The 72,089-nt window shown below is 44.1% G+C and overlaps 1 protein-coding gene across 1 annotated transcript; it reads right to left on the minus strand.

The window, feature by feature from the left end:
• Positions 1–5,857: 5,857 nt before the first annotated feature.
• Positions 5,858–45,487, minus strand: SLC15A2 (solute carrier family 15 member 2). Its single transcript, XM_026082228.1, has 22 exons — positions 45,356–45,487; positions 42,118–42,205; positions 41,350–41,491; positions 39,591–39,683; positions 38,400–38,499; positions 32,886–32,976; positions 30,539–30,616; positions 27,634–27,716; positions 26,278–26,364; positions 25,853–25,942; positions 25,429–25,473; positions 23,145–23,177; positions 21,919–22,007; positions 19,775–19,856; positions 17,791–17,916; positions 16,830–16,994; positions 13,983–14,029; positions 12,249–12,359; positions 10,750–10,846; positions 8,132–8,278; positions 6,968–7,072; positions 5,858–6,044 (listed from the first exon to the last, which is right to left on the minus strand). The coding sequence occupies exons 1-22, from the start codon at positions 45,485–45,487 to the stop codon at positions 5,868–5,870; spliced, it is 2,208 nt and encodes a 735-aa protein (XP_025938013.1). The 3' UTR covers positions 5,858–5,867.
• Positions 45,488–72,089: the final 26,602 nt, after the last annotated feature.

Here is a 72,089-nt window from a genome sequence, read left to right on the forward strand (position 1 = left end):
CCTACATTTGGCTGCTCTGTATCCTGAGAATCTTCTGATCTACAGATACTAAGGCAGGCTAAATCTTCCAGTAAAAGAAGATCTTCTAACACAGCAGAAAGACCTTGAGGAGATATAGCAGCTGCTAGATCCAAAGCTCTCTAAGAGACAACTTGTTTGGTTCCTATTTGACCACCTGAGGTGAGAAGGAAAGAGGAATTTTAAGTAATGCAATTATTTTCTTTCATGAAATTTCTGTAATGCAGAGTAAGCCCTTCTCAAAGCAAAATTTTTAATAGCATCCCCTGGTTTTGTCCTTCTGGGAAGCACTTTGCAAGAGATAAATAAGGGTCCACGCTTTACAAAGCACCTGGGCTGCTCCCCACAAGGAAGCAATATTACAGTTAGTACTTAGCCAGTCTCACTGAGAACTTTGCTTTTTCCTATATTGCTGGGGAAATCCAAGGGCCTCGCAATATCTGTGTGTACATGATGGGTTTATCTCAGATGTTAACATGAAGGAGTAGGGTAAATCCAGCTATCAACATAAAAAACACTGGCCAGTTCTATCAACATCTAGGACCAGAAACATCTCTTAAGTGCTGTTATTCAAATCACATCACAATAACAAATGTAGTGCTAACAAAATGCACGGTCTAGTACCATCCAAAATTCAGCAGCTGTGGCACTTGCCATGGAGCCAAACTCCCAGGTTTAAGCCGTTATTGTTAGAAAATGTTTCTTGTGGCTAGGGAAAGAAATTTAACACAGAGAAGAGGAGAGGAGACTATTCCTCTACGTGGGGCCCTGGCTAAAACTGCCTGCTGACCCTCCCCTTGTCCGCAGCGCTCCCTCCTGTGCTATCCCCATCTGTAATACACCTTCAACTGGGGAGCCCTGCGGAGAAGGACCTGGGGGTCCTGGTGGACTGCAGGTTGACCATGAGCCAGCAATGTGCCCTTGTGGCAAAGAAGGCCAATGGCATCCTGGGTTGCATTAGGAAGAGCATTGCAGCAGGTCAAGGGAGGTGATCCTCCCCCTCTACTCAGCCCTGGTGAGGCCGCATCTGGAGTACTGTGTCCAGTTCTGGGCTCCCCAATACGAGAGAGACATGGAGCTACCGGAGCGAGTCCAGCRGAGGGCTACGAAGATGATTAAGGGACTGAAGCATCTCTCTTATGAGAAAAGGCTGAGAGAGCTAGGACTGTTCAGCCTGGAGAAGAGAAGGCTGAGGGGGAATATTATCAGTTTGCATAAGTATCTGAAGAGAGGGTCTACAGAGGACAGAGCCAGGCTCTTTTTAGTGGTGCTCAGCAACAGGACGAGAGGCAACAGGCACAAACAAATACAAGAAGTTCCATCTGAACATGAGAAGAAACTTCTTTACTATGAGGGTAACAGAGCACTGGAACAGATTACCCAGAGAGGTTGTGGAGTCTCCTTCCTTGGAGATATTCAAAAGCCGTCTAGACAAAATATTTGGAAACACTCTAGGTGACCCTTCTTGAGCAGGAGGGTTGGACTAGATGATCTCCAGAGGTCCCTTCCAACCTCAACTCTTCTGTGAGTCTGTGAATTCCAGCTGCCTTGCAGAGCACTGATCACTGAGAATTTGGGAAGATCTTGGTCATACAGTCCTTTCTGCCCTCCATGCCCAGCCATCTCCCAGCCTCCTTGTACAGTGCCTTAGACCAAAACAGAGGCCAGTGAAATCTTTTCTTTCCACTCACTCACTTTTTGCTTTCTCAATAAAACTCATGCCTTGGTCACTGCTCAAGAAAACCACATCTTCCACCAAGGCAAGCGCTACCCCAAGCGATCTCCCCTAGCCCTGGTTTGGGCTCCAGMGGGGAAAGGAGTCCCCGTGCCCGGCGAGGCTGCTGCCCCCCAGCCAGCACCCACGGCACGTCCCAGCTGGGTCTGAGCCAGTCCCCAYCATCGTCCCGGAGCCGTTTTCCCCCTGATCACACACGGCCACCTCGCTGCACAGGCCACCTCGCAGAGAGACTCAGCTCTTCCCAGGCAGAGCGGAGACCCAGCCAAACTTCCAGCTGCCCTGAGCTGACAATGGCAGCAAGGACAACAGAGACACTACGGCTAACAAGTGGATTCAGTCTAAGGAAGAAAAAGCTTTTCTGTGTGGTCCTTAGTGTTGGTGACATTTCTTTTAGCCTTAAAAAAAAAAAAAATTCTCAACTTCTGGAACAACGTGAAAGGGAAGAAAAGTCATTCTAATGACTCAGAAGGAAGAGGTAAATTTAAGGAACTGAAAGCCAGGAAGTTGTTTTGCTGAGTTTGAAATCTCATTCTTAAGCTTATCTCACGCAAAGCTGGAAATAACACTGCTGCATTTACAATCTGCTAAGGGAAAAAGATGTGCTGAACAACAGCTAGTGCAACCAAAGGTAAGTTTGCTTCACAAAAAACTTTATCAGAATGCATCCTTCAAAAAAATAGATAAATACCCTCATAAATATACTTCCACAATAAAGTCAACCCCCTGCAGTCTCCACGAAGAGAGTTTTTGCAGCAATGTGCCTATAGTTCTCCATTAAGCTTATTACTGACCTTAGCTGGAGATAATAATTTCTATAGGTCAGCCTCCACAACAGTTGGTGTAAGCTTTCCCTAATCTGCTTCAGGGCAAACTCCAACAGCTGAGACTCCCTCCAGCAACAGGCTAAACTGGACAGATGGCAGCCTGCTATTTCTCTATACAGGTTCATATAGCTATCACTGTTTTGGTTTCCCCTCTGATTCCAAATCAAAGAACCAGGAGGAGCAAGGAACTGTTCTAAAATTGGATGTAAAATTGGATGTAAATTGGCCCTGTATCTAAGCCAACTGCATGGAAGAAAAACCCAGAGACCTCAGTACTCCACAGAATCAGGTCCTAAAACTTTGATCCTTTCATGAGTGCACTTGGAAGGAATGAAAGTGCTCCAAGGATGGTGTGGTGGCTGTAAAATTGGAGAAATGCTACGCTTAATGTCTGATTTTGCAAACCAACCTTCCTCAGCTACAGCAGGGGCAGGTCCTGGCTGGTTGTCAGCTTGCTTGGTGGAAATCCTTCCAGACTGCTGGTGCATTTCAATCAAATAGGTCCAGTTAGCAAAACTTTATGATGGCAGCTGAAACGATGAGCATGATCATACCAGCAACTGAGCAGGCAGATCAGAGGGAGAAGTGACTTCCAACAGGTGATGATGAGCAGGTGGGGAGGAAGTAACTGTGTCAGCTGGAAGAGAAATGGGAACAGACCCTTACACTCCCTCAGGCACGCAATTCCCCTGAGGGGCTGCAGGATCAGCCCCCGGCCTCATGTTAGCACTTTATTTATAACATTGCCTTCCTGTTCATAACCTTCCCTTTCCAACTGTGAACTGCAATTTTTCTCCCCCTAGCATTATGGTGATGGTTTGGAACATGGAAATGTTTGGAAAGGGACAATTTGGCATCAGGAGTCTAAAAAGCAGATTCAGATGACATCCTAAATGTATCTTTTATGAGTTTGGAATGATTCCTTTAAATTAAACTCAGAGCGTGTGACAGATTCTGGTAATGCTGCCCTTAAGGAAACAAAACATAAAAAAATCAAGAGAAGCTTTTGAGTACATGTAGTCTGGAGGACCGCTTCCTTTGGACACCTTGCTTTCCCTCACGCCACTCCAAGCTGTGATGCACCAAGTGCTTCCCAAGGAAAGTGCTTCAATAATTTTCAACTGTCTCTTCACCACATAGGCACTCGAACCCCAACCCACTTCCAAATTCAAGGCTTATAAAAAAAATTAAATGCTCCAATAATTTTAAATTGTGTTTGCTCAGTGCTATGTGAGCCTGTCCGTTCCTTCAGTTCGGGGATTTTTGTTTTGTTTGCAGGAGGGAAAGAAATGCTTTTTATTAGTGGTTCAAATTGGAAGCTAGTCAGAGAGCATCATAGCAGAGTGATTCAGCAGCCTCTGAGCTGATTCGCAGTGTATCATAAAACAGGATTAGGAAAACAACAATGCCTGGAGGAGAAAGAATCCACACAAAGAACGATGGCAAGAGAATAATACCAGAAAAGAGCAGAGGGAATAATCCTCACTTGGCTTCTGAAGAACAGGTTGAATGACCTAATACATAGCTTTCAATGCCCTTCATTCCCCACTGAGTCACAGGATTCAGCTGCCCGATCCAGCTACCACAGCTTAATAAATGGCTCTACATCAGCTGAACCACATTAAGTGTTTCTGTGTGCACACTTGCAGCCTGTTGTTATTTATCTGAGACCACAGTCCCCTTCTGGGGTAAGACCCAGATGCTATCTTACAGCAGGCAGGAGCTTCTGCAGGACTACTGTTGCAGGTTCATGAGCATTTAGGACAGGAAGCAAAGGAAACAGTCTGATGCGGTGAGTCTTTGAGTTACAAACCAAAAAGAGGGGTTTTCTCAGCCTTATTTGAGAAGACTCCCTCCCCATGCAAGGCAGCATGTTAAAGCACCAGAGAGGTCAAGATAAGCATATTCCTTAGCACTATCCTGAACAGGGATAGAATTAAGCACGTGCTTCAATGATCTCCTGAATCACAACATCAGCGACCACACAGGACCAATGCCAAGTCCGAAGAGGAAAGTATCATTAAATCTACTTACAGGGAACCTGCAGATCCTCCTGTCAACCCTGTTACAAGCTAGGCCATACCTGTTACAGCTGTGGCCTTGGAGTGGCAGAGGAAGGCAAGGACTCTCTCAGGAGTTTTACTGGATCAGCAATGGTTGAATTACTTCCGTGCAGAACAAGAAATCACAGCTTCATGGAAGTGAGAAAAATCAGACAATTGTATCACAATTCTGCTAAAATAGGTATATGCAAAGTTTGGTAGAGAGGCACAGAAGGGAGGGGGGGAGAAATCTCTTATGCCATGGTCTCCTTTTGTAGCCTGAAAAAGATGATAAARTGCATCCTTGTTTAACTCACTGCAGGATGCCTGGAATTTTATAGAAACTGCTGCAATGTGTTTCCCAGTGGGGAACAACTGAAGCATAAGATGAGAAAACAGCCATATTCTAACCTGCAGTGGCAGGTACTGAAAGGAAATGCTCAATAAAGGCTTAATATATAGGAGGATGCCAAATAACTGGCTGGATTTCTGAAATAAGAAAGTGTAAACCAATTCTCTAATTGTGTCTAATCAAAAAATATCATCAGTCTCTAAAAACATCGAGGAAAAAATGTGGATCAGAGAGATAAATGGCAGCATGTGTATCTTGTTCAGTAGTGTTTTGGGAATATTTTACCCTGCAGCATTTAATTCTCTGTTATTACATCTGGGCCTGGAGGTGAAAGTCATAAGTCAGGACCACTCATAACATGCAATAATGGGGTGAAATAATCATAAGAAAGATGCATGATGAAATCCTTTGCGACTGTGTAAAGTTTCCAGTCCTTGACGATTAAATGAAAAATCTTCTGTCTGTAACTTCTGTTCTTCCCTAATTCCTATACTGGGTTTCTTTCCTTAAATTCCATCCTCTTCTCCCAGCATCTCCCACTTTTGCTGCCATAGGGCATGCCCTCCACCCTTCTTCCCTGCTGCCCTAAATATATGTTTAAAACAAAATCATAGAAAATTATTCCCTGCTTAGAAAGATGAGCAGGTTTTAAATTACACTATATTTATTTGTAAGTGCTTTTAATACTAGAGAAGCTTTCCCAGGGAGTTTTGTTCTGATTTCAGGATCCCTATTGCTTTTAAAGAGGGCTATTTTGTCCCATTTAGACAGCGGCTACATTTTGAGTAATAAAGACTGTAATGCAATAAAATAAGATAACTCCAGTCCCACCCTTCTTTTTCCCACCCATCTACCAAGGTAAAAAAAAAAAAAAAATCCCAACCCATGATGTGTTAGAGCTTTGTTTTCTGGGTAATGAGACTAATCATGTTTCCTCTGCTTGGGGTCTCTCTCTTCTCTTCCTTTTCTTGCAGGTCCTCAGGATCCACACTGACATAGAAATATCCCATGATGGAGAAAATAATGCACACAGCAAAGAGGAGAACCGTGAACAAGACAAATTCAGCCCACTAGGAAAGAAAAAAGAACAACCAGTCAGGGGACCCTAGTCCAAAGGAATTCTCTGCACTTCCAAGTGCTTTTTAAAGAACTGGATGAAAGTTATTTTTCAACTTCCAAGATTGCTGATGGGATAGAAACTTTCTCATCATGCTTTCTGGTAAACCCATGTAATTGTAATGAATTACAAATATACGTGCCATACCTTGAAACAAACTAGTTAGATCAGGCTAGTTTCATTAAACTTTTTCTTACAAATCTGCCTTGACTGGACCATACCTGCCTGAGCCTTTTCCAGCAGTGGGAAGCATGCAAGATGCCTCTGGGACATGTAGTCTCACATTACATCTTAACCAGAAAGCAGCCACAGTTCATACCTTCATGCCATCGCTCCAGAAGTCTGAAACCCTRGATTAAACAACATCTGCACCACAACCCCCTGATGCAAAGCCTCACGTCTCAGGAGTGCCATAGGCAGCTGGCACCTAAGGAGTCTCAGAGCCACACACCTACAGTGACCGACCAGCCATGGGGCTAGCTGGATGAAGGCAAGCTGCTTTCTATAACCAACAGCACCACGTGGTTGGCATCGTGTGCAGGCTTCAGGCCCTTCTGCCTGGAGCTGAGCCCTAGCAAACTTAGCACAATGAGACATCTGCAGCAGGCCACAGTATTGCTTACTGCCACTGGGAGGTTTGCAGAGGACCATTGCTCCAGGCTCTGAATTAAGGCAGAGGGAAACACTGCTAATCGGCAAACAGAGCCCAGGCTGGGGGGCAGCTCAGGCAGGATGTCATCACTGCGTAGGAGCCCGGAGCTGTACAGACAAGCGAGCTGGACACAGGCTTGCGGGGCCTCCAGGGCATAGATATCCAGAAGCACTGTCCAGGGCCTGTTTTAAAGCATCACCTCTGTTCTAAGAGCCGAACCATACCTGTGCCATTGGTGCAGCCTGGGCAATAATGAGCACAAAGGCGTTCCCAAATGCCACCGTGAGCAGCCAGCCTGCCTGGAGCRCTGACTTCATGCTGGCTGGAGACTGAAAAGAGGAGAAGGGCCTGGTCAGTGGGTATCACGTTGCACCCTCCTGCCCTGGTTCACCTACAGCTTTTCCCTGCGATGTCCTGCTAGGTGGAGGCATCCCTGGTCTCAGCCTAAGGGGAGCTGGTGGAATTTCCTCTGCACTGTACCTGTTCCGTGATTAATCCCTACAGCTGAATACAAGGGGCTTTCAAAATAAATCGCCCAGGAGGACATATGAAGAAGGAGGAGATGCTGTTGTTGTAGAGCTGGTCCTGACCATCCCCAATCCTGCCTCATTCAAAATTGTAAGATGAGGAAGCCCAGGGACCYGCACAACAAGCCCTGCATTTTAGAGCCAGGTGCCCTGCAGCTGCRCACCTTGGGAGAAGAGACTGGATCTTGATGTTAAGCTTCCTGCCAATGACAAGTTTTCTGCAACCCACAACAGGCTGTTCCACTGATTAATCACCCTCATTAATAAACATCTGTACTTTACTCGAAGGATAAATTTGAGTAGCTTCAGATTCTTGATCCTGTAATGTCTCAGTCCTCTCTTCTCATAAACCTTCTCCCCAGACAGCCTAACATACCACAAATTACCCCTCACACTGTCATTACCCCTTGCTCCTTCTTTGCAGGCTTGGGCAGGCTAAGACCCCTTTAGTCTCTCAGCTTAAAGCACAGGCCAAGCCCCCAGACCATCCTGTAGTCCTTGTGATACTTTTGCCTTGTTGCCACTGTAAAATATGTACCAAAAATATATCACTGAGAGAAAACCCTCATATTACAGAATTCAGGTCTTTCCCATTAAAATTAAGTTCTATCCTCTTGTGTTCTCTGTTCCAGCTTTACCAGAAAAAGGTTTCTTGAGTATAATTGAGAGCAGGTATCTTCAGCGTATGAATGAATTCAGCTTGAGGGCACCCAACAAACTGCGTTATAATCCCACTTTTAGCTGAAGCACAGATAACATCAGTAATCGTCATGCCAAACAACATACTACAGGTCAATGGCATATGCAGGAATAAACCTATTGCAAGTCTAAACGCAAGCCCCTTATCTTTAAATGCAGTACCTGAGAATAGGAGAAGGCCAGTCCTGTAATAGAGAACATCACTTCGCCAGCAGATATTAATAAGTACTGTGGTAACTGCCAAGCCATATGGACATTGTTGGCTTTGATATCTTCTGACTTCCATATCTGAAGGGCACCTCTAGACATCTAGCAARAAAATAAAGGCACACTGGTTAGCTGGTGAAAGATCAGATCCTTCTTAGCTTGGATTCCACAGAGAATTTATCAAAATGAGTTTTAAGCAAATATGGAAGCAAAGCTCTGCCCTGCAAGCAGAGTCTGTCCTCTGCCATATTCAAGCCTTTTAGTGGGACAGGTTGACTCCTACTTCACAGAGCAGAAGTGACAGCATGGAAATGTCCCAGCTAGTTCATGTGCCACAAGAGATACACGAGTTATTGCAAAACAGCGAGTTGCCTTCTGCAGCAGGTGGGGAAAGGCCTGTCTGATACTTGTGCAGAGCCTGTGACCTGCTGCTGCTCCCAGGGCCAGAAGAGGACGAGAGGATAAATGCTCATTGCATCCATGTGGTCATTGCTCTGATTTCATTGGCACTATACAACACTCTTGCTATAATGGTGACACCCAAGCAAATCCAGTTCAGGAATTCCCAGAGTAGCAGAGATTGTCCCAGATCAGATGTATTGATAGAGATATAGTAGCTGTACTCCTAATTCTTTTTGTTTGCTTTCCTAGATGTAATTAATACTGTCTCTGATGCAGAGACTGTCAGAGAGGCAGAGAGAGATTTGACTAGTAGCCAGTAAAACACTAGGCTGAAATAACTTCAGGCAGAAAACCCCATTTTAAGGAGGGTACTTGGGAAAATACAAGAGATGTTTACAAGATGTACTTAATCACCATGCAGGGAGGCAGATCACAAAAGTGTATTTTGGGAGGCTAAAAGGGGTGAGAGAAGGGCTGTGTATTGCTCTCTAGCCCATAAAAAAAATCACAAGCACCATACAATAACCGCACACTGAGGAAAGTTGGGTGGAAGGCAGCATCCCCATGATTTAAGTATTACAGTTCAGCCACATTAGCAGACTAATACATTGCATCTTGGTTCTTTTATATAGCATCCCCTGAAGAGCAGCAGGGCACAGTACAAATCACTGTAATAATTAAAAGTGATCTTGGCCTGGAGCAAATTAACTCGCTACACAAGGAGGAAACCACAGGACGAGAGATGAGAAAACAGAGGGTCAGAAAGGTTGAAGGACTAGGACAGGGCCTGGAGGGGCTGAGGCACAGAGCCACCCCTGAGCAGCCATGGCTACAGAAGGGACTTTTGCAGATGGGACCCACAGACTTGAATCCCTGCCCACACTGAATGGGACACATCTACCTCAACTGGCCCTGACTCAGCTGCACTGGCAGAAACTCTGGGGCAATACTCTTAGTTCCATATTCTTAGCACAACTAATACATTCAGTTCCTCATCTGGCAAAGAGGCTTGTGGCCATGAAGAAAGGGTCTGGCCAGCATCACTTCAAGAGTGTGTATGGTTTATGTACCTAAATCTCTGCACTCACAGATGGCAGCATCTGTCTCTTCCCTCCAGGACTGTGTATCCCACTCCAGCTACTGGAGTTAAAAAAAAAAAAAAAAAAAAGCCAGGTGCTTTGGAGCTATATTTTTTCCCCTTACATATTTGGGCTCTGCAGACATGGACAGCTCCCATTAATTGCCCAACAGGGAGGTGTTACTGTCAGGGAGTAGCTGACAGCACTTGCTCATCACAACGCAGCAGTCAAAGCCCCAGAGGGCAGCTTAGCAGTGTGCCCTGCCAGACCTGGTTTGTCTGTGTGTCTGTGCAGTGGAAAGGTTAAAACGGGAACTAAGCTGATCACATTCATCTACTTGGCTTCTGCCAGCTGGACCAGGGTTGGAGTATACGCCTAGAGGCTGGCAGGCAGTCAAAGGAATCCACCCCTCTCAGCAGTGATCAAACCCCATCAGGCCTGGTCATTCAAAAAACCATGCCTTGACTTTGCACTAGGGTCCCAAATGAGTTATATGGACGTTAGTGAGAAGAGGAAAGACAGATGTGCAATCACCATCTCACCAACCTCCCTCAACACTTTGTCCCTCTTCCCCCCACACACCTAACGCACAAGGCTTGGAAGATCAGCCTTCGGATCAGAAAGTAAAGCCTGAGGATGCAGAAGACTGTTTCCACATTGTTTTTTGGGTGTGAGGTACTGCCAGGCACAGTATTTTAAAGACCAAAAGCAACATTAGCTGGAGTGTTACAAACTGCCTCTAGTAGCTCTTTGAAATGTGCTGGGCCAATGTTAATTCAACAAGGATGATGCAAAATCAGCACAAACCACAGATCACAACTTTCCATGGAGGATTTCCATCAAGGAAAAGACCTTACTTGTTTAACCACGAGATCTGACAAGATCGCAATGTAAGGCAGAGTGCCTGCCCACACCCTTTGCTTCTGAACTACCAAAACCTTTTACTGACCCTCATATAACAGACCGCTTTTAAATAGCTACTGTCCAGGTCTCACAGGGTGGAGAAAGCATGTGAGAGTCCCCAGTGCAAGAGCAAAAGCGTTGACAGAGACTAGAACGTAACCAGCACGTTACCATCAGAAGGTCACTTACATTAGTTATCACAACAGTGTATGATGCGCCAAAGTCGAGCAGCCCTAGATCCAAGGTGAACTCCCCCGCTTCAGTTATACACCTTCCGTCATCATATCTTGATACAAGAACAAAGTACAGTATTTCCTGGTTAGTCTCACAGACAAAGAGCACAGAGCAGAGCTATCAAAAAGGCCCCTACGACGGACTAGGGAGGATGTATAATGTAAAGCTGCCATCATGTTTATGTCAGTGGATCACTAGAGCTCTTGCTGTCTTTTCCTTCCAGAAATACTTAGGCACTGATTAGAGTTCATGTAACGACCTGAGTAATTGCTAGCATTTTTAAAATGATTTCTTTAGCACTGATTTCTTTATTTTTCCCAGGTTTATTTTCCTTCTAAAACTTTTCTCCACTCATTTAGGAACTGTGGGCCAGACAAGTTAGCCAGGCCCAGGCAGTCTTCAGGAAATGAGAGACATGCACCCACAAGCCCCTTAGAAATTTTCTTTCAAAAAGCAAATTAGCCTTCGTATTTGTTCTTCTGGTTTTGGATGTTTGAAATGGCACAGAGGCTCAGCAGCATTGCAACAGTGGCTGCTGCATCCTACTAAATTGCACCAATAAATTTCTTGGATGGAGGTGATGCAGAGGAAAGCCATAAAGCTTGTTTTGAAACATTATTGAGGCCAGAAATACCCTTAGAGAGCCAGCTCCAATGCTGCCAAACCCAAGGCCATATGGAGCTCCTGTCTAATGAGTCCAGGCTGCAATGCCATGTGATGTTACTTGATATTACCAGTCCACATACCAACACTTTGTAGCATGGAATATGAATTAGCCTTTTTCTGAGAACATCCTGGCACTAACAGCTTGGGCCTGGGAGAATGTCAAGATAGAGCAGATGTCACATGGCAGAGGGGACTTTTCTATCTCCCACCGCACTCTGCTGACACACACACAGGATCAGACAGTCTTCTCCCTCCAGTCCACCACATAATGTGAATAAAAGTTCATAGAAAGTCAAGCCCAGTATCTGGACTTCTTCAAAAGACTTCTTGGGTTCCCAAGATTTCCTGGACCTGGCTCTGACAAAATTCAGATCATGCCCTAATTGGGAATGTCAGTATCCTCATGTCATGCAAATACAATTTTTAAGCTTTGTCCTTGCTGATTTATCTTAATCTAGCCAAAGCATAATACCCATGGGAAAGGAGCTATCCCAGACACTCTTTGGAGGCTGAATCTATTCAACTACATATCAGTCACAGATGTTGATCTGCTGTCCTGTGGCTTAAACACCCTGCATGGTACTTCTGTGCACACACACACCAGTGGCCCATAGCTCCTGCTCTATGCAGGGCTGATACTTCTGCTTTTTTACAAACCATGTTAACAAACATTTCACAATCAAATGTCAAGACAGCAGCGATAAAATTTTCTGCTGTTTGCCTGAGAAAAGTCCCAACGTACCCAAGGAAAGGCTTCAGCAAAGACCTTTAGCACGAGGGAAACTTACTTGTCCCTCTCCAGCAGCATGTACTCAGAAACGCTGTAGTTTTTCTGAATGGCAATGAACCGTTTGCTGTCAACGGTGAGGTTGACGTCTTGGCTCAAACCATTAATGAATCTGCAAAGAAAGCATATTTCACTGGGGTCTTAGACAGGGGAAGAGAAACATAATACGAGACACTAAGAAGTGTGCTTTCTCTCCCAAAGCACTCTAACTCCATAAGATTATACCAGCCTCTCCTGCAAGCTACCAATATTTTAGCCTGATCTTTTGCCCAGTTTTTTTGATTTAACATTAGTTTTCCCATTGCTGTATAATTTTACCCTCTTATTCTCTCATGTGTGTAAAGTGACAATAACTTTTTACAGGGTAGGGGACTCACAGGCAATCTCTTCTCAGATACCTTCAGGGATTCCTCCAAGACTCCAGAGTCACAGGCCATCCAGGAAAGCAGGGCTTGTCTACACRAGAAAGGTGAGTATCCTGACAAGCATGTGCCATGCTAGGACACTTTTCAAGGAGTTTCTAGCAGTGGGAAAGAGTTTTCTGACAATCTAAGATATTTTCATCAAAACTGAAATTTCCATGGGAATATGCATGGKTTTTTTTTTCCACAATTTACTTTTTCCACACACAAAAGAGGTTTTMCTTTTGACAACTGAAAATTTATTAGTAAAAAAACAAACACTTCTCATTTGATCTGGCTCTGTATCAATATCTTGGTTTTCAGTTGTTAATATGGGGGRAAAATCCCTGAAGATAGTCAAGTGCTTAAAAAAGTAACTTTTCAGTGGAAAAAGAGCATCTTCTTAGTGAAACCTCTTTACAAATTTTTGAAGGGTAAGTTTCAGGATTCTGTCAAAATTGGTCACAGAAAAATAAAAACTGTTCCTGACTGCAGCTATTAATTAAGTTTCCAAGGTTAGTTAGTAGCAGCCTTCATAAACACAGGGCAATGAAGAAATATTGCTCTCCTGCTCCTATCAATGCACGCTTTTGGATATGGGAGTCAGACAGTGTTTTATACTACTTAAAGGTCTTTTTTTTTTTCTTTTTTTTTTTTAATTTTCAGCCCGCTGAAATCCTCCAGAGGTCCATCTGGAATCCCTGTTTTTACAAATCTGTTGCCTCTGCATCTCAGCAGGCTCATATACACCGCATGATGCTGCGCTGGAAGTAACCGTGACCTCAGTGAGAGAGCATGTCTGCGCAGCTCAGCACAGGACTGTTCAGGGACTAGCTGAAATTTGGAAAGTAGAGTAGCTGGCTCAGCAGAGCCCAGTGCCCAGCTGAATTGTTAATGAGGATGTAAATTGTTGCTGTATCTGATTTAGTAGCCACTTGTGCATGAGGCAGGATGGGATAAGTGAACATCATAGGTTGGCTGGTTTGCAGAGGACAAATGACAAGGGCTCTTTTCCAGATTACTTCTTCGCTTTCTTTCCCAACGAGATGCGAAAYAGGGAGACAAAGTTTTCCTCCCTTGGAAGGGAGGAGATCTTTCATGTCACCATCTCAGCCCAGACTATGCTAAGCAGTAAGGGGTAATAATGTTCAGTTCTGCATGATGAGGGTGGGATGTGACATGCTGTCAGCCTCAGCAGCTGACACCTGAATCTTTCTTGCATAAGAAATGTGGATTAGATTCCAACCTGAGAACATCTGGGTTATGTTATATACAGTTCACATTAGAYAAAAGCAGTTCCCCTCACCCCCAAATCCTCAAAAAGCAATTCCTACCTAACCGCTGCCAACCCGTTTTCTGGCTTTGCTTCCAAGTCTGTAATCTAAAGAGGGAGGAAAAAAAAAAATCAAACACATTTATTAATATTGCCTTATAAACAACATGTAGCAGAATACTAGTGTCTATGGAATTGCGCATGTGTTGCAGAGCCCATGGAAGTCAACTGGACTCTCATATAAGCTCTACGTCAGGCCACAGAAGTGAAGTCCTGGCACAATCAAGCCAATGGCAAAATTTTTGCTGACTTCAGCTCCACCAAGGGCATAAGATAAGATCATACTATTTTTCTCACCTCCTGTGTAACACAGGCTACAGGGTTCCAGCCAGTCACCCTTCTACTGAGGTATGTAACACCCTCCAAAAAAGTATTCGTCTTGATCAGACAATAGCAAGACAGCATTATCTACACTACCCTGTCCCAATAGTTACTTACAGTTAAACATGAGTGCCTTACTCATACCAAACCTGCAATTGCCTGAGTGACTTCCATCCCTTCATTCTCGGCGTAGTCACAGACTGCACGGAGTTTAAAGCCAATAGAGATCCCTAGGTTACTATTTCAGTCACCACACTTCACTCACTCTCCTTATCAGCTGGATAGTTAATAATATGATCTACCCCCATTTGAGGAGGGCCTATTTGTTGAGAGRAGACAGTAAAGACACAGCCTCTGTCCTGAAGATGGTAAGTCACACAAAAAGAATATAGAGTGAGGTTCTCAGCTGGTAGAAATCCTCAGCTGTGCCATGTTGACTGCAGTCAGCAGAGGAGTCTCAATTTGTGCTGCCCACAGATGCAACACAGGCAAGCCAAAGGGCCTTTGGAAGGTAGATTTCTCTTAAAAGTTTGCAAGCTTTTTCTCCCCATTTTAGTCCTGATGTTAAACCCTGAGCTAAGACCAAGGATTCAGAATTCCAACATACCCATAAAATGTCTACTGTACTTTCAGTGTGATATGCTGATCCACAAATAATAAAATGTGCCCTAAGTAATAAACAGCCATAGTGAATAATAAATGTCAGAGCAATAGATAATCAACAACAACAGCATTTCTTTCAGAAGGGGACACGTGGGGATTAACACTTGATGCAGACAGGCCAAATTACTTCTCACTTTCATTGATGATCCCCAGACTCTCCAATTTATTACCTGTCCCCTGAAAGTCCACAAAGGAGAAGAAAACAGTTTCAGTCTGGCTCCTTCCAGAAAAGCACCCCCACCTGACCGAGGGTGCCAAATCTAGTAGTGAGGGAGGCTGGGGTGGGACATGGTTCACCCAGGGCAAGCCCAGTGACACAGCAGTGACACTGGCATTGCCTTCCTTTTGTTGCAATGCTGGAAAGTGAGTATAATTTATCCTGCTGGCTTCCACTCCTCCCTTACCTAGAGCTGAGAAATGATGGGTCAATGGCATCATCCCACAGCACTGCTGTTCSCCAGCCCATGGGGGCCTGCCCGTGCCAGGGGCAGGTATTAATTCAAACTCAGGCTGGATGGCTGGGGCAGCACAAGGATGYACCTAATCCAGAAAGCAGCTTTGCTCCAGCCCGTCTCAGGCTTTCTCTTCACAGGCTGTGGCTGTACTGGCTAATTCTAAACCCATGACAGCCTGGCATGGCACTGAAAGTGCAACTTTGACTATAATGTTATAAATTTCACACAATGGGGGTAGCAGTGATTCTCAGCATGGGCAGGTAGGCTTTTAAAACTCTTCTGAATATACACCAGACAACCCATTCTGTACGACTTCATCCCTTGGGAATCTATCTTGGGCTTTTATCACTGGCTATTCTACCACAGGCCTTGTGGTGCCTTTTTTTTTTCTGCTTTGTTTTTCCTTTTAAAGTGCCAGCTTCTGGAATCCAAGGACTGTGTGAAAATCCTTGTATGAGTATCCATTTCTTAAGGAAACAGCACACAATCATATCATCAGGATCACAGGGAAAGCTTAACATCATTGTATGAAAACACGCTGCAGGCTCCAAACCATACAACAGCAAAGAAAAAACAACCTTAGGCAAAAATAAATTGTTAAAACCCCACATTTTTTAAAACAGTTATATGATTTCTGCTGTACAATACTGAATGCTTGGAGTGGCAACCCTGCGAGGCAGAAGGCTGAGAAACTGCAGACAGAATTGGTATTTTAGCATGAGGACAGATTCTGATGGCATTTACACACACACATACACACCCATCACAATGTGGAATAACACCATCTGTTTCAAGGGAGCTTCTTGAGGTACAGCTGCATGTAAAAGATATCAGAATCTGGCCCTATACATCCCATATACCTTTCTACAATTGCAGCAATACACAAAAGTCCAACACAGCCAGCTCTGCCGCAGAGGCTGAAATGAATTTAATCATTTATTCTGTTCAGCAAAACGAATGGGCCTTCTGTGCATTTTTACTAAACACTTGTAATAACTAAACCTAGGAACGTTGCCCTGATGTTTTTATTCCATGCCCAGCCCTAGAGCCTCTTTAACGTCTTTGCTTTATAGAACCATCTTTTGGGGAAAATCTCYGGCTCTCTGCTTCCCCAGCTTTCTCAAGCTCTACTGCCTAGCAGGTATTATTCTGCTCTCCCACTGCACCATTCACTGGATTAAATTGTGCCCAGTAGCCCTCAGATGCCATAACACCTCTATTAATCAACCAGCAGAAATGTGTACAGATCCAGTGCCGCTAGCTAAGAAGTCAGGTTTAGAGCATCTGAGAGCAATCAGACAGACCCTGCAACTGAGCAAAATGAATTAATGAACCTATTACCCCATTACCCATTGTATCATCACAGCCATTGAATTAATACTGTATTTACACTTCACTCCCACACTCACTAAGCGGCTTGATAGGCTTCCTTCTGCCTCAAAAACAATTAAGCTGTATACTGATTTTTCCTTCACGGTGTAGTTAAAACCAAGAGACAATCCTTGATGTTGCAGGGTGAAGTGAAGGCTCTGCTGCTCTCCATTCAATATTAATTTTGAGTACTCAGCTGGGTTCTGTGGAAAGAAAACAAACTTGGTTATACATTTTCTGCGCTTGAGAAAGGCTCTGACTCTTCCCACCAAGTGCAACCCTATCCTCTCTTCAAGGGAGCCTGTAAAGAGAGGTTAACAGCCAGAGCTGGCTGAAAGCTTCCCCTCCTACAGCAAAGGACCTATGTTGCCCTGCAATCTCTAGGCTGGTCCTAGTCAGAGCTCAGAGTATCTCCCCTTGCTGGATACAACCTAGAGGCCAGGGAGCATGTATTGCATACACAGCTACCCTTTCCTCCAGCCCTGGTCTGCCCCAAAGGGACATTTAGATTGTGGCAGGCAGTTGACGGCCGACAGACTGCCACACCGAGTCCCTAACCAGGCTCTTCTTTAACATAATCTGGGAGTTGAAATGGGAAACATTCCAATGCCCAAGCCCAATTAACTGCTTTCCCTTTTCTCCTTTGCAGGTAAACGTATTTCATATGTAATCCAAATCCCAGCAGCAATGCCTGATTAGTGTCYGAGCACTGAGAGATTGAAGCAAAATATCTGCACACGGGACAACTGTCATTTATTCCTAATTATAGATGAATGCAGTTAGTCATTTGCTCCTTTGCAATGGAACTATGTCTCCAAACTTTCCATTTTCATCTGGTCACTGAAGACAGTGTCACATCTCCAAAGCCATTCCCACGCACTTCTAAGGCAGAGAAGAACATGCTCTAGCATCTATGGGCTTTATTGAAGAGCAGCTGAAAAAAAATCCAACTTTAAAGGGACTGTGAGTCAGGCCTTCCAGCCCCACACATACACTTACCTGAAAAGCCTCTGTGGGCTGCTGAAATAGGTGCTGGTCTTGGATTGTCACTTGAACAGGGTTCTTTGCCAAATTCAGGACCTGAATTAAACTTTCTTTTGGGACAAGTTGAGGCATATCGGTTTCCTAATTAAAATAAAAGGCTTTAAGTGCTATCTATATGCTTTATTAGAGCTCTTAATATCTCTTCATTTTTAGTCATGATAGTGTTCCTCTCCATAATGACACTTTTCCATCCCTTCCTCAACAGAAGTTGCACTAAGAGACAAATGAACATAAATCTTATTTAGGGAGGTTTCTTCATAGTAGCTCTATAGCCTACCATTCTTCACAAAGACTGCTCTTCACACTATTAAATGCATAGGTTACCCTACTGCTGGGCAGGTAGAACCATGTCCCTGTTCCCATTACACAGCTTCCAAGTGCCTGGATTTAACCAGCTGCCATACCAGAAAGGAAAAAATTGTGCTTAGCATTAGATGAGGATTTCAAAAGCACTGACCAGAACAATTCTTTTCCCATTGCACTCAGTGACTGGGAAAAGAATTAGGCCAAAAGCTAAGCAGTTTTGAAAATCCAGCTCCAGCTGTGTCTGTAATTGGTGCTTTTAAATCACTTAACACCATGCTATCTAATGGCACACTGTATAGTTCTTGCTCTCTGTCTTCTGAGAGAGGGACGATGATGTCTGAAGCACAGATGTATCCCTTCTATCAGGAATTATTTCCTAGAAAGAGTACTTCAATCATTTTCTACTTGTATTACCTGCAGACTTAAAACTATTTTTTTCCCCTTTTTTCCTCACTTTACTTTCAGGTAGCTGTAAGTAATACTTTAGAGCTATTAAWTTTTTCTCTCTCATGCCATAATTTGGGTATTGCAGGCAAGGCAGTTTGAATCTAGCTAGGCAGGGAGACATTACCAGAGAAGATATGATGATCCTGTTGTCACCATGCCCGTATGCTGCTCTGGACCTGACAATCCATGACCAGCAAACCCTGTCACTGTGGCTTGTTGCCTGCACTACCAACAGCGAAGCCAAGGGTGAGCCCTCCTACCTCCTTCCTTGTCAGAGCTTTTAAGCAGCCTTTAGGCTATAATTTCCATGCACAGGCAGGGGGGCATCTCTCTAAGCCACCATCCCTCCACACAGAGGAGCTTTTCAGTGCTCGGACAGAGCTGCTTTGAGTGGCAATGACAACATTTCTGTGCTCAAGCAAGGAGATCAGAAAGGAGCACTGAACCCAGAGAGTCTTGTTTCAGTGGAGACTTGTCAGTGGATTCACCTGAGGAACAGGTAAACGTCAGTCCAGCGCTTTGCACCAGCCACTCTGTAACAGAGCATTTTAAGTATACCCGGAAGCATTAAAAATTAATCCTACAGTAACTTTTCTAAGCCAAAGGTTGGCCAAAGTGTGCAGCACTGGTCTCAGGCCAGAAACGAATTTGAGGGGCTAACATCGAGTTTACAAGAGATTTACTGGCACCCTGGCTGGGGATGCCGAGCAGTCCCTGATACCTGTGACTGTGGAAGTGAGTGCATTCACCTGCATCACAAATTTGTCTTGTAAAACACATCCCCGCCCTAAAGCAGGCAATGACTAAAACTGAAACACACAAAAAAAAGCAGCAAAATACAGGCAAACTACTTCAAGAGATAAAAGAGAGAACAGACTACCTTTTTGGAATTAACCACTAGCGTTAACTAGATGATTGTCAAAGCACTTTGGTGACGGAAATCGCTATAGAATATAAACCAATATAGATGACCGGCACAGCAAAACTGCAAAGACTAGAGAAAGAGAGAGACAGAGAAGGGGGGGCGGGGGGAAGAGAGAGAGAGCGAGAAAGAAAGGTAGACAAAGTAAGATTTTTAAATAGCAATTGGATCAGTATGTTTAATTACAAAGAACATGTTAAAGATCAATAAAAATACCCCAGTGAAAGCCAGGGATTTCTGAGTAATCTCTTGTACTATACTTACATTTATTTTGACTTCTACAATGGCTGCAAGTCCAAACGCCATCCCTGCAAGGATCATACCTGTTGCCATTTTCCTAATAGGTCTGTGGAGCAAATGAAAGAGGTGCCATTAAGAAAAAAAAGTAATTTAAAATATAGAATATCATTCCTCAGAGTCAAAGATATGCCAAAGTCATGTAATAAACTGTCCAAMAGGTGGCACTGGGGATGATGCGCTGTTTAAATTACCAATCATTTAACTTAAAACTATTCTATTATTCTGTATGAGGCCAGCACTGAGGCCAATTAAAACTGATATGCCATGAAAAAAAGCTCTTTACTTGCAAGTTTCATATTATCTTGTTCCTAGCTCTTCTAGTGGGAATAGCTCATGGCATTATGTTAACCTGCAATGTTGGAAGAAGCACTAGAAATGATACATCTTCAAGTCCCTTTTGGGAAAGGCAAAAGTAAAGTAGCAAGCTATTTAGCAGCAGGCATGAGGAGTAGAAAAATGTATATTTTCTGTCATCAACATTTCTGACCATCTGTGTCATCACTCTGGGTTATTCCTCATGCCAATACATGTACGTTTCTAGAGAATAAGGAGCAAAATTASTGCAACTTTACTAGAGTCACATGAAATAATCTGATATAGAACAGATTAAAATAGGACCAGCCAGGCAGGTCCAAACTGAGTACTGAGTTGTTGAAATTTGAAACAAATCTGGATCTAGATTCAATGGTCTCCAGTCTTTATAATGCTCTGGACTCACAAGCCACATCCACTGGGCTGCATTAAATACAGATTGTGGACCCAAATTCTGTCTCTCAGTTACATATCCAGGGATAGGAAAACATTTACTGTTTGCTTCTTTTAAGAAACAAACTGGTTTTGAGCCTGATTCTGCATTGGGATTCTGTAGCACAAATTTTTGCAGCCGCATAGGCTAGAACCCTGCAGGCTACTGTGTTTCCACAACCAATCCTGTGGCAAAATTGGGTAGGAGCCTGTTAATGTTCAGCATCCTGGGGACAGAAATGGCATGGTGTTCAGTCCTGATCGGTGTATGAATTTGGTGCTGCTGGGTGAGCTAGCCTAGGAACTGGTCATCAGGCAGAAAGTCTTCTCTCAAGACGGGGCTCAGTCTAGGTCACTGTGGAGAAGCACAGCTTCTGATGTGTGTCCTCCAAAGAGTACCATCATAGGGTAAGACAAYAACTTTCTTCATACATCTTTAGGCACAGATAATTCAGCATAATAGCAGAGGATCAGCACATTGAATGGATGGGTGCTGAGGCTCCTTCTGTCCCCATTTTATGTGTTTTTGTCTACCTAGCATTTTAGTTTGGATCAGGAGCATGCCTTTGAAGCCCATCTCCCAGTCACGCCCACTTTCCACACTTCGGTTCACACTGAGGAGCGCTGTAAGGGCATGCAAACTGGGTTCATTTCAGCTGGAATTAAAGTGGCAGAGGCACTCCAGGAGTAACATGTAACATACTCCCCCTGCTAATAGGGCATCAGTCCACAGAGTCAGGCTACAGTTAGTCTGAAGTAAAAAACCCCAAATGCATAAATTGGGCCCTAGCACCAAATGTTTTGCCCTACAGATCTGCTCATATTACACTGTACTACTTGCTAATGTAGACTTGGGCTAAAATGCTTGAGCCAAACTGGAGATTTCCTTACATATCCACTGTTTCTGATCCTAATGTGACATCTGCTCTCAAAAGACCACGTGGTCCATGTGGGAAAGTGAATTTGGCCCCATGGGGAGCTGCAGGGAGAGAATTATCTCAGAGTAGCATAGGAGATACAATGAAGAACRTGGTGATCAAATTAAGAGAGGGACTATTCACGTTGTCTCTCAGGGAAAATTTGCTGGCAAGGAGATCAACAACAACACAGGATGCTCTGACAAGACCTGGAGGCTCCCAACTCATTTCCCTTTAGATGAGAGCAGAGTCCAACATCATTAAATTTTCCTCTGGAATTTCCAGAGCCTATGGAAGATGGTGATGCTGCCAGATAAGCTGCAGTAGATGCAAGTACTGGATAGAGTGAATGGGCATTTCTGTTTCCTCTCCTTAAAAGCTATTCTTCCGAACACTTGCTGCTAAAGAATTAAAACCAAGGCRTCTGCAGGGTCCCAAAGTACTTACGTGAAATTAAATTTGCACATGTTTATAAGTGGGTAGAGCCCAAGGTCAAAAATCGGGATGAAGACAAGAATAAGAAGTGGATTTAAGAACTGCAATACAAAACAATGGGAGTTTAGTGACTAGAAAGCAACTTTCAGTAATTAAACTCATAAAGCACTGTCCTCCAGAAATAATTCCATTACAGAAAAGACATGAACAAAAGCTTTAAAACCTCCTTTAAAAATATAATCATAGTTTGCACTTCAACAGCTTCTCCTATTTAGGTTTCACAGGCACAAATATATTTTGTTCATGTCCTCCACTCTAAGAAGTAAGCAAGCATTACTGAACCAATTTCCCTGAAGAGAAAACTGAGGTGTTATGTTTTTAAAGAGTATAAAACCCACCGACAAGAGGCTAGTGAACTTCGGCGCTGCAGTGGGACCTAACAACAAATCAGCAATGATGGAAACATCTTGGGACTTCAGCAAAATCTCAGAGGAACAGGCACTATTTTGTGAGACTGCCAAGCTCCTGCGCTTCCACATGGCTTGGGAATCCCCCAGGAACTGTATTTCTCCCAGGAGGGCAGAGCCTGTCTRCCAGGCAGCAGTGGGAGAGCAAGAAAGTGCAAGAGTGACTTGGGAGAACAAGCAGAGAGGGATACTCAGTCTCAGTTTTGAAGGAAGATGTCAGGGAATTGAACAGCTTTGAATTTCTCCAGAGCTGTTCAGWGTAAAAACTGTAATCAACTGTGACAACATGTTAGTCTCAGAGCCTTCAAAGTTTCACCTGCCCCGCAGGAAGGGAGGAAGGAAAACGTACTCCAGCTACAATGCTCACACCAGCACAGGGACCTATTAAAAGGAGATGCAATTTGTACATTCCAGACACTGGCATTGTTTGAAGCACTATTGTGGTGGCATGTCCTAATCCGGAACTTGGTGGCCCAGTTCTGCTTCTGGTCCAGGGAGATACAGTTTCTATCCCCCTGCACCTCTACGTTACTCTGCAGGATTCAACTTCTACGTTAGGACATCCTTAGGGACTTTCAAAGTCCCACGGCTAACCTTGTGGAACAGCTAGCAAATGGTAGCACAGAGTCCACACCACAACAGTCAGGGGGAGCACTGCCATGGCCTTCAAAAGTAGCAGAGAAAGGCCATTGGACCCACAAGAAAAACAAGAAAGAGAGAAAAAGAAAAAACATTTCTAAGAGTTATTTCCTACCCTACAGTATCTTTTACCTGCATTTGGTCAGGCTGAAGGACATATATTCCCTGAAACAAAAAGACATTCCAAGTGATTCATAAACATCATAAAATAACAGTGTATACGGTTGATGGCAAATAAGCAAACAGCCCACAGTATAGGCCTTAGCAGCAAAGACTGTTTCCTCAGATGCTTTTTGTTGGCTTTAGCAGCTGATACTGTGTTCTTGACACTTGCTGTCTAAGGACAGTGTTTGATGGGAATCATTTTGCAGAAGGAAGCTCTTGATACATGGCAGCTGGGACACAGCCTATCATAGATACTGAGACCCATCTTTCAAACTGGATTACCCCTGAACTAGGTGAGTAGGGAGGAATGGGCATGTTGGAGTCCGAGCCAGGATGYAGATTTAGACCTTCCTCCCTCTTTGCTTCTATAATGAGAAAAGCCCAAGTGACTGCTCTCAAGCTTCAGGACCTTCTGAGGTCTGTTCACATTTGGCCCAAACACCCTGAAAGGACAGCAACAGACCACCCTGAGTCAGTGGGCAGTAAAAACACCTCTTTCCTCCTTTCCTCCATCCACAGGAACCAAAACAGGTTATGGATTTCAGTCACCTGTTCAACTTCTCAGTTTAAGCCAATGGTCCTTGAATCTGTAAGGGCTGCCTCACCCTCACACTGCTGTGCTTAGCCCCTGTGACCAGGCAAGGTCAATGGGGATGGACGGGGGAATCCCAGCCCTGCAAAAGGGACAGGTCAGCTGTCTCCAGAAAGGGGCCGGTGTTTGTCTGAACTCCATGCAATGCTTTTTATTTTAAATTAGGATTAGGAGAAAAGGGGGAAAAAATAGGAAGGACGTAATATCTTTCCGAGAAAGCACTGTGGGGGTTTGTCTCCTCTCTGTCAGGCTTGTCCTGAGCTGAATATAAAATGGCTGTCTGTCTCTGCCAGCAGCAGCCTCCTGGGAGAACTGAAAGCGTAGGGCACAGCAAAGAAGCTTTACAATTAAAAAGATGAGGCAAATACCCTCTCCTTCTGCCACTTTGTGCATGCTATACAAATGCGGCATTAGGAAAGAAGCCTGTAAACCTCACATCTCACACTAAATCATTTCCTGTTAACTCTGGCCACCCTAGCTGAGCACTTCAGCTGGAGAAGGGAAGAAAGGGGAATTTTGCAAACATTTACTAGAATAAGTTTAATGGAGGAATTACCCCAATGTTGCAGTTAATTCTCACCTTTGGGGGTTGGGGCAATTCTCCATGGTTGTGGAAAGGGAATCAGACTGAAACACATGCCAAAAATCCATCCAAGCTGGTATAACAGAAAAAAAAMCCAAACAGTTTTCTTCTCCACCAGGGAGAGTTTAATAAGCGACTTCTGGTGATCCTTAAATGCTTTGTTAATGGATCACTAAATGCATGCTACCACAACAGCTTACGACAAAGTTTCTAGATACATATCACAAARACTGCATGAACTTTCATTGTTTTTTCTTTCTGGGGTGGATAAAATATTACTCAAGGTGTAGTCTTTTTCATGCATCATTTGAATTAATTAAGCTTAATGAGTATCACATGCTGAGAGTCCAATATCTAATGGGAGTGACATAGAAGGGCTCACATTTTGGGATTTAAAGTGTAAAATGGGCATTTATAACTCTAAATACTGACCTGAGTATCCACAGGTAAGACCCAGATGGCCTGTTAAAACATATATGTCTGGAAACAGGCCCTGTAGGGTGAAATCTTTAGGCAGACAGCTCATCTACATTTATCTGTCATTGCATCTGTACCATTAGCCATTCACACCTTTGAAATACTTTATGGCTACTAACTAATTAATCCTCACCACATCTCAACCCTTTACGCAGGATTCCTGCCGACTGCTAGAGGCTTCATTAACGTATTACCAACTATGCCGCAGCAGAAGTATACAACTATGATAGCTCTAATTACACCTCATAAYGGCTGCGTGAACTTTCTCTGACTTCCCTGTCTTCAGTGGGGGTAGCAGGCTGGAAACCCTACCTGAGCTGATAAGTAGCTTGCTCAAGGTCACAGAGCAACTAGTGGCCAATGCTTAAGCACTCCTGACTTTGCAGGCTGCTGATGGCTCCCCAGCCCTAACTCCTTGCCAAGATGTGCTGTGATGAATTGCATATGGCCACCTAGAGCCTTTCTCTTCTAATCACCAGAAGTGCAACTCATACAGACTCATTACGCAGAAGCTCTTAATATTGCAAGTCTCCGATTAAAAAACAAGAGTAGTGATGTTACTACTAGTTTTATCATCCCTGGTGACATTAAGTACTTACAAAATCAGCATTCATCTTTGTGGCTTGCAAAGTCCACCTGGATCCCTAAGGAGAAAACAGACAGCTGTGAAGCCTTCAGGATGTCCTACAGGTCTAGAAAACATGGAGACAAAGATGATGACCGTGCTGGAGGTCTTATTTTCCCTTCTCCTTACTCCTTCCCTTCTCTTTAATGCCTTTATCTCCTGTCAGTGGGCATGGCACACACTTTTTTCTCAGCCTCCCATCCCAAATAACGAGGCAGGACTGCGAAGGCATGACCAGCAGTGATGATAGGTACTGCCTTAACAAGCCCGTGGACGCGTGGTTGAAGTGTGCAGCTCTGTGTCCCCAGGACACTGCAGTGTCAGGAGAATTCGGTTACCCTGGCATGACTGGTGCAAACCCAGCCTGGCAGCCCGGCCCATGGCGCACTGTACTGTACCTGCTGATCAAACAGGGCCCAGAACATCGGCAGTGGTATGAACAGGAAGAGAACGCGCGTCACCATTTTAACCTCACCGATCAGTTTTTTCTACAAAAGGAATAGGCAAAAAGGTAAGATGGGGGGGATGAACCAATAAGAACTTGAAGCTACAAAGCGTGAGAGCTCCTATTTCTTTCCAGAGAGTTGCATGGCAATTTTTCATTGCACATATTCATGATATTGSACATATTTGCATTTCTACATTTCAGTGCAGCACCTAAACTGTCCATTAAGGGTCAGGAGAGTACAGATGTGGGAATGGACAGGCAAAGTGAGAGCACAGTGCATGCGAGGAGTGGTGTGCCATGTGGGAAAGCTAGTTTCATGCCTTCTGCCCTCCTTCCCTCTTCCACTACRCACTTGCCAGGTAAGGCATTACTTACTGAGTATTTTTCTGACGCCCAATCTAGCCAGTGATCTCTCTTTGGAATCTGACGGGAGCGGTTTTTCAGCCGGTTTTTGATAGCAAACTAGGGAGGAAAAACAGGTGAGTAACTCCTGCATGTGTGCCACCTAGTTTAACTATTTCCTTTGCCTTTCAGAGACCTTACTTTCCTGCCCTTCTCAGATTCCCAACTCAAGGCTGCCCTCCCAATCCCCAGACATAAGCAGCTCCAGATAATTGTGAGGGTTTTGCTGGACACTTCTGATATCTAGATGTGCAGGACTGGACCCTTTATGACCAATTCTCTGAAGGAAAATTTCTGTGACACTGGTTGAGTAAATGCGGGAATGAACTACCTCGTGTCTTGTCTTTCCCAGACAGATGTGATATTGGCCCCCAAAGATTGTTTCTTKCTTGATTTAAAGCTTGCTACATGATAAAACTTTTAAAATCTTTTATTTTCTGAAAGGTGCCTTTTGGATTGACGACTGTGCTAGGGAAGAAATGCCTCATTAGCCACAGCAAAGTCAAAATCGGAATTCACATTTCTTTCTTGTTCTGTAGGTCTTCCTTTGTATATTCCTGCTGTGGCCCATGTCTCAGTCAATCCTAGACCATCTTTCGTGTTGGTTTCTCACTGCAGGAGAAATCAAGTGACACCACTTATGTAACTGGTTTGTTTATGCTGTGCACTCCAGCCATTGAACAGACCCTAGCAAAAACAGTGGCCACCTCACTTAAGAATCAAGAAAAAGAAAAAACCTCAGCCTGTCACTAGCATAGACCTAGGCAGAGAGTAAACATCTGCTGTTTGCAGCAGCTTCCTGAAAGAGAAATGTTATTACCCACCTAACACCAAGAGAGTAATTTTTCATACACTGTATTCAGTTCACACACTATGAAAGATAATTGATAAGGCTATAATATGACTTCAGCAGGTGTCTCTTTCATTTACATTAACATGCTGAATGTGCTTAATAGGAATGCATACTATTACTGTCTCCTGAACTGATAAACTTCAGTAAAGTTATTCAGCTGAAAAAAATTGAGTCATATTTCTGACACTCTGAGGGTTTCTGAATTTTCCCTTCGGTTCAGTTATCACCTGCATCCCCACTAGTGGTTCTGCTCACATCAGCAGAATAATTCAAAGAGTAAAGAAAAACAATCAAAATATTGAAGGAAGGACAAACTAGGTCCTAAATGTGTTCCTTATTTCTTACAGCTCATCAGCAAGACATCCAGGAGCAACATACAGAAGAACTCTAAATACCACCTCCAAATTCCCATTGTACTTTTCTGACCTGTAGCCTCAGAGTCATGCATGAAAAGGAAGGGAACAGCACGCACTTACTCCAATGCATTTGCACACTTCAAGTAAGACGTTCCCTTCCGGTGGTGTTTTTCTGTACAGTCCACTTCCAGCAATGAACACAACTGAAAAATATTATAATCCAAATGGGAATTCATGCGACTAAGGGCTTACTCATGTACTGGTTCCTGTGGAGGACCATCCACCCCCGACCCTGTATTCAACAGAAATCCTCTCCCCTGGKGCTTACAGGGTTGTTCTTTCATCAAGCAGAACAAATATACAGGATTCCATTAATGCCTTCAGATGGAGCAAAATGCAACATCCTACAAGAGGCTGTGGGATCCCCAGGAAGTCACTGTCATCTTCTCATGATCTGCTCTGAAACAAGAGGCATCTCCACATCTGATTTGCACTGGGAATTAATGCTTTGAAAATCCTCCCTTATTCCTGCTTTTTATAGGCTAAAATTRTTGAACAATCTACATTTAATTGCTGCATCTAATGTATTATATCTGTGTTGGAACCCAATTCTGAGTCATTGCAACTCTGTGAGGAGGAATCCAGATCCAACCTGGGCTCYGTATATTTGCATCTCACACAGATTTCAGTGGGAACTGTCAATCCAGCTCATGAAGGTCACTGCATCACATGCTGGCATTAACAGAAATTACCTGTTTTGGCTTCCATAAAGGAATGGAAATTTTAAGATATTGTTTTGTCTTGTTTTTCTCCCTCAAAGCACAGAGAACACTAGAGCAAGCCTTCAAAGCTCTGTCACAGATGGAGCTATCTGATTACAGACAATCTGTCCTGCTCTTTGAGAGCCTTAGACTGCATTGCAATTACAAAGACATTAACATGGAGAAGCACTGCAGAAGCTGAAAGTGGGCTCCATCAGGCCCAACCTCAGCACTTTAAGCTAACCCAGTCATCCAGGGTCACTCCACAGCCAATGGAGAGAAGCAGGTATTTCTGTCCTAATGCAGGTGTCTTGGGAAATTGGGGATGACTCATCATTTCTCTTCTCCGACTACGAAGAWGACCCGTGACATCCAGTTTTGACTTGCAAAACAATCAGAGAGGCTGCTGAAGTCAGTTTAGGWGAATCCCACTCAAAGACCCTTGTCCAAAGTCAGAGTGCATAATTGCACGTCCTAACTTCTAGCATCAGCATGTAGAGCAGTTGGTGCCTCCAAAYGGCGATTCACGAGCTTTCTTGAAATATCTTCTGGGGATGTCATTGAAAACTGAGGTTCTAGCACCAGCTTTGGCATTTGAGATTAGACAGTATCAATCTTCATCCAACTGTCAGAAACTGAAGAAATCCAGGTAATCTTGCTCTATAAAACTTCCATTCTGCCTCTAGACCTATCCTCACTTTCCAGCATCACAGGGGGGCAGTCAGGACTGGAAGGGYATTTTCTGCAGTTCTGCATGCTGCTCACATAGTCAAAGAAATCATTTCCAAGAGCACTTTAACATGTTACAAAAGAACACGAAGCCACTTTGCCAGACAGACCGTGGAATCTGGCAGAAAGACACTAGCTGAAAACACATTTCGATTGACGCCCRCACTGAAACTGCAATATTTACATGTCCATTTTCCCCTGGGCAACTGCTACCCTGCTGGAAACATTCATCACACAATGGCGCACAGAAGATCCTGTGCTGTCTTAAACTGATATGAACAAGCCATATGGGAAATGAGAAGCTTCTCATGCCCATGACCATGCACTTTTTTGAAAATAATTGCTGTAACATTAGCTGTGAGCTGATGACATTTCTCCAGGGTCCTGATCCTTCTCTCTCATGGAAGTTTGAGGGGAAAGAGCAACATTCGCATTCCCTAGGGGGACAACTTTTCAAATCACAGGTGCTATGGTGAAATCACACAATTGCTTGGTCTCTCAATTAAGCTAACAAGCCGAATGAGAACTCACCCCATGCTGTGTCAAACCCTCTCAAATGCAGTGTAATAAGGGGACTGCTCCCCTCAGTCACCTGCAACTGTGAAACTAAAGCTAAGGGGATGTCCTCTGTATTGGCTACCAAGGAATAACAGTAGGAATATGGAAACTACTAGGTATTTGACAGAGGTTGAAGGAGAAACATTGGCAGTACTTTAACAGGGGTAAGATGCAAGCTTTAGGAAATAGGGTGATTGCAGCTGCCTCCTGACACTTAGGCAATAAGGGCTTATTACCGCAACATAATAATAAGCTGTCACTGTAATTGTGCGTATGACTTCAGTCAAGCAAACTGAGACAGCTCAGAATAAAGCAATGTCTCATTCAGTTTCCTCTTTTGGGATTTCTGTGTGGCAAAAAAATTCTGAAGCAAACATCTGGGCCATTAAAGATGGTCCCAAGCTACAAAAAGCATGTGGAGATGTTAAAAGTTGCATGCTAAGCTTCTCTCCTGTAAGTTGGGGGACTTTGAGGACTGCTCAGATTGCAGCTCAAAGGCCAAACATGTTCACAGGCAAAGCTGCAAAATACCAGGAGAATCATTTTGGTGCCTCCCCTTGTTCTGTAGCACAAGGCAATTACATATCACAAAACACTTACCAGACAACTCCCTTACCAATGTCATGATACAGAACTGCAGGATGGCCATAGCCTAAATGAACCAGGTTTTCTTTGTTGTCCTGAATTATCTTATTACAACATCAGACTTTGACAACGGTGGAAGCAGATCAGAGAGACTTGAGGAGACAAGATTAACACTACTACCGTGGCCTGTGCTGGAGAAACACTTTAGGTGGGGTGTCAATGGGTTACTCTAAGTTAATAGTTCTAAAACTTTACAACTGTTGGATGACCTTGAAACCTTGAGTTTCGCATCACAGTATCCATCCAGAGTTGTTGAACTTGTGCATTTTCTTATCTATCCATGCACTCCCAAATGGTTAATTACTATTCTAAGCACTATAGTTTCCACTTACCAAGGGCTAACACCATCAGTGCTGCTGGGACGCCAAAAGCCAGTGGGTAACAATCCTCTCCAAAACATTTCACATCCCCTAAAAAGAAGGCGGAAATAAAAGCATCTCATTACAGTCAGACTTATGTTACCTGGGCCTTTGATTTAGTTCCCCTAAATCAGTCACTTCCACTGGCTTTAAATCTTCTTTGCTGGTGCTTGACGCTGTGAATTGAATCTCCTTGAAACAGTTGTCCTCCCTTGACAGAGACAATTTGGAAGCAGGGTTAGTGTCTGCCAGCAACAGCAGCTGATAACGGGATACTGATGAGAATGGTAGCCAGGAAGAGGGGAGGAGCAGACGAATAGGTAGAAAGAAATGGTGGGAACTGTAAATGCTCAAAAAAAAAAAAAAAAAAAAATCAGAAAACAAAAACCCCAACCTTCCTACCTGGTTAACTAAAAATCTGGGATCATTCTGTATTTGACTAGATCTAAATACTAGTACAGTATTTCTGCATTATTTGTGCCAGCTGCATGAATTATTGAGCTAAAATCCTGAATCTGTTTTCATATCAACTTACAGTGGACAAGGTGAAGCCAGTATGCCTACTCCAGAGTAAGAGGGAGTGCAGCATTAGACTTAATGTTCCAGCTGCATCTCCAGTTTCTCCAGTTCTCTTTCTTTCCACCTTCCCAATCTCACTAGAGCTAGCCTGTCCCAGACCTCAGATCTTATGATATTATGAGCCATCAGGAAGCCAGGTTTTCAGAACGTGGCTTTGATTGATCGGAGCTATACGGTTAACTGTGGGAGCTCTGAAACCCTGTGCCTCTTGGCCTAKCTCAGTTCTCACACTATGTGAATTTAGAAATCCAATTGCAAACAGCAATCCAGCAGTGAGATCTGTGTCTGTGTGCCAGTGGCTATAAACTATTGTATTCTTAAATGGAGCAATAACAAATACATATGGCTAAAATAAGCCCACATAGTTAACAGGAAACCAGCCCGTGAAACCTTCGTTGTTACTATTTGTTGTCCCTGGGCAGTCATGGTCAGTCGCATACCCATGTGCATGCATAGCGTTCATTTGTCTATTTTCAGTGAATTAGCCGAAATTCAAACCCAAAGCTGGCAGCAAAATGTTATGGACACACTGAACTTTTGACATGCAACGTGAGCTAAAACTGTTGGACTTCTACACCTAAAAAATATATATTCTACATTTCTGCCAAATGTCTATGAACTGCATTTCTTGTTCTTCCAAGAAAAGCTTTCATGCTTTGCAGAAATCTTACTCTTTTCCCATCCACTTCACCTCATTTCCATGTTGCAACTAGTTTATTGTTACACTGTATTGGCACAGACTTTGATGTCCAAAGGGGACCAGATTTTCATCCACCCACTGATTACATTTAGCAGCAGCCCCTTCCCAACAGAATATGGATGTGAGGACATCATTGGTAAAAGAAAGAGCAAGAGAGACAGTTTGTCTTTGCCTGTATGCTTTGGCATAAATACAAGAGAAGCACAATTGCCCACTGCCTCGTGAAAYGAACAGCCTGTTAAAATAGCCACTCTGAACAAAGCAAACCTCCTGGTGGCCCTTGGATGAAATGAAAAAAAAYTGTTACTGAGCATGAAGGCTACCTTGTCCCTGTCCCCTTTGCCTATGGACTGCTGTCCTCCTTCCGCCTGTGGGTCTGTATTTAGAGTGTGCCAATCTCCTTGGCTTCTAGGTGCTGAGATACAATGGAGTGAGTGCAGCAAAACTACAGACTAAAGGGGTTGTGCAAGCTGGCTGGAATGCAAAGTAGGCCTTAAGTGGGGCATAGGCCTGGGCTTTGTCTTCAAGGCTAATTCCTCAGGGCTGCAATCTTGCAACTGGACCCACGCAGACAAGCCTGGGTGCAAGTACAGAGCCCTCTGGAAGTCAGCAGCGCCCTGCATGAGGGAGAAGGTAGGACTCCAAAACGAGCCCTGCTAAGTCATTCAGCCTGAACACCTGCACAGAACAGCAGGGATCAACCTCCACCCAGAGGTTACCTGCAGGCAAGACCAGGGAACAATCCTGCACTGGCAGGGTGGAGGATTAGACCATACAGGTCTTTCCACCTTCCATATTTTAACTCTACAGTTCAGGCTGGCTTTGAAATACAGCTGGGAATATGGTTTGCGTGACTCATATGCTAGTACCCATAAATCCGTTATGCTGCTACGGCAGGATTAACAAGGCGTAAAYGCAATACACTGGCCACTCCAGAGATAATGTAATTTCTGTCATTCAGTTGTCATGAGAGCCTAACTATGCACAGCAGAGTAGTCAGAGGGCAGCTAAATTATCRACTTATTCTAAATCAACACTGACCTCTCAATACAGGAGTAACAAACGTGGAGATCAGACTTCCAGCATTAATGGATAAATAGAAGACAGAAAAAAACTTGCTTCTCTCCGAGGTCTAAAACAAGAGAAGACAATATCAATGTCACAGCTAACGCACAGCATTGGGCTTGCAAATTGAACACTATCAATTCTCTTGTTAGGAAGGCTGGGTAAATATTGACACACAGTGCATAAAATGTTAAGCAAACAAGCTTGCGTTCAGGTGATGGTAAACGCTCACACAAATCAGCTCACGTTACTTGAGAAGCGCTTCGGGGCTTTTTGGCATTTCAGAGGAAAAGCCACTGCTTTGAGAGTGCTGTGAAAYTGGAAGGGGGAAAACCATTTACTTATTCAGAACAAGTAGCATGATTCAGATCCTCTGTCACCTAATTCAAYCCAGTTTGGCACAGCTTGACAAGTCCATCATTTTTTCCCATGTCTAAGCTCTTTTTTCCCCTCCTCTTCTCCAGTGCAGAAATAGAAAAAGAAACCTGTTATTTTGAGGAGTTGGTACCRATAGCATAGATGGGAGAGCAATAGCAAACAAGAGAAGGATTTGTCAGGTGAGAGATTACCAAGATGAGACCARCCAATCTCAAATTAATAGGGTAAATTAAATCTATTGGGGCAAATCAAGGGCCTGATGGAGGGACTGACTCTTAGAGAAAGAGTTCAGAATTCAGCCAGTGCTGTAACAAATTACAATTCATAAAGACAAAAGATTCCTGCTGATCTCCTTTCCTCCTGCATAATTCAAAATTTGGAAAGAATCAAGGACTTCCATGCTAAGTCTGGTCCCCTTAGCAGGACTGATGTGTAGGGGCGCTCTACTGAGAGCCATCTCTCCTTGTTTATGGGATTTCTTTGGAACACACACACACACACACACACACACACACACACACACACAGTGCTAAACCTCACCCCTGTGCCTGGGCAGGTCAGGGAAGTGGCTAAAGAGGAGAAGGCTACCTGACCTACACCATGCTCACCTGCACCACCAGCTATTCCTACAGCTGGACATCTGAGTTGGTGAAACCAGCATTTAAGGACAGTCCAAGCCCAAGCAGCCAATATATCCCACACGTATCTAGGCTCAGCTCCCAGCTGTCACCAGGGCATCTTATCATAGTGCGCAAATCACCTGGGACATGGCTCAGCACTGGGCAGGGAGCTCCTTAGGGCACCTTGAGCCATGTGTCTGTGACCTGAGCATCATCTGAATGCGAAGCTTTAACTCAGCTCACTGTAAGGAAGCTCTCCAGGGGCCTGGTTTGCCTCTTCTTCTAAAACATGTCCTGCTCCCTTCTACTCCCTGAGATGCCAATAATTACAGGGCTGGAAAACAGGAAAAAGCGTGAAGAATTGCAGACAGCTTAAAGAGGACAACCCTTAAGGAAGGAAGCCAAGGATCCCCAAAAGTACCAAAACTTCCCACAACTGAAAGTGTGGCCAATGGGAAATATTGCTACCTCCTATGGCAAGAAACCTCTTATCACAGCAGAGAATTACTACAAGGGAAGGGAGGCAAGCAGGAGCTTGCTGGAAGGGCTTTTCTTAYGTCCCCTTGTGATGTGGATGCTGGGACAGTGAGGGTGAGACCTCGGAGAGCTCCCATCRCCTCCCACTGCCACCCACCAAGGAGGACTGGACATTCCTGCGCTTGGGTGAAGGGCTGCTTTGTCTGGCCCCAGCACAGCAATGAAGACCCATCAGCTTGGGCTCTTGGACCTTACAAAAGTTTAAAACTTGTCAGCCCCAGACAAACTAATCCATTCATTACTTGTAAATGATTTATCCTGAATTAAAGGAGTAGTAAGCCTTTATTTTATAAGATCCCTGCGGCTTGTTCCCATGGTTAACAGCAAACAGCACTGTGTCTTTATTATCTCCAAAACTCCATTTCTGTCCTTACTGATTTTTTTGATTACCTGGTATTTTCCATTGCTACACTAGGCTAATAGAGGTATACTTTATTCTACCTTTATGACCAGCTATTTGCCATCATAAAGAAATCTAAAGAAATTACTAGCCTCAGCAATCTCCCCCGATTCTGGTGTAGCACTGCCATGACTTGATAGGGGTGGTGTGGAACAGTCCTCAAACCTGCTCTCTTCTAGCCACATTCTCATGCTGTATCTACAGCCTTTCCTATCCGAGCAATTTTGAACTTCCATAAGCTGAGCAGGACTCAAGCACACAGCTCTCGGCATGATAAAGTCTAGAGCAACAGTTGCCAAAAGCAACGGGTTGGTAAAATAAGAGGATAGTGATGCATAAAGAATTTGGGGCATCTTATTTCACACATTTACAAATTTCAGTTATGGGAAAAAATGGTCAGAGAAGCAGAAGTGAGTACAAAAATAATGACCTAGCAGCTTGCAAGTTGTGCTGATTGGAAAAAAAAGAATTCCCTCCTTGCTTTCTTAATCTTTGGAGCAGACGTACATTAATAACATGATTTGGATTAGCTAATTTGAGAAAAGGTACCATACATGATAATCCTGATCTCCATGGCAACAGAAAAAAAAAAGAAACAAAGAGAAAGAGCTATTTAGTACCTTCAAAACCGTACCACCTTGTTTGAAAGCAGCTTTGGTCCTTAATTAATATGCACAGCAGCCTGTGCATTTATATAACATATTGCAAATATTATTCCATTCAGGCATTTTTAGCCTGGACTGCTAATCCTATAGACAAAGATGCTTAGAAATCTCCTGCAGATAAATCCATTTTCCCTATCTGACCTCCTGCTGAACCAGTGGTCTCCATCACTGTTTGCAGTAGTACTGTTCTCAAAGTGGCAGCTCCAAGGATATTACATCCATAAAGTATTTTAAAGAAAACCAGACTGTGGTGTGCATTTACCTCAAAATCTAAATTTGTCTCTATGTGGGAATATGCAGGACCACTTTTATATTTTTGATATATAGTTATATATATAGATATATACACACACAMACATATATACACACACAAAATATATATATAAGTTTTAATATGTATTTAAAGTATTATATTTTTATATTTATATATAAAAATTTATATTAAAGTTTTATATATCTTTATACATAAATATTTGTTCAGAACTACCACATCTCTGGTTTCCAGACGGAACAAGTGAGCCTGTGCACTTAATGGCTCAGATGAAGTTTACTGGTGTCCTGCAAATGAAGGAAGAACTAAATTCTTCGTTTCATTGGGAATTATCATAACTTCTTCCACTTCAGGTAGGACAAGATATGAAAAATATGACGACTCCCCCTCAAACAACTCTGAAGGGAAGAAACATTTTGGTTGGCCCCAAACATTTCATTCCTTACAAAATCAAAGCTTCTCATTCCAATTTTGAAGACTTGTTTCCTTTCACATAGCATCAAATCTTTTTTTCTTTTTCTTTTTTTCCCTGAAAGGCAAAGTCATTTCCAGATGGTAAAATACAAGATTTCTGCTCTAAAAAAAATGAATGGAATAGCACATTGTCCTTATCAGAAGCCTTTTAACAGTTTTTCTAAATTTGTTTCTCATGAAGGCAACATGCAGGTGAATATTTGAACCTTAGCATTTGATAAATTTGTTGGAGAGGTATAGTCTGAATACTGGAGAATGGGCACAGACCCACACAACCATAGGTAATTCAGTATTTTCTCTGTAACTCAGCTGTAGTGGTAAGTTTGGGATAATAATACTTATGTGCCTGACTGGGGTGCTGAGATTCATTAGCTGAAGTCTACAAAACACTCAGAAGATAAGTGGTACATATTATCATATTGTAATTAGCTGGTAATTGAAAGATGCTGGGTAAACATTATTAATCATTAATATTCATAAAAGTAGTACTTCTGAACAGGCTGCTGTAACACCTATGGCAATCCTTTAGGGACAATTATTGGTGCTGCTAGCAGGGATGCCCACATGCCAGCATGCACCGGGCATATTCCTGGAGCGCTGAGCAGCACTGCACAGCGGCCTGCTCTCGGTCAGGGTTGTGCCAGCTGAGGAGGCCGGTGACCGCCAGCTGATTGCTGCTCCTGCTGCTGCAGCGTCCTCTAACGCACAGGCTGGACATGCCTGCACAAGGGTCTGCTTGGAATAAGCGGCTATCAAACCTCCCAGCTTCTTTCTGCTTAGTATACCTTAGTCACCAGCTGCATGGCTTCAATATCACACAGTTCAGGTGCAGAAAGCACAAATCTTCCCCAAATTTTAAAAGAAGCATTCTAGTCTATATTACTCACTTTTTAAATGCTGACTATATACTGGSGCATTGCAAAAGACAACACCTGGCTCCCATCCCCAGGGGCTATCCTTTGTCCAAGGTCCAACCAACCCTACAAGTGCCTTTCCTGCTGGACCATTAGTCTAATGTCCTTCTTCAATGCCTCCACTACCGGGGACTTTCGACAGCCCCAGCCTAGTCCAGGACTTCTCTGGATCTACTGTTGGAAAGTCTACTGTCTATCCTAAATCATCCTTCTTGAATTTAAGACTACTCATCACAGACTGGAACAATTATTCCCTTCCTTGTAGTGGCCTCTTACATATTTGAAGACCTATGTCATGCACAGAAGTTGCACAGAAGTTGATTTGAATATTATTCATTGAGAAAACCAAAATTTTTATTTGTATATTAGGTCAACATAAATCAAACCATCTAATTTCAAGTCAATTTTAAATGTTCCCTTGTCTGAGCTGCAGTAGTACCTCCTGACCCTCTTCGCTGCAGTAGTACCTCCTGACCCTTAAGCACCACCTCATCCCTGATTGAGCCCCTGTGTTGCACAATGGGAGTTCTGAGATTGGCATCTTACAGGACATGAAAGCCAGGTGGGGGCCAAGCACTTATGATGGAGAATGAGGACATGAGGCACCTGGACTACAAATCAACAGATGCACTACAAATAGAGCTAAAAAAAACCATTTTGCCAAGTGCAAACCACAATTCTGCAAAACCTTCTATTCTGTGAAAACAACATATTTCAACCTTTTGGCTATATTTGGTACTAGAACTACATTTGAAATACCGGAATTTCCTATAGTTCCTTCTGAGCAATATTTAAGATACAGGCTATTACTGCTCACTGTTTTGAGGGAAACTTTCCAAGAAAGCATAGGGACTGACAATAAAATTTCATCTTTCATTCACTATATTGCATTGCAGTGCATTATCACCTCTATTAAGTTGGCTCAGAAGTAGCTACCTTTCCATGGTATGTTGTACAGGATCTTCCAAATACTCCAATGTCCAATTAGCATTTAGATTATTTAATGCAATTATGACCCATCTATCCCAATGTCATCTCTGTCCTGCTGTCAGTTCCCTTTCCTGAGCCATCCTGATTCTCCTAAGTCTCATGCAAACCATCCTGTGAAGCATCCTCTCTACATTTTTTTCCTAGCAAACTACCCTTATTTTAGTACAACAGGATTTGATCACAAACATGCTCATAAAGTAACCAGACACTGCAGATTTTAGGAAAGAAAAGAAAATCTTACATGTTCCTCTTCAAACTGGTCCCCACCAAATGCAGAGACACAGGGCTTGATACCTCCTGTTCCAAGGGCGATCAAAAACAGACCAACCATAGACAGGACCCTTCATGCAAGAACAAAAATATCACCATTGCAGAACCTTTACAGCACTTAGGAGAGCATTTTAGTGTCACCCAACCATGATTTCTCCAGTATCACTGTCTTTTGCACGTGGGCAATGATGACGAGCAAGCTAAGCGTGAAAAACAATTTCTATATTTGGTAGCAGTCAATTAACAAAACAGTTTTTCTCAGTTTCTTGCTGCTCTGAGGTCCTATCAGACATAACAGATCAAACATCTGTGGGATTATTTTTGACTCATATGAAAACAAGAGATTGCAGAGATCAACGGGGAAAAAAAGAATAAAAAAAGACTGCCTATAGGATTTTCAGCCGGGGTGAGTCAAAAGGGTTGGATTAACATCATTTTTGGGTGCTTTCTACCTCCCAGTGCTCCTCAAAATCACATTGTTGGCCCTACAAATTATTTCTCTATGGAACAGGAGTGTCAGGACTGACCAAGTCTAGGACATCAGGAAGCTGCTCTGTAAATGAGATGTGCTCCTGCCTGTGTATTCACATTTTCAGAGTTGTGGCCACTTAGGCCAAAAGAGCTTGGTGGTTTCAGAGATGCCAGCTGGGGAACTAACCCTGACAATCCTATCAGTTATGAATCTAGAGGGCAGGAAGGGTAGTAGCTTGAAGAAGACGGATCATTCCTCTGTTACAGATCATGTTGCATCTTCTACAGGTTTTTTGTGTTCCCAGGCACACAGAGCTGCTGAGATGGGCAGCAATGCCAATGAGGAAATGAGGGAAGATTTGGGGGGGAGGAGAGGGTGAAGGAGCCTGGTACAGGCAGCTGGAATGGGAAAGACCAAACTCCAGTGACATGATGTAACAGAGAGGGGCAATCAGATGTCCCTTTTTCAAAGGGTTCAAAATCGTTGTGGTGGTTTCCAGCTCCTGCTGCATTCACGCTCTARCTTCCAGCTTCCCCCTTCCGCTCTTACCCAGACATCCCAAACCTTTCCCTGAGAAAAGCAACCTATGCATAGCCCCCAAACTGCTCACCTGATGGTGGTGAAACAACTGACAGTACTGGGTAAATCAATTACCATTGCAACAGCATTGCAGCTTCAACAGTTACTTACACATGAACAACCTGGTTCCCTAGGGATGGAATTGCGCCGACTGACTTTATCAAATGGCCAACCACATACACAATGGAGAGGTAGATGATCGTCCTGTGAAGAGAGCAAACAGCAGTGACTGAAGGTGCTGGGTGATATACGATCTGAAAACAGAGTGTGCCTGTGTTTCCTGATATGGCAGGTCTACTTGGCAGATGCACAAGGAACTGATTAGTCCATACGCCTGATATTGCATGCAACTATAATTCTTTTGTGTCAACACCGAACGCACTRGAAGAAAGAGATAGGCAAATAGGTTCAGATTAAGAAGAAGGAGGGATAGCCCCTGCTTTCTTCACCGAGGTTGCTGGGCAGAATAAACTAACAATGTTCCAGTACGTCACACATGGAAAGCTGTGAATAGAAGGGTACTATTCATATCCAGCTTCATTTCCAGATTACTAATAACTGGCATTTTCTAGCATGTACCTAAATGAATCCTTAGTTTGGAAGGTATCTATAAGGACTGTGGCCCACATTCAACCCACTTGACCAACACATCCAAATTAGGAGTGTGGTTTCCCTGTTATGAGGGAATGATATATGAGTACCTCTGAAGTATTATTGAGCTCATCTATCTGCCCCCTCATCTTGGGGGGGGGGGGGAAGGAAATCTGATTAGGGAGATGAAGYTCTTGAGTGTACTCCATTCCTTAAACATCTTCAGGATTATCACATGCCTACGTATTTATGAGCAGCACAGACACACACAGAGGAAATGGAAGGACTTGTTAGGATGRAGGCATTGGATGCTCTAAAAGGAGATAGGGATTAGCATAGGGACTTATCTTCTCGCATCACCATGCTGCAAGATCAGATATCCTCAGATAGCAATAAACATGGCTATGAGACATTGAATAATTGTTAAACCCCCCCGCTGTTACTTTTCATTCAAAGGGACAAGAGAATGACTGAAATTGAGCACAAAGCACAAGGGAAAAAAGAACATAAGTAACCCCTTRGAACTTCCTGTGGGAGAGAGGTATCCCAGTTTGTTTCTTCATGTGGAGACTCACGTTGCCAGGTGTGCTTAGTCCTAGAGAGACAGGTCCAGCTACACTTCATCACTCCGACAGCAAGACTTCTCAGGCAGTGAATAGACAGGACCAAGAGAAGAAAGTCCTCTATCCAGCTGCTCACCATGATTCCTTGGGGCAGACGATGGCCCCACAACTTATCAGTGTAAGGAAGAAACCCTAATCCACTCAGGGAAAATTTACCTGGTTATGTGCTGAGGGAGATGATTTGAGTGAACCCAGCTGACTTTCCCTGGGGTAAAAATGAGTGTGCTCACACACACCCTATGTGGGAAAGCATAAGTGGGGTTAGTGACATCTTCACCTGAAACTGCTAGATCCAGAAGATGACACTCTTCCTCACCTTCTTTGAATCTGTCTCAGCAGCAGATCTTGGCAAGCTGAGGGTTAATCACCCTACATCTCAACTTCCAAAGGTGTATAGGGAAGGAGGGTGGAGAAAAGGCGTGCTCATGACATTTAATTTGTACAAATTATTTTGTCCCATATCAATCCTTGCATGAAAGAGGAGCTCAGAATAGCATAAGCAAACAGACCAGCATTTCCTCCATTAACAGAGAGGAGCTGACCTTAGTAGGTGCATCTTTGCTGAACCCTGAGCTAAATGAGCCAGCCTCATAACAAGGAGCATGCTCAGCGCTACCCTCATGCAGACTGCATGGTGTAGAGTTGTCCTTACTTACTTGTATTTCCCCAGCCATGAGTCTGCCATGATGGCTCCAATGACAGGCGTGAAATAACAGAGAGCGGAGAAGGCATGGTACACAGARGTGGAGAGATTCTCATCCCAGTGGAAGAAGTTGATGAAATACAGTGTCAGGACAGCTAAAAGGAAACAAGCAAACCACATCAGATAATTAACATACATCTTCCCAGGTAAGCAGGAAACTACACYATAGTGGCCAGAAAAAATACACTGATTTGTCTAGCAGCTATAGGCACTGTTGTGAAAAGATCTGTGCTTTCAGACCTGTCCCTGGTATCCCGACACAGAAAGATCTCAAATGAGATATATGAGTATTAGCCTTTCTTTGCTCATACACATTTATATATAGCTGGAAAAGATGTTTTCTAGCTTATCTTACCCTAACCTGTAGCTTTGCTTATGAATATTTTCTATTTGCAAGTTACAGGCCTGTATGATTCAATTCTTAGATGCACTGATTTCACACAGCTATGAAAGACATCAGACACAGGAAAATCAGATTCAAGACAYAAAACCATAAAAAAATTGGAAGGGACATTTGGAGGTGTCTAACCCAAACTTCTGCTCAAAGCAGGGCTAGCTTCAACGTTAGGGCACATTGCTCATGTCTGCATCCCAAAAATACCAATTTAACAAAGACCTTTGAMAGACAGTGAGTTCACATACAGCACAACCCTGGGACACCAGATCAGTGTGCACAGAAACCCAAGGACAGAAAGTTGCTTCCCAGACATGGGACACGTACCTCTCATGCCATAGTAGGAGAAGCGCTCACAGAACTCATTCACCACAATGAAAGCAATGCTCAGGGGGTAGTTGGAGCCACAGAGTTTCTGTGGGAGACAAACCAGAATATATCAGCTTTGTGAAAGCCTTCACTCCAGCAACATATCCCCATAATGCCCCAGCAGCAGAGGCGAGCCCAGTCCAAAGCCCAGGAGCCCACAGCTSCCTGACTACCTCTTTGCCGCAATGTGAAAACCCACTGAGATGCAAAAATACCTTCAGATGCCTTTCTTCTGCATTTCGCACTTAAAGCTACTGCCTGCTGCCTTGAAACTGCTGCCTCTCCTAGTACTAGCCCTCACTTCAGCAGTTCATAGACCCCAGGGTACTGCTCCCTGCTGCATCCTTCCACCTGAAGCTGCTTCTTCTCCTGGGATAACCACCCTCAATCTCTGCACCTCAGTTGCACCAAAATGCATCACGGCTCACCGAGGCAGAGCATCAGCCCTGGCTGTGCTTCACTCCCTTCCCCATTCTCATGCATGGCACTCATTTTGTATTCCAAGAACACTGTCACAGCTATGGATAATTCAATCTATTAATCAAAATCAAAACAAAACAGTGATGGTTCAAACCTGGCCACTGTATGAATGAATCCTACTTAAATCTGGGTAAAATCTGCAGTCTCTAAGTTAAACAATGCATTTAAACATATATGAGTCTTGGCATGACCCTGAGTGTGCCTCAGTCCCTCTTGCTGCCCCCTGCACTCTGAGCAGCAGCTGCTGAGCTTCACTTCCTCACAACGGGGAAAGCAGGTTTTCAGAGCACCATCCAGCCTCTCCCAATTAGTGGGAAAGAGAGGCTTGTCATACACTAGGTGATGCATGGGGGGGGGGGATATCAACAGCTGCATTTATATTTATAGTTTTAATTTTTCAGTGGCCATAGCATGGGCCAGTGAAGTAAGATGAACTCTTCACATGCATTTCTGCTCCTGGTGTCAGAAATAATGTATTCCGTATTTCTTCCTAGAGTCCCAAATGCAAATACAGATACCAAAATAGATGTGTTTATTCAGGTTTATTCCACCACCAAGAGACCTGAGCTTATTTGGATCCCCAAAGGAATGGCATCAAGGTTACAAGATTTTAGTTTAATGATGTTGTCTTGCCCAAGATTACACAAGAACCACAAAAGAGAAGAGACCGGCTGTCAAAAAAAAAAAAAAAAAGCCTTCCATAACTCAACCCAACACTTCTAAACACAAATATTTTTGTTCTTTTTTATGTATCTTTCACTATGTATGAGATGCCTTTTTATTAAGCAACCCTTGGCCTCTTTGCTTTACTTGGGTAAATATGTAATTATCCATTTTATTATTTACTCTGAAACCATCATGCCCAGCATATGGCTTGTAAGACAGAGTGGGCTCCCTTGGAAACTGCACTAGGGCTTCCTGCTTTTAGACCAGCCTCAAAATGGTGGTGTATAYAAGCTGTAAATGCACAAACACACACACAGAGTATTTTTCTCCAACAAGTTCTTTGTAATTGAGAAGAAAAGCTGTAAAAGGCGAATTACATTTCCTGCAGGTACTTGCAGGTATTTTTGAACCTGGAAGTAAAAACTATGCAATAGGTATAATTTTATTCCTCACTTTCACAGACCTTGCTATTATACTCGTGATATTTAATAACGTTTGGCTGAGATGCAGAGTGTAACTGTTCAAACCCACAGGGCCAGGTGTCGGGAACACTGCTCCCTGAAATCACCACTATGCACTCCGACACACAAGCTCTGGTGGATTTAGCTGCAGCGGTTTAGGGTATCACGTGCCAGGCTGTGACCTGTAGTGACAGAAAACCTGGTGGTGGCCCACTTCTGCCGCCCCTTCTCTGGGACGGGCACCCTCTGCGGAGGAGCGGAAGCAGGCAAGAAAAGGAAAGCTGGAGGCAGCGGCTCTTCCCAGCTAACCCTGCCCACGTGTGAGAGTCAGCACCTTCAGCAATTGCTTACTAATGTGGAACAGAGTAGGGCATTTACAAGCAGGAATACTTCCATTTGGCACATATGTCATGAGATGGCACCAGCACATGCACAAACCCTCATGTATTCTCTTGGCTATATCACTGACCTGCCTGTGGCCTGCCTGGGCATCCAAAAGTGGGCAGCTTTCATCCATGAGGGCAGCCAGATGCAGTTTGCTCGCTTTCGCAGAGGAGGACCTTGCTCAGCAGAGAGCCCCAGCAAAAGCAAAGAGGCTAAGCCTGGATTCGCGAGCACACAGGTACTCTGCTGTGCTTAGCTATCAATGTGAACCCGGGATCTGCGGGATTTTGGAGCTCTTAAAGATACTGTGGAAGTTGATAGTCTGTGTCTTTGAAAAAAAGAAAGGTCATTTAAAGTGCCAGTTGCAGGAGATGTTTGCTTTCACCTCTCCCTCTTGTTGACTAGCTGCAAAACAGGATTAAATTTATGTACTTCACAGGAGCTCTAGTTATTTAATAGTTAATGCCTGCACAGTACTTAAAATTGTGAGCTAAATACTGGGCTTGCTAATGACATGACTGACTGAGGGCAATAAGAGCAAGTATTACAGTATTGTCCTGCAAGACAGAGCACATACAAAACAAGCCCTTTTCTCCCCAAAGCTGAGACAGCGTACAATTTTTAGGGGTCAACCACTCAATGAGAATTAGCCTGAAAAATCTGCACAAGCATCAAAGTCATAAGACAAGAAACATTCAGACGAATCTGGCTTTAAATCACAGCCAAAGATTTAAACCCGAGGCTCTGGCACTACGGGAGGGCTCTGGTACACACATCAGTGGCCCATCCTCAATTCCTGTCCTTTCTTCTGCTTGGCAGCATCTGCAGACCCTTCCCTGGTGGGTCTGATCAAACTAAATAAACAGGCCAACTCCCTCCCTCCCACGTACAACATCCCCCTTTACTTCAGAGAAACTCTCCCACAAGGAAAGGGGCGTTCAGGAAAAAGGCAGCAATCAAAACCTTTTTTCCCCAAAGACTCAGACAGCTCATTTTTTCCCCTTTAAGCTGCCCTTTCTTAACTAAATCAGGTTAATGGAAGGATTTTTGCCTTGAGTTGTTAATGCTTATTCCAACCCTCTGCAAGAAAGGGTGTTTGTCTGTCTCTAGCCAGAGCACAGCAGAGGAAGGAACAGAGAGATCTTGCAATGTTTAGAGCAAGCTGAGCAGAAAGCAAAGAAAAGGAAACCAGCTGTAACACTCACCGGGGATTTTTTCTGAACAGGGAAATCTCCTTTGGGGGGATCATCTCCTGCAGAAATAAAAGTGAACAAAGTTTCCTTGGATTCATTTCTCTGAAAAGCGTTCATCTCCTCTCTCGCCTTGTCTCCCACCATGCTATGTGGCCGTGGTGAGTTGACTGGGAAGATTTCCAGCCTCAGGCATGAAGTTTGATTCAGTTTGAGTTAACCCTAATTGAGCATATTTCTGCAGCCAGGGCAGAAGAGGGAGGGAGGTGCTACTATGAAAGGCGACTGCAGAGTTCAAGAAGAGTGAGAGAGTGCAGCCTAAATCATTCATGGGTTGGGGCTGCCAGTACTTTGTGGCACAGACCTGCTGTTTGCTTGGCATGCCCCCAGCTATCGTACGTGCATCAGCCCAGCACAGAACTGTATGCTGAACAGATGTGAGCTGAATAAAAATTCCAGGTCCCAGACACCTCTGAAGCCTGCAGATTTAGGAGTAAAGTGTGCTTCTCCCACCCTGTTTGGTAGTGACAGGTTTATTCTGCAGGGACTGCAATAATCTCCTTCCACTGCAAAGCCACACTTCCAGCCCAAGTTGTAACCACTGAAACGCTCACCATGCCAAACCCTCAGATATCAGGATGTCATGGATGCCTGCACTGTGTTAAATCATTTCTTTGCTATCCCAGGAGTGAGGTGACCCAGGATATGCTCCCGCACCATGTTCCCAGAACGACCTTGCCTTTTCCCAGAGAATGGTTTAATCTGGAGGGCACAGCTAGCATCTGAGAAACCTCTGTCTCTTCACCCTATATCCAGAAGGCCTTCTCTGGGCTTCCTGCATGGCAAGTGCTCCCTACACTGGGCTGGGAGCCCTGGGATTCTCAACACAGCTACATAGACCCAGGTCCCTGCAAGCACCCTGTTGTCCCTCCTCCCGCTGCCCTTCCCCGAGGGAAGCAGAGGAGTTCTTCACCAGTCACAGTTACAGAGCAAAATCCACAACCTTCCCATTAACCATCCTCAGGAGCTGTGGCTCTGCAGTATTCTCAGTGCAGGGCAGGGTTTTTTCCCCTTATATTCAGCTTCTTTAAAAGGCAAATGTACAAAGAACGTTACCAAATATTTTTCACTTCTCTTATCAGCAAAAGTACAGACCATACCCAGAATCTGCAGTTGGTACAGAAGTCTCTATAAACTCAGCACTAGCTCCGCTACTGAGTTGCTGCCAGTGTTTAGGCATCATGGAAACCAGGTTTGCAGTTGACATACTAGGAAAGAGGCCTTTGCTCAAATCACAGATTCTTAACTTGGCTTCAGTCACTGCTAACAAGACTAGGGTAACACTTGGATAAGGGCCTGGGATGTTGCAGAGTGCCCAGAGGAAGCAGAATTGCTCTCCATGTTCCCTCATGTGCTCTGGCTCTGCTTCCGCTGAAGATCCCCTGTGACCATGCCTCGCTCCTGCCAAGCATAGGGGGCAATAGTCCAATCCTCAGATGTGGCCAGGAAAGTCTACCTATTTCCCTCTCCCTTTTTTTTCTCTACAGCTGCAGCAAAATGACAGTTTGGTACCTATTCTGTACTGCCCCAGATCCAGCTCCTTCCCTTCAGCCYTCAGTGTTTTGCATGCCTATGCCCTTGCTTTTCACTTAGGTCACTTCTCAGGTATCACAAACAGCCTCTAGGGAGGTAGGACTTGGTAAGGCYATTTCATGACAGGAGTGCTGCAAGAGTGACTCAAAAGCAGACCCAAGGTTGGGCACAGTGCAAGGAACAGGACTTGCGCCTGCTGGCCCTGCCTCCTGCACCCTAGGCCAGCATGTTCCCTCAAGTCCTGCAAATCCGATCCTGTGTTCAAGGCAGCAGAAATACTTGAGCCCTCTGGTGATATCTCTTATTGTACTGAGTATCTTTAGACAACTCCCAGTAGAGGCCTGCTGCGGTCTGCCAGTGTACAGGTAAGCAGTACAAACACAGCAGCAAAGTTATTAAAGGAGTACAACAAAAGCACAACAGAAAAGGTTTCGCCATCTCTTGTGYCAGGCTCCCACACCGCTGCAATGTGATGCCTTAATATTTTCAGCATCCTGCAGCTATATTTTCTCTGTGTGTACACAGCCCCGTGTCTCACATAAGCTAAATGATTTACTTAATACCAGTACAAAAAAACATATCAGTCAGTGGGATGAGCATACTACTTATCAAATACACCGCAGAGATGTTTAGGTCATTAGCCACCAGAAGACATTCTCAGACAGAAAGGGGAAAGGGATTCAAACGGCTGGTAACAAATGGTAACTCATGGCAAACAGTGAGAACAAGTTAAGGAGAATAAATCTGCAAGCAGCTCAGACACAAATGAATTCCAAATAAGGCTCGCTAGAAAGAGACTTGTGTGGCTGGGCTGAAAATCAGGAAGGAATTGTACCACAAATGAAAATAAGGTGGCATTTCTGAAGATAACTATAAATAAACAGTTCAAGCATGGAGCAGTAGAAGCTGAAAAGCTAAGGCAAAAAAAATGAATTACAGCTAGCAGGGGACACAAAAGCAATGAGAAAAGGTGTTAGAAATACTGTCAACATTGGAGAAAAATGAAGGAAAATGAAAGTCTTATTTGAACTAGAAAAACGAGCAAACAAAAGCTCATTCAGAGACGTCAGAAAAGTTGTATCATTTTTGTCTCAGTTTTCACAAAAAAAAGCTTAATTGCAACAAAATACTTAACATCATTAACATGAGCTGCTAGGAATATGGGTGAGAACAAGACAAAAACAGCCTAAAGAATATTTAGATACATCAAATGCGTTCAAATCATTAAAGCTTGATGAAGTTCACCTTCAAGTACTAAAAGCAATTATTGAACCACTACCCTTGTGAAAGACAGATGGAGGATAAGCATCGCCACTGTCTTTAAAAAGGCAGTCTAGGACAACCCAGGGAATGCTAAACCCCTCAGCCCAGTTTCCATAGCTGGAATGATACTTGATCAACTAATCCCCTTAAGCACCAAAAGGAAAATAAGGATTACAAAACACCCATTTTGAACTAGAAAAAAATAAGCGTTGTCAAGCTAGATTTTTATTCTTTGGTGGCATGGTAAGTGGAGCAACAGCTAGATGAGCTGTGGATGTGACATACCCTGACTCCAGGATCTCTAAGGTCTCACAAGGAAAAGATGGTCCAGATGAAATCCCTATATAGTGGGCAACTGGGAAATCCCTCTCAGAGTAGCTATCAATAATTTGCTGTCAGACTGGGAGGGCATGAAACACAGGTTCTCGGCATTTCCATGAGCAATGAGAACATCAGAATAGACAACATGCTACTAATGTTTGTGGCCGAAACCAGGACAGAGCAAGCATGGGGGAGAACCGGGTTAGAATTCAGAATGCTGATGCTAAATGGGAAAAACAACTTCATGGCTCTGAAGTGAATAAGATGTAATTCAGAGAAGACGACGGGCAGAACGCTACACCCACCCACTGATAGGAAAAACTACTGCCACGCAAGGGAGCAGAGCAGGGTGCCCCCCACTCCAAATACATGGGTAAAAGGTGATTCTTTTGCCAGAAAAAGAGATGCACTAACATGGAYGCCCCTTGAAATTGGAGATGTTGAACACTATGTCCACCTTGTGGCCCTAGGCCTTAAGGCATCAGACAGTCCAGAAGAGAGTGACAAGAATGAGCAAAAGTTTAGAAAACTTGGGCAAAGACAATGATGTGGAGATTTGTATTTGTACTGGCCTAGGAAAAACAAGGGGAAATACGGTGGTGACAGTATTTTACATAAYCCAAGGCTGTTCAGATCAGAGACCAACTATTCTCCATTTTCACTGAGGATAAGATAAGAAGAACTGACTTAATTTTCAGTAAAGACRACTTGGGGCCTCTTTTGGCCAAATTCCCTTTCTGCAAGGACAGTTGAGGACTGGAACAGAGGCTGTGGGGCTGGAGCTGCGGTGTCTGGGGAATCCCTGGTATCTGTTAAGAACATGTCAGGGACAGACTAAATACATTGGCTCTTGTCCCAGAGCAGACAGATGGATGAGGTGCCCTTCTGAAGTTTTCCCTCCTGAATTTCTATGAAAATCATGTGCTAAACAACTTCAACTGGTAAATGTTAGAGCAAGGACTGTTCCCTTTAAGATTTCCTCCTTTCCAGGTTGTCTTTTATGCAAGTGGGGAATCTGCATGATGATTCATGCTTAGATGTAATATTCAGCTACCAGATGTCTTGCATAGCCAGAAGTCCCCATGAATATATTATTCTATGACTTCCGGTTCATCATTTAAATTTTTTTCAGCTCCCCAAATCCACAGGAAAACAATCTGCATTCTCCCTTTGCATTCACAGTCCTCACACTCTCACTGCTTCCTGCTATTTTACTGTACACATTATTCTGTTTATAGTCATTTGATCTGTTCATTTATACCTGTCATCATTTTGTGGTACAATTCCTTCCTGACTTTCAGCTCAGGCACACTGGTCTCTTTCTACTGAGTCTTATTTTGAATTCACATACTTTTATAGTACTTTYACCATATCTTTGTTTTGCTCCTCTTCTCTTTCTCTCTTTCCAAGATAAGGTTGTAAGAAGCTAGATAAATGTCTGCCAGCAACACACTGGCTCAATGACCTGGCCCTGGGTGGACAAGATAACCTCTCCAGGTCTCTTCTGGCTTATTTTCTTCAATTCTTTGATTAYATGAAAGAACATGGCTTAACCAATTTAGACAGACTGAGACCAGTTTCCATTATCAGCAGACTTGTCTCAAAGATCAAAGTAATTTAACAAAAGTACATATCAAATCATTTGAACAACCAGGAAAAGATGCCAGAAGTCTTCAGTCCTTCATCTTTGCTCTATCCATTACCACTAGCCCTTATAGACTCAAACTTGTAAAGGTATTTACAGTAACACCACTAATGATACCAAGTGCCTAAATCTGTAAGAGTCTGCCATGTGGGCACTACTCAACCTGTAACAATYGGAGAGAAACTTCTTGTCCCTTCTAGTGCCTTTTTGCCTTCAGTTTCTTCTATGATTAGCAAGAAAAGGTCTTAAAAAAAAAAACAAAAAAAAACCTCTCACCAGCTTGAGTTTCCTTTGCAGTTTGCAGCACGCCATCCTTCTCTGCCATGCCTGCTGTTCCTTGTGCACTGGGTGACCCCCGGCTCTGTTGTACTTGAAGAACCTCATTGAGCAATCCYGGCTTTCACTCGTCAATGTTTCACTTCACAATAGCAAACATTTCGTTACCAATTAAAATAGTTAAACCTTCATTTAGTTTTGATCTCGAAGTCCCACTGAAGTCATCTCCACTCAGTTCCAAAACACAGAGAAGCCACCTTTCTCCTTAAATACCACCTCGCACTAAGGCTGCATTGCATCTTTCACAAATGTTCTCAAGCAAGCGCTTTGCATTGTAGCTACAGTATATTTCAATAAAATTACTATTTCTGGATGAGAACAGGCATTGGACCTGTGATCTACAGCTGGCCATAAACCCAGACAGACTTGTGATGTTGTACACCAGCTTTAGAGCTGGCCTTAACTAYGTCCATCTGATAGTAGTTAAGGTTATGAGAAGAAACAAGATTTCAGCACCTTTTCACAGACTGACTTCAACTCCAGGTTCTTCCTGTGTCACGCAGGAATGCAGACATTACACTGAAATGCCGTTCTCCCAGGCCCTTTTCACCTTAAAGCCATCAGCTGCCTGAAGGAGGATCAACATTTTTTCTGCCCCACTCCTGTTGTGTTGCCCCAAACTGTTGTGACTTCCTTTCAGAGAGGCTGCAAGGAATCTCCTCCACAAGGGAAAGCCCCAGACACGTTCTGCAGATAGAGCAATGAYTTGCAGTGAAACTGTGTATTCAGCAGTGGAGCAAAATGGGGTCTCAGTCACCACACACCATGGCCCTGAAGCCATCTGCATCTTCCTTCCACCCTCCACTGTGCCAAAATCCCTGTCCTACCTGCTTCATGGCATGGTATCTCTCATTATCTCCTCATTACACAAAGTACACTTGAAGTAACAAACAGATATGCAGTTCCCAATGAATTCAGCTATTAGTGAACTAAGATTGACCTAGGGGAACTGGGCAGGTGGACTAGAAAGACGCATTAAGGAAACATGAAGAGACATGAGAGCTTTATGGGGAAAAGACACATGTAGCAACAGCTAGTTACATGTGCAAYAGTAAGTGGTCTAAGCTGATCTCAGACCACATTCCAAAAAATGAAGTGAGGAATACACTCCTACAGGTGGTGAGTCATTTGACAGCAACAAGGGATGCACTGGCAGATGTGAATAGAAGAAGAACAACATAGACAACTCATAAAAAGAAGATGGTAAATTGTAAAGARGCTTGTGAAAGGAGCATTGAAGCAAAACTGCAACTTTAATTACGGCTACAAAAGAGCAGGCTATTCTCACAAGATATATTAAAGTAAAGAGAGATGGTGAGAAGGATTAAAATCCAGAATGTAGGATGCATGGCCAGAAGCCAGAGTATTAGTCGTATTATAAGTAGATATACCACAGATAAGTACAAAGTACAGCATGGCAAAGTTAGCAGCATTAGACACTGGGCAAGCACTGTGAAAAGCAAGCAGAAAAGAAGTATGAGAACTATAGGCTAGACAATGCAATAAAGAAGAAAAGCTAGAGGGAGAATAGTTGCTGGGAAGAATAAAAAGCTTTCCTTGGTAATACTTGTGACTTCTGTTAGAAGATTAAGGGGGGAAAAAAACCACAGCAGGAAAGGATTTTTTAGAGACTGTCAAAGCATGGAAAAATTAGGATATTTCTCCTCATTTGGAGGAAGTGTTCAATCAAAACACAAGAAAAGATAGAGCTGATCAGCTGAGGCAGGAAATGAAGAAAACCAAGCACAAACAATGTACAACCATAAATGTAAATTATTTTCTAGGCTATCGTAATGGGACTATAGCCAAATCACTGCATAAATTGAGAGTTGGCTCTGGAATAAGATCTGTGGTCTTTCAGAGCAGACCACTGATTAACAGTAAGCAAATACCAAGGAAGGCTAACAAATCACATGGAAAGTCAGGAATAATTTAACTATTCATGCTGTTGGTAAGGAGATAGGCTCAGTGACCTCTTAAATTCCTTTCCAGCTATTTTTTCCTCCAGTTCTAAATTATACTTTCTGTTATGGGACAGGGTATCATGTCCYGACTCAGAGCTGACTGGTAGCACTGCAGCACTGATTTCAGTGGGTTCTAGACCAAGAGAAAAGGGACATCCAGGTGCCCCAGGCAATCCAGACTGATAGAACRTGTTGGGTCCCTGGGATGTTTGAACATGCAGTCCTTCCGGCTCGGCCTTTGTTTCCCCTGCATCCTTTTAGTTTTTCAAGAGTTTTTTGAATGCAGCTCCCTTCTTAGAGACAGTCCCTGGCTGAAACAATAGCTAAATACCGATGTGAACCAGTAAAATGGAAGTCAGCAACAGAGAGTGCTGGGGGGGGGGGGGGGGGGGGAGGGGGAATTCAAGAACAGGCGAGCTAGGATAGGAGCAAAAAGGGAATGTGAGCTCTGTTTCTAATATACTATTCAGGGCTGTTATATCATGAGGGTGTAAATGATAAATTCTGAACATTTTTTTATGCTTCTAACAAACAAGGTGTGTTCCAGTCTCCCATGTACCCAACAACACAGCTGCCTGGCTCAGGTGTAACCTGAACTCTTTGTTTGAAACCTGAGTAACAGAGTTGGCTTGAAAACAAAAACCTGAAAGTCTACCCCATCTATTTGTCTGGGGCTGAGGCTGGAAATTCCTCTTCACAGAGCGAGATTGTGGGAGGTCCCTGCAGCTGGAAAGAAGAGGGATGTGGGGGGGGGGGGCAGGACTTTGGAAAAGCGCTTGAGGACTGTTTGGTGTCCTCAGGACATTTTCTCCCTGCTGATATCAGAACCAGGATCTTACACAGTGCCTTTTAGCAGCAGGTCCTGGGGCATTTCACGAAGCAGGTATCTGCGTCTCCACTTCAGAGATGAAAAAAAGAGGGTAAAACCAATGTAATGAACTAAGACTCCACTGAAACCTCCTGCGTGCCAGCCCAGTAGTCTATCCCTTAAGCTGACCTGCCTGTAATATTGTCACAGCAAAGAAAAGCTAGACACTGATTTACTCTGTCACAGGCTCTAAGGACAGCACAGCTACTGAGGAGGATGTTGCAGCTTGTGACAGCCTCAGGTCTGGAGGAAAGCTGAAAGATAGCCACATCCAGTGTCTCAGTCGGCTCTTGGATGCACTGCCCTCCCCTCCGTGCTCACTTCTAGCCTCAGGGGCGCACACTGACTTGGAAATTTTCCTTTTTGTACTGCCCCCTCAGCTAGTCAGTAGCTTTTTCCTGGTGGTGAGTCCTGCGGCCTCTCCCACCCAGCTTCGGAGTTAAGAGCTGCTTTCACTCACTGCTAGACTATCCTTCAGCGAGATGCAGCTGGTAACAAGAAATGGAGGAATCCTGTAACTAATCTGTTCTCCACAGCCAGCTCGCAGGGATGCCCAGCTCCAGGAGACTGTCAGACAGCAGTGGAGGGCACGCTGGCTACAGGACGCTGCAGCAGGACTGCTGGGTTCAGTTCCGACTCTGCTACTTGCCAGACACCTTAAGCAAATCTTTGAAGTTCCCTAGCCTTAGCTCCACTGGACATAAAAAGAGAATGGAGCAGCACTGATCTCCCATTTGGGGTGAGAGGTTTCACTCATTAATCCAAATACAGGACTAGGAAAGCCTTAGAGAAGGCATTATTACTGTGGAGCTTTTTTTGCATGCACTCACACTGAACCACCTAATTGTTTTATTCTTTACAAGTTTCCCTGTATTGGGAGACAACACACTACACAGACATTTCAATCATTGCCATAGCAAAGAGGGTATTCTCACTGTATCTCAGCACGCAGCTGATTGTTTGCAGCTTAAGCYGGACTGCAGTTGTGTAATCAGTGTTTTATCAGGGCAAGCTGCCAGGGTCAGGTAACATGTAAAGCCCAGAATATTTCTGTCCTGATGGAAAAAGCTGTAGATCTGATCCAGAGAGATCTCTGCTCTATGGCAGTGACCTCTCTCATGTCTAAACACAGACAGATATGCCCTTCTGCAATCTAGGGACTGTCACTCCTACTGCAATTTTAAGCAGATCCTCCCGACCAGTTCCCTCCACTGCTGCACCAAAAGCTAGGCAGATCAGGGGCTCATCCAAGACTCATTAACTCTGGTTCCCTGTGTTTTCATAATGAACTCGCAGTGTTATCCATTCTTTCCAGCCCCCCCATCACAATTGTGGGGACTGATTTGCTAAGATGGCAAGTGATGGTAACTCTCACCAGCTCTAGTGGGAAGTGCAATCACGTGGGCCTTCTGTGCATCAGGTCTTAGAGGAAGAGCCAGAACATCAGAGGCCTTTTATTCTTTTTTTTTTATGTTGGTCTAAACATACAGCCTTTGGGTCTCCAGAGAACCCAAAATTTGTCATGTAATTCATTCGGCCCTGGCCATATTGTGGAGTCTGCTCTCCACTGGTACTTGTGTCAAATCCCCTTTGACTTGCAGGGGGGAGGCAGGATTGTACTCACATGGAAGGAAGAATTTATATGGGCCTCTTTATRCTTCCTCCCCAAAAGGGATCCACTTCTCCTAGGAACTGAGTGACCTCCAACCCAACTGATGTCAGTGGGATCAGGGCTGCTCAGCCTTTGCTAGATGCCGTCCTCACAGCACATATTTCTTCCCTCTGCTCCACGTTCCCTCCTCCCAGAAACATCCCTCCTGCCTCAGCATGGGATTGAACCCATGCAAATACTCTGCATGCTTCACTTGTGCAAAGAGCAGCCCTGAGCAAAGTAATATTTCTCACGGCATAAGCAAACTATCTCTGGTATAGAGCCATGCACAACCCACCAGGCAGGCAGCAGCCATGGCACTGCCCCAAGTAGAGGGCAATGGTGAACATTGCTCCGACTGCACCTGCAGGCTACCAGTCTGCTGTGCTGCAAACCAGCAGAGCGTTGCTGGTTTCAACAACAACCAAGCAGGCCCCACTGGCTTTTGAGTTATTGCAGACATAGGCCCAGAGTACGAGTCCTGTTCCAACAGCAGAACATTCAATGAAGTCAAATTAGGCCACATTCATTCTTCAGGTTACCACACTCACCTCCAGCTCTTCCATTTTCCTAATCCATTTCTAAGCAGTTACTCATGCATTATAAGTATACAAGCCCTCCACAGATTTCCAATATCTTTCTGTGGTGAGTTATTAGCTATTTATCTGGTCATACTTTACATTTATTACTCACTAGCAATCAATCTCATCTGTATCTGAGCAAAGCAAAGTGCCCAGATCTGGCGGAGTGCAGGTTTCAGCAATTCCAACACTTGTTCTCTTCTTAAACCTATTTCCCCAGAGAGGACCCCTACCTTGCAAACAGGAAAAAAGCTCATCAGCTGCTCTGGCAAGATGGGAATGGTACATAAGGGCTGTGAGGCAGTATAGGCATGCGCCAACTGCAGTAGAGTTGCTAGATGACGGGAAAGACATGCCAATTCAGGTCAGCTATAATACATCAGTACAGTTTCATCTGAGGTGCTCTGACAGGTGAAGATGGTGTTTCCACCCCAAGTGATGAGCAGTGGTGTTGGGGATATGCTGGCATAGGCTTTCCACCACCCCTTCCACCTCCTGTGCCCACAGCTGACATGTCTTTGCTGTTAGATGTGCCATTAGATGTCTCTATGTGCTCCTGCATAGCCCTCAGTAAACAAAGGGGAACATATTAGTACTCAGTGGTAGAGAAATCCATTCATGACAGCATTATTAGCTTTACTAAACCCTTGCTAAGAAAAGCAGTCCCTTTTTACATGACCTTCAGCTATGTCAAGGTCACATGAGATCCAGCCACACTGGTCCTTTAAGATGCAGATGGCCACTTGAGAGGTATGTATTCAATTGACTTCGATAAGTCTCTGAATGCTCAGCAACTTGCAAGAGATTTGTTTAGAGGAAAAATCATTCTCAGAAGCAAGGTGTACATGGCACTTTTTTTCCATCTCTCATTCTGTTTTACATCAAACAATAAATCACTAAATAGACTCAATATGGAATGCCTTAGCATTGTATTCATCTAGAAATAATTTTCTGCTGTACAGACTCAGATTAATATTAATTTTCTCTAAGATAAAGACACCTAGAAATAATCTGAGGCAATAAACCCAGTTTTCAGCATTCCTGACACTTCCCATTGTTAACAAACAGACGATCTAATAATGGTAAAGTCAGAGGAATAATTTCTCTCTTATACTAGATCTGATTGACTAGACATGACAGATGGTGTTTTTATTACTTTCTGTCTTTATGCCATTCTAAAAGAGGCCTCATCTTGTTCAGCCCAGTCTGTGTTTTGAGTCTTAACCTCTCAGATAAGCAAACCCCGTTTCATCAGGTTAATGGATCCTTACTTGATTCAGGAAGGCAATTTTCCTTAAAGTTATTCTAATCAAGTACTCAGAGCCCAAATTGTGCTGGATGATTGACTGCCAGAAACAGTTAAATCTTTCAAGTAAAGACCAGATTTATTTTCAAAGAGGGAAAACAAGTTATTATTATTATAGAACCAATTCTATTCTGTATTCAGTGACTTCTCAAATACCAGCTTTTACTGCAGTCACAGAATTAAAGATAAAAGTAAAGTTAATATAATCTCCCTCTCAGTAGCTTTATTAAATAACAGCCAGGAAAGGAAAATTAGAGAGAGAGATGGCCTGCTGTCTACTTATACCCCCTCAATTAACTGCCCCTAAGGTAACAGCATCTGACCCTAATCAGCACTGACCCCCTCCACAGACAGACTCACTCCAGCCTCTCTTCCTGCATCAGCCTCCAAATTGAGGGCTGTCTGCCCAAGTGACTTAGCCAACAGGCTAGGGGGAAAAAAAAATGTCAGAGGGCAGCCTACCCTCTAAAAGAAAAGCTCCAAAGAAAAAACAGTGCCTCCAGGATGCTCCCTACAAGTCCCATCTCTCAGTGTGGCATCTGGCTCCATGGATGCTGTTGGGTGCTAGAGTTGCCCAGGGGGGCAGTGGCAGACCCTATAGAGATGGATATTGTAGTGCCCTGCTCCTTGGCTTTGGGTTGACTTGTCACTGCAGGAAGAAACCCTGGCAGGCTTGAGGTTGTCCAGATCACTTGAAGGAGCAGATAGGAAGACCAACCTAAGGTTTATGAGGTGCTCTCCTATTGTCTCCCTACCTACTGCAAGACTGGTCCAGGAATCCAGACCATGTAATAGGGACAGTGCCAAGGAGAAAGAGCAACCAGCCCAAGGTCCTGCAGGCAGGCACAGAACACAAACTGGATCCAGAACTCCTAAATAATCATTTAGTCAATGCTTTTCCCTTTCAACACACATATTACCTTTTCACACAGCCTCACAAACAGCTTCAGTCACCCTGACTCCCCGTCAGACATATCCACTAGTGGATTTTCACCTCCAGAAAATCTGACCCCCCAGGACCCTCAGTCAGAAAGGTAGAAGCTTTCAGGCCGAGCAAGATGGGCCACTTGACACAAAAAACTTTTCTTTGCCATTTTCTGAGCAGCTGAGCTGTTGTCCAAACAGCTCTGTTGAAGTTATTGATGWCTCAGAAGAAATGATCATTCTCAATGATTTTTATCTACCAGCACCAGATTTTTAGGGTTTAGTCAGGCAGAGTATTACACTGTAATTTCAAGGCAGGCATCTTTAAAACGGTGATTATTCTGCAGGAACGATAAAAGTGCTGGGGAATACATTAACTGTTTCATTCCTCAGAAGGGCTATGAGGCAGGGAGAGGCTGTCAGGATGTGAAACGGCAACCTACAAACCCCCATTCCTCCCACCTTTCTGATACAAATCAGTCCCTCAAATGTGCTCTGCTTGTGCTCATAAGCACAAAAGTTAACCTAGACCTCAGGATTTTCTGTCTGCCAAAAGCTCACAGCACTTGCACTCAAGTCCTGCATACATCCAGGGCAGCACAGCAAATGCAGCCAGGAGGGCAGCAAGGGTCACAGGAACCAGCAAGAGAGAGCAAGTCTTACTCATTTCGCAATCACACTGCAACAGCACTCTTGTACTACCCACAAACCTCAGAAACAACTGCTAGCTCCTACTGTAGAGAGTCAGGGCTTCACCCCTGACAAGCATAGAGCAAATCCAAAACCCACAATAACACTACACCAATAACAACTGCTGGGACATGCTGCCTTTTAAATTGCATTTAAACCATCGCCACCCAAGTACAGCTCAGCTGGGTCCACAGCTGCATCTCATTAAACAATTATTCTATTACTTGGTGAAGACCCAAACCTCTTTAACACAGATTCTTCCTCATCTCAAATTGAGTTGAGTTTCCATACCTGGATTTGTTACCCTGTAGCTGTGCAGATATTTTGCCTTGTGTTTTTGAAATGTTCATGAAATACTGAGGGGTATGAAAGGTTTTACCAATGTTTTGAAGCAGGGGCTGCAACAAACTTTCTGCTTAGCTTAGATTGAGGCTGGAATTTGGATGTGCAGGAGGAATCTGGGCACAGAGGGGTATTTCAAGGCGAAGTAGGGGTCAATGTCATAAGATTTCCACCATTATGATCAATGGAAATCTCACAAGATCAGCCGTTCTTACCATTTGGGGAGTTCCTTTTGAGGCAAAAGGTCCTGACAGAATTTGCTGTTTTAAGGCTTCTGGCTTCCTCTGAATTGGAAAGGGAACATGAACTGTTCTAGGTTTGGATGTCAAATGAAAAGGGTGTGTTTGAATCAGAGACCCCAGATTCCAAACCAAAGTCAGACAGGATGGCTGGGCTCAGGCTCAAGGATTAAAAGTTCCCCAAGCTCTCTCAAATGTCTCCACTTCAGGTCCTTTTGTGTAGCCTGTCACACTTGAAACCCCAAGCACACTCCAGGAGAGGCAGCCTTTTAAAATACTACCCTCCCCAAATAACATTGCCGGTTTGATTACAGACGTCTTGGTGTTGAGAGCAAACTCCCCAGGAAATTCTTCAGACAAAGGATTGGTAGAAGGGTATAACTTAAAAAACATGCCACTGGGGACAGTCTCCAGGGACAGCCCTGGAACTGTCCCCACAGTTAAACAATCTCAGGGGAAGTAGGAACCTGTCCCTGTTAATTACTGCTAGGAACAAAGCCATGAGAGCAGCAGGAGGAAAAGCCAAGCTTCATTTTTACCAGGTATCATTTGCTACACCGTCTTTTTTCAATGAGCAGTGTACAGTGAGGTAAATTTGCCTCTGGGCCTGACTTAAGACCCACTGAATTGGGCCTACAGACCACAAACAAGATCCCCCCAAGTCCAGTTTCCAGCGTTTGAGAACAGCTGACACCAGCTGCTTTGGAGAGAACGGCAGAGGCTCTGCAGCTACAGGATAAGCCGCCCCAGTAGGCTACTCATTGCCTTTATTGAGTGTTAGGTCAGGCCCCATGCACACAAGTGTCTATGATCAATGAACCCAGGATTCACTAGTTCTGCCCAAGGGCTTCTTCACAGTTAATCCAAACCAACTTGATTCATGAAACTGGCTGGAAATCTCATCAAAACAGGCTTTGCAGAGAGATTTCTGGCACTTTTGCTTCCAGCACTGGCTGCAAAGAGAGAAAAAAGAGACTCCAACCTCCTCTGAGTTATTTTCTCAGATCTGGAGATGGCTGATTAATTCACAATAAATAATAGTAGCTTGCTCATTTTCTGCCTTTTGCCTTTTTACCCTATGAACATAACTTGTTTTTTTCTTAGGTTTATTTGTTTTTCAAAACTATTTGTCAAGTAGCTTCTGCAAACAACTTCAGGTAGTTTGACAGCATTAGCAATCTGAATAAAAGCAGGCATGATGGGACACCTAGGTTACATGGTACAGTTCTGAGCATTTAATTTGGATGAGAACACATCTTAGAAACAGGTTCACAGAGCAGATTTGCAAAACTTTGAATTTGAAGCTCTCTTTCATGGATACTTTGGAATATTGACTCAAAGCAGCCCACTCCCACAAACATTCCTTGCCCAAAGTCTGCCTGCTCAAGCACTCCCAGCCAGGGAATGCGGAAAGAACAGAAATACAATCAAAGAACATTACTTACGGAAATATTTGCAGCAAGCCTCAAAGAAATGTGTCAGAGGAGTGTCCCCAGATGGAGGGATTTCCATGAAGACAGCAGCGAAGCTGGCCAAGACAAAAAAATGGGCAATATGAACTGTTTAAACTTCAGGATGTGTCTGATGTAAATTTAGGGAATGAATATAAGGTTGTTTCTTCTTGCACCCACAGCAGCACTCATACACCATGCTGACGTGCACAGCACAAATGGCAAGGCAGGCTGCTGGCCCCATAGTAACGTTGTTTTGTTTGTCTCCCTGAAGCCTGTCAGTTAATCTTCATCTGTGGGTTTGGCCACAGAAATGTACTGGCAAATCTCCCCAGTCTGATTTCTGTGTACAACTTTATAGCTTCTTGAGGACTCATTAACTCTTTAGTTCATCATTCATTTTTTTCAAGAGGTCTTTCATATTTTGTGTACTCCTCAGTGCCTGAATAAGTGTAGAGTTATTGGTGGGGTCTCTTTCTGAATTGCACATGCTCCAGAGAAGGGCTCCTGAAGAGATGGGTGGTCCTGCAGAAACAGTAGACAGCTAAGGCAAGAATCACGCTGAAGCTAGACTGGCCAGAGCTGTTCTCTCCGAGCCTTACACTTCTCCCTTTTTTCACAGTTGCTGGCCAAATCTTGCATTCCTTGTTGGGGAATGGAAAGCCAACCAAAGGTCACATCGAGCCAACTTACCAAAGGTGCTCAGCAATCAGAATTGGTGCCATATGTTTTCAAGATCTCAGATTCAGCTTAACTCCTAAAATAAGACCTGGGTTTTGGGGAATGGCAAACAGGAGGAAAGAAATTTGCTGTAAAAATTACTCAGCTCCTCTGAAAAGCTGGTCACCCCAGAAGTACTGAACACTTCTCTGGCAGACCTACTTTCTACAGTTTGTCACTGAAGTGCAATTTTTGTTGAAGCAGGAGCAAGCCAGGCAGGTAGATTTGTATTCCCAAGGCAAAATAACCTGGGCTCTTTAATTCCCCAAGAGAGAAAAGAGGATTTCACTTTCCCCAGCCTTGGCTGCATAATCCACTGTAAAATTGAAATTTGTTGCTCCCAAGGGAGTTGGTACACTGCAGAAGGACAGAGCCTGATACAGCAGGCTAGCAGGCCCTCCACCCAGGTACCCCCATGCCCTCATCCTCATGTACCTGAATACTTTGAGGACCTCTCAAAGGCACCAGCAGCTCTCTCCAGTATTCAGGCATGGGGCTTCAGAGAATACAATTATTTCAGCCCCAGTGCTCTGGTTGCTAGACCACCTGTGGCACATTATTTTCTAAATAAGGCTGATTGATGAGCAATGTACTGACTGTTTTAGAGGAGATAAACAAGATATTCAAGATATTTGTGAGAGAATAATTCAGAGGACATGATCAGATGCCACTGGGTGCCTTGAGATTAAGAAGCTGATTCTCCTCTCACCTATTCTGGTGAAAAGCAGGAGGAGCTGCTTTGTCAGTGGAGTTAAACCTGTAGGAAACTGGTGTGATGGGAAGAATCTCCTCCTTGGGTGCTGGCAGGACTGCACTGGAGTGAGGACATCTGGCTCCCCGACCTCAGTCCCCTGGCTGCCCAGGGAACCCCTGACTCATTTCCACTGTAAGGACCCTGCAATCCCTTGGGGTCTGGGGGCAACCAGCAACGAAGCCACATACATTGAGTCACAGATATGGAGTCCTCCTTAGAGAGAGTAAAGAAAGAAAATGAGGTGCATAAGGATGGGTCACCAAAAAGAGGAAGAAAGAGAAGCAATATGACATGAGGGACACTCAATTCAACATAAAAATCATAGATAAAAATATAAAAAGTTATATCAAATATTCATTCTGCCTCACAGTCCATACACAGGAAGAAATCTTTAAAGGCAAACATGCCCCAAGCAAACATCACCTGGGAAATGCTGAAGCAGTCCTTCTGCCCAGTCCCTCCAAGACATTTACATGTCAGGTCAATGAAAACAGGGCTGGACAATACTTCAGTTTATAAAAAGGCCACAGCTATTTTCAGCCAACTACACTTGGTATGCAGAGCAGCCCCAGCTCATCACATCTGTGTGCCCCTAATGCTCAGTCCCTGCTGGATTTCAGAACAGCTACTTTGACCTGAGTCAATAAAAAATAAATAAATCTATATTTTTAAAGAGGGCTGTGTTGGAAACTTGCAGTGTGCAAGTCCAGAATAAACAGGAGACTGTAGAAAAGTTGGGTTTAGTGGTTGCCACACAAAAATAAACCCTGAGGAAGAATCACACAGAGGAAGCAAGGAGGAAAGAAATCCACATAACTGAGACCGAAGAGAGAAGACCTTGCCGGGACACTGCAATGGGAATGAGGGCAAGAGGGTCTGGCTACAAGCTTGTACAGTGAGTGTGAGGCCAAGGACCAGTCAAACAGGACCAGAGGGGCTGGGAGCAGGCAGGCAAGGAGAAAGGGGTAGTACTGCCGCCTGATGCGGCCTCTCGACTAGGCTGGAGGCAGCACCACTGCCAGAGGCCCTCGTGGTGTGCCCCAATCCTACCCACCACCAGGGGAAAAAGCAAGAAAGGGAACTGAAAGCCCTGTAGCTTCTCCAAGAGTCTGGAAAACACGTTGCTCATCAAGCCCAGGGCAGGATCCATGACTCTTACAAAGAGGCAGTATAAAACGGACATGAATCCAGACTGTCTTCCGCCAAAAGACTGCAGCAGGCCAGGAAGGAGAGAGAAAGCAAGACAAGGGGGATTTCAAATAAACCAGACAAAAAAGTGCACTCTACGTTTATGAGCAAGTCAACAAACCCTGACATATCCCTCACTACAGGCAAATGCAGGGAGGTGCCTCTGAGTCTGGTCCATCCCTGTTGGCCACCACCACCACACTGAGGTCAGAACGTGTTAGCAGCCAGGAAGCACCCTTAAACAGCGAGGAGCCAGTGCTCTTCCTGCACGACACCCTGTCCGGGGCCATCAGCTCTCCTCTGCCTCTTCCCAGGCCAAACCTTCCAACCGCCCCGCACCAGAAGTTTCCTATCCCAACTGCTGAGGCAGCAGGGATGAGACAACTGCTCTTCCAGGGCCCGAGAGAAAGGAACTGCTCTTGGCCTGGCTGCCTGAGGGAGAAAGCACCACGATAAAACATTTATAATCAGGAGAAGGTCCTATGTGTTATTCCCCAGCAGGCTCAGAGCTGAGACACCTTTGGCATTAGCCTGACAGACAAGGACAGTGTGTGACATCTCGGGCAAGGAGGAGTGAGTGAGTCAATCTGAGATTTAGTGGCTGCAGCAGCCCTGACAGCCTGGGCCTCTGGGGGCTGGTGGCTCCACGCGGAGCAGGTACTGAGGGAAGCAACAGCGATTCTGGGGGAAGGGAACTTGCAACCCAGGCACAAACACCTTCCTTACGCCCCTTACTTCAACAGGGTGGAGGATGGATCATTACTTATAAAAACAGAATATTTTGGGTTCAAAATGATCTGAGGGAGTCAATGGCTGCTGGAGCAAACAGCCTATTCCATGAGAATTTAGCAGGGGAATAATTTAATGGAGCTCAGATAAAAGGCAGTCACCCGGAACTCAGATTTAGAAGAAATTGCTTTTTCCTGAATTATTGGTTTGGAGGTTAAATAAGGAATATTCATCTGGTGCACTTTTTTTGCATGCCTTCCCTGATCAGTGCACTAATGAACTCCAGACTGTCTGGGGAAATGCTTTCAGTCCCTCCCCCCTACTTGCCAGGGAACAAGTTCTTTATTAAAAACTAATGATTGTTTTTCTTTTTCAAGATAAGCATGTGGATTTGGGGGCAAATTCAACCCTGGAATAAACAGGAGCAATTCCCTTTGCACTGATTAGGAGTTTATCCTTCTCAAAAATCCCAAAGGCCTTTTAAATTGACTCTCGTGATTAAAGATGGGTTTAGCTTTAATTGAGTAATTGGTGGGGTTCATTATCATTGGTTATGGCAGAGATTTCCTCTGCTCTGTTTCAGCCAGAAGGGGGTGCTTCCTTTACACCTCAGTTCATCCCTGCTCCAGTTGAACTGTTCAAATGATTACAATCATCATATATCAAAATATACATTAATATATACGCAGCCAGGCATTTTAATACACACAGCTTCAGAAAAGCAGATAGAGTAACTCTGAGGTGTGGAGACAGCCCCACGTCTGTGTCCATCAGTCACCACGTGAAGGAGCTAAGATGCGTGAGGCAGGAAACCTCTTCTCGGTCTGTGTTTGTACAGCCCCTTGCACTAGGCAATCCCAATCTCTACACGCTGTTGCAATACAAGAAAGTACTATGGTTATTGCTGAGCTTGCACATAGGGAGGAGTGACTTCTCTTACACCAGAACAGTAGGGGACTTGGTGAAAAGCCTGCGGAAAGATCTGTGTCCCAGTTCATCCTCTGCTGGCCTTGGAAGAGGCATCATCCTGAACAGCAGCACACCAGGCTGAAGTTGTGGCCTGGTGTTCAGGGCCGCAGAAAACAAGGAGGAGGCTCTAGGACCAGATCCACAGCTGTAACAGCAAAACTGCACCAATTTCACTGGGCTGCTGTTGAAGAGAAAGCTTCTGTGTTCTAGGGATACTAGGGATGCACAGCAGAGCTACAGCACAGTGTATTTAAAAAATCATACATTCTGCAAGGAGTGTATAGATTTACGCTGGTGCTAAGCTGTTAGATGGCTCTTACCCTTGCACCTGACAGTATTAGTCAAGTAGCTACAAGACCCCGTATGAGGGGACTCTTGGTTGATGGTAAATCTCAAGTACATACATTTTCTTAAAGCTCTTTAGAGGGATTTGGAATCAATTGTCAGTGAATGAGTACTTAAAGTCTTTGCTTGCAGTTAGGACAGTAAAACACATAGATGCACATCTCTGTTTGTTTGATGTCTCACTATCAAATAATTTATAGGTGCTTTATGAGACCTCTTATTGTGATTTCCTGGTGCAGACCAAAGACAGAATTACCAGCCTTTAAAATTGAGCTAAAAGCCACGAAAAACTGGTTCTGGGGTTAATTTTAAGTCCAATGGTGACCTCTTTGCCTTCACTTAGCATTCTAGAGATAAACTCCCTGACTTCACAGCTCTGCAAAAGGTCTTTCTAATTGAATCAAGAAGATTTAGATTATACCAACTGATTTTTTTTTTTAAGCAGAAAGTAGGGATACGCTTAGACCAGTGAAAAATGTGGGCTTGTGGGGGAAGGGAATTTGAGAAGAGCATCTCTATGTAAAAAGAAGAAAGAAATTTCAAAATTATTGAAAAATGCCATTTCAAAGATTTTAGTTGAGTTACAGTTAAAAAAAATCTCCAAGCATACATATTAAAAGGTTAAAATTGAAATAAAACATTTCAAAAACAAAATAAAAACATTTTGCCTTTCTGCTTCAGGATAGGAAAATTTTAAAAATCCCAGATATTCTGGTTGGGTGGAAATGTGCACTTGTGAGCCTCAAAGACCATTACACTTCCAGATCTTCTAAAGCCAGAGACTCTTTTGGATCCCTCAGCTATGCAGCTGAGTCCCACCTGGCTGCCACAGCAAACACCTCCTCAGAGGAAGCACCCACCATGGAAACTGAAGCCAAGGGGAGCCAAAAAACTGTCTGTGTGACCAGTATCAGGATTTGGTTAGACACTGGATCCAGATGGTTTAAAATGGCGAAGGAGCCTCACTCGTTCTAGCTCAAAGCCAAAAGGCAACCCTGCAAATGCAGAGCCATTGCTCGCAGTAACCAAATCCCTCTCTGCCCCTCGCTTTTTACAACAGACCCAGCAGTGGGTCAGCCCCATTCCTGCACAGTGGATGAATCCAGCCAAGCCAGTGAAAGCTGTGGCTGTTTTGTAAAGCTGTGGCAGATGCATTCAGTGGTTGTCTAAGSCAGTTGGTGCTGATGTGCAAGCCAGCAAAGGGCAGTAGGTCTTTCTAAACCCCAGGATGGCCAAATATGGCTTAGGTAGCACGGTGAGCAGCTCGCCTCCTTCACCAGAGGCTGGACAGATGGCCAGGAGAGGAGCGAGTCTGCACCACCTACCAGCTTGCTTTAGGACAAGTCATAAAGTGCTTTTTCAGGCAAAAGAGCCATTGAAGGCAACAGGCTTTCTGCCTACTTACAGGCTAAGGAAAGAGCTTTGAGACCACAGGCTCGGACAGCACAGCTGTATCTGACCAGTGAAAGCAGGCCACCCACATGATCCCTCCTGCTCTGCTGTGGTTTTGGCCCATGCAATGACCCAAGGCAAGCCAGAAATGGGAAGGCAAGGGAAAGCCAAAACCAAGACAAAGGGTTGGCTTACACAGAGCACCAGAGCTGACTGCCTGCCCCAAAGAAGGAGAGGATAGGAAAGGTCACTGCTAGCACTGGGATGGTCCTGAAATAAATTTTCTTTGGCATCAGGGCACACAACAAAAACTCACTTTATTGAACCTTCTGCCTCCAATATGCACATGGAGAATGCTTATCCTCAGAGGCACGCCGGTACCATGGTGATGGGCCCACTATTGGTTGACACATGGGCTTGTCTCTCTGTTTTTCAACATGTGGAGAGCCATTAATAGACTCTCCTTCCCTGTTCTTTTCCCTTACCAACATCTGTGGAAGTCTCAATGCCCAATCTAGTCCTGACATATAAAGGTAAGCAGCACTGGACTTCCCCGCTGGTATCAAAATACATCTGCACGGCCATTCAGCAGCTCTCCAGCAACCTGCCTGAAAGGAGCTACTGCATCCATTGGAGTCCCCAAGGAAAAAGCAAGCAGGTATCAAAGCCAGACGTTTGCCAGTGTCCGCAAAGAAATAGTGTTAAGAGTACCTGGAGATATGGCTCTCTAGGACAGAGCAAGCCAGGCTGGTGTACCCATCCTAACGTTGCTAAGCGAACCAAAGCAACTAAGTGACTTAAGAAGGTCCAGCCTCCTCCTGCCCAGGGAAATAGCTTATCCTGCAAACTGGAGCAGGCCTGGGAAATGCAGTTGTGGCTCAGTCCATGCCTGTTGGCCATGAAGGAGGCTGTTTCTACCTAGGATCTGACCTTGCGCTGCTAAGAGCTGCTTTAATGAGGAATTTTCCAGACTTGCAAACATACAAGAAAGAATGACTTGACACTCACGTTGTCAGTGAGGTGATCACATGGCCATCTCTTGATACGCTGGCACAACCCTTCATGCAAGGAGCAGTCATCCTAAGCTTATTCTCATCTTGCCACCTTGAAAAAAAAAAAGAAAGGACTAGAGATGGACAGGCTAAGTATAATGTAATGGATCTCACTGCCTTCAGTTAGACTGCACTAAGTCTGCCACCACCTTCTCTCTCTACTTGCTTCAAAATTGCAGTGACAGCACATTGCAACCAACTTTCAGGAGAGTTAACAAAACAGCAGTCAGACTGAGCGGAGAGTCCAAAAGATTACGAAAGGGAAAACACAGGACAGTGACTCCTCTTAGAGACAGTTCAGCCTCAGGACGTCAGCTCCAAGCATCACCAGTCACGTAGCCATGCACGGAGGCCAGCTGGCCACCCATCAGGCATGAGCAACACATTGCATGTAGTATTCAAACTGATTCACAGGTGGCCTTGCTGGGGAAGAGGGTTGCAAAGGACTACACAGCCACTGAAGGAGCAGAAAAGATAATAATTAATATTTTTTCCAGATGTTCAGCTGARGAGTTTCTCCTTGAAACTAACACGAATTGCACTCCTGACATGAGTAAAGTGGCAATACCCAAATCAACGGCAAGGACAAATCCAAACCGGAGTTTCCAGACAGAGGCAGGCAAAGCATCCTGTGACAAGCCTGGGCTCCCTGGGGCTGGGGCTGGAAAACGGGGAAAACAAAAACTCCACCTTTGGAAGCAACGCAAGTGTGAGCTGCTACCATGTTGTTATTTTAAAGCAACACTGTCAAGAGGAAGGGAAAATAAAACTGGCTGCCCTCCGTTATTGGTCCTGCCTCAGTGCATCAAACCCAGAGCTTTCCAGAGTTGCTCCTCTCTCCCCACAGTGTGTGCTTGTCACTGTTTGTATCACACAAAGGTACGAAGCCACTTCCCTGGTGTCCCTTGCTTCTCCTACATCACAACACTGCTGAGGGTGACCTGGGATTGAGGTATGGGGACAAGGCAGGCTGCAGGAGCTCAGGAGCTGGGCAAGTCCTCCATCCTCACGCAAGACAATTCCTCTCCCAGACACCATTTTCTCAGCGTACCCAGCAGTGCCTCATACCACAGAATTTTTTCCCCATCATTCTCCCTCTCCCCTCCCAAATTCCCCAACATACATCCATACAGAAAACACTCTCCCACCCTTCAAATACCACCCCAGTCAAACCTTGCTTTTTAAATTGCCTGACAACCAGCCCCAGCATAGCAGGGCTGCCCTGCTATTTGCAGAACTCTGCACTCTAATCCATTGACATTTTATACATTGTATGGGACTGTCTATTTCCTGTCACTATAGCCCTTTTTAAGTAATTTTCTAGAAGTTCAGTTCATTCTTCCGCTTGCCTAAGGATATATAAAAATTTACACCTATTGTAAAAGCATGAATAAAAGCTGATTGCAGAAAGTAAAGACAATAATGTGCCCATAATACTAACTAGCCCACTTGCAATGCATTTCTGTTTAAAGGAAGATTTGTCTGATCATCAACAGGGTGTTGATTTAGATTGCTGCTAAAATCACCACTGTAAAAGTAAACCCACTCTTATTGCATTAGTACAGAGAACAGTTACGTACAGTCTGGACTTTTATGCCTGTTGCCAGTAGCGATCAATCTATTAATTATTAAGTTAAAGAAGTTCTGTGACAGGAGATGACTTATTTAGTGCACCTGGATATCTTTTTGAAGAGGTTAAAATTTACAAAATAAAAATTAACAAAAACTTTTAGAAACAGAAACCAGCAAAGTTGGCAGCAGAACCAGGTAGAGAATTCAGGCTGTTCTCAGAAAGCTGTTTCTGGCTGTTTGAGAAAGAAAAGTGAGGGTAGCCTTGCAGGACTTAAAAGATTCACTTTAAGTTTCCAGCTCTCTACAGACTTCTGTGACTGGAGCTAGTCTTTTTGGCTTGGGGACTGTTTTTAGTATCGATCTAGCACAATATGGCCAAATATAACAGAGAGAGAAAGAATTACATTCCCTGCTAAGATGCAGTCACCCTCAGTGGTAGCAATATCCATTTTGACTACTCTTTAAACAGCTCTCTGGTGACCTAATATTTGAGATGCAGGGCAGAAATTTTCCTCGGTAGTCCTGTCCCCCTCCTCACGCTCATGTATTTCTAACCTCACTTCTGTAATGGGTCATCACTAACAGCAAGAAAATAGCTCCTGTGTGGATGCAGAGGAAGAATTTTGTGCCTGTCCTGCATGAGGTTTGTGGTGTAGACACTACCCCAAAGAAACAAAACAGGAAGGAAACATTTTATGTGATGAAGCAATCAGCTGCTTGGATCTGCCAGTGTCCAAGCATCATCACTGTCTGATACGCAGAAAAATTAAAACTGGAAATGCATCTAGAGACATTCTTCCTTTGGGTTCACCTTGGTCAGTATTGATTCACCCCTTGCTCAGTGCTCAAACTGCTCATTAAGGACAGCAAGATCTGCTCAGTTCTGCCATTAACAAACACTGTGACTTTGGCACTGTTTTTCTCCTGCTCAGCTCAGATGAGAGTGGCCCAGATAGTGACTTTTCAGCCCCACACAACTCACAAGCAGCTCGGCTGCAGCTCCACTCCAGGGCTATACCATGTCATCGAAAGAGCTGTGTTGGCAGAGGGGCTCCAGGGCAGCCTGAGTCCCCGGCTGTGGGACAAGGTGAGTCACCAGGGCTGTGCATGCTGCCCAGCAAGGTCATGTGGGACTCCACTTGTTTCCAGCCTGGCCCAGCTGTTGACCTCTCTGGCCTGGGAAGAGCTCCTGCCCCCTTCCACCTCCAGATGTGCCTTCAGGGCTACTGCTGGACAGAGAGCAGATATGAAGCTCAGAGGTCTGGGAGATCAGCCACCCCACTGCTATTTCTTCAACAGGTAAGAAAATACCATCTGGAATCACTTTTATGAGTCATTTACATAAAACACATTTACAGATGAAAAGCACATTTATCTGAAGAGCATTTCATCAGTCAGAAGTCACTTGAATGCACTGATGGGAAGAGCTTTGGAGAACACTCAGGATCCAGTTCTTTTAAGTACAGTTTCTTTATGAGATTTGCATAGACTGGTTTCTAATCAGGCAATGTAGCTGTTTAGGAGCATTGGTCTGCCTGACAGATAACTCTGCTGGTGCAGGCTGGATAGGAAAGCCACGTGCTTGGAATGTGAAATGCAGGGACTGGCCTTCAGACTGCCGTTAAGGAGCAATTAGATCTGTTCTGAGAAATACACCTTGGCTAGAACATTCAAAAAAAAAAGCAGAGACCACGCAGATTTAATGAGAGATCAGAGAGACTTCTAAGATAGCTCCTCTACCAAAATAACAGAACCACCAGCCGACAGAGTATATGAAAGACAGAAAATCCTGTAATTCAAGCTATTTCAGTGCATGGGAGAAGGCGTACAAAAGGAAAATGAGGTTGTTAAAGTATCAAAGCAGTACCTTATTTCAATTCTCAGCTCTCTCTCATCTTCCTTTCATGATCTTGGGCAAATTACTTGACCTCCAATAGCTTAGGTTCCTCAGCTGTGAAATGGGGATGCTGCCTTGATGATCTCAGCTTTTAAGCTACTCAAGCAAGCATCTCTCTTTGTGTGGGTTTGTGCAGCACCTAACACATGCTCTCTATGGCTCTTTTGGGGGAGGGGACTCCATCCTTTATGTGCCATTGTAAATACCATTAATTAATAATCACCAGAAATATTTCACTGCATCTCTGCTTAAAGAGGGCTGTTCTCACTCCCAGGCCACAGAAATGAGCAGGATGGACTGAATTCCTTGTGCCTTCATCAAAAGACTCCAGATGGGACATTGGCTCTCTGGGTATTAAAGTACCTTCAGAGGCACTTGTCTGTGGAGTCCTCAGCCCAAACAAAAGAGCAAAGACCCTCCAGGTCTTTTGGGACTAAAAGCAAAAGAAATCTTCCTTTCAATTGAGGAAATCTTTAGAGAGGGACTTCAGACCTCTAGTGATAAAGGAAATAAAAAATATTTGCACTGATAGCTCCAGTTAGAAGCAAAGAGGCACAAAGGGCTTTGAAAAACAACCAGCCTTTCATCTTCAATAACAAGCTAAACAGCTCTGCACCAGCTGCTCTGTAAACAGCATAGCAAGGGAAAGCAAATCATTGGCACCAAATGCATTAAACATGGCAGTGTCTTCAGATGACATATTTTGTAAGCTTCCTCCCTACGAGTTATGCTGTTTCCTAAATCTAAGGGATTACCTGCTTTAGAGCAGCAGAGTCATTCTTCCAGGAACCTGGGCAGGTTCATTACCCCTGTTTCTTGCTGATTTTCCAATAAGGCAGGCAGACAGTTTTGTTAAGAGAGCATCAAATGGGATGTCAGGTAACTTGGGTTCATCTCCTGTCTCTGCCTCATGTTTCCTAAGGGACCTTCAGCAAGTCACTTAATCTTTGGGCCAAG

Source organism: Apteryx rowi, unplaced genomic scaffold, assembly GCF_003343035.1.
Source record: "Apteryx rowi isolate R43461 unplaced genomic scaffold, aptRow1 scaffold_57, whole genome shotgun sequence".
NCBI lineage: Eukaryota > Metazoa > Chordata > Aves > Apterygiformes > Apterygidae > Apteryx > Apteryx rowi.